The sequence below is a fragment of the Tachysurus fulvidraco genome, chromosome 3 (genome assembly GCF_022655615.1).
Source record: "Tachysurus fulvidraco isolate hzauxx_2018 chromosome 3, HZAU_PFXX_2.0, whole genome shotgun sequence".
Taxonomy (NCBI): Eukaryota; Metazoa; Chordata; class Actinopteri; order Siluriformes; family Bagridae; genus Tachysurus; species Tachysurus fulvidraco.
This window is the reverse complement of record NC_062520.1, coordinates 18,198,675-18,270,763: the sequence shown is the minus strand read 5'-3', so window position 1 is coordinate 18,270,763 and position 72,089 is coordinate 18,198,675. Positions and strand designations below refer to the sequence as shown.

The 72,089-nt window shown below is 38.5% G+C and overlaps 3 protein-coding genes and 1 long non-coding RNA gene across 8 annotated transcripts in view; 3 read left to right on the top strand and 1 right to left on the bottom strand.

Annotated features, from left to right (window-relative positions):
* snrka (SNF related kinase a) overlaps window positions 1-15,999 on the top strand; it is a 31,225-nt gene extending 15,226 nt beyond the window's left edge. The window contains exons 3-6 of the mRNA XM_027149323.2: window positions 2,210-2,351; window positions 10,411-10,623; window positions 11,168-11,302; window positions 12,492-15,999. Of these exons, the coding sequence (XP_027005124.1) occupies window positions 2,210-2,351; window positions 10,411-10,623; window positions 11,168-11,302; window positions 12,492-13,797 (1,796 nt within the window). The 3' untranslated portion in view covers window positions 13,798-15,999. The remainder of the gene's footprint in view (window positions 1-2,209; window positions 2,352-10,410; window positions 10,624-11,167; window positions 11,303-12,491) is intronic.
* A 1,950-nt stretch (window positions 16,000-17,949) lies between these two features.
* ano10a (anoctamin 10a) lies at window positions 17,950-40,702 on the bottom strand. Of its 3 annotated transcripts, none has more exons than XM_047811773.1 (15): window positions 40,555-40,702; window positions 39,784-39,935; window positions 39,264-39,461; window positions 38,969-39,103; window positions 38,650-38,769; window positions 38,122-38,455; window positions 37,164-37,399; window positions 36,774-36,829; window positions 36,572-36,646; window positions 36,049-36,231; window positions 35,607-35,798; window positions 34,363-34,491; window positions 26,509-26,625; window positions 25,926-25,939; window positions 17,950-18,899 (listed from the first exon to the last, which is right to left on the bottom strand). In XM_047811773.1, exons 1-15 carry the CDS (start codon window positions 40,566-40,568, stop codon window positions 18,845-18,847), a joined length of 2,010 nt encoding a protein of 669 aa, XP_047667729.1. In that variant the 5' UTR covers window positions 40,569-40,702; the 3' UTR covers window positions 17,950-18,844. The 3 variants fall into 3 exon arrangements, with proteins under 3 accessions (XP_047667729.1, XP_047667730.1, XP_027005507.2); XM_047811774.1 differs by lacking the exon at window positions 40,555-40,702 and adding an exon at window positions 40,414-40,541; XM_027149706.2 differs by lacking the exon at window positions 25,926-25,939.
* A 486-nt stretch (window positions 40,703-41,188) lies between these two features.
* On the top strand, window positions 41,189-48,901 carry abhd5a (abhydrolase domain containing 5a). 3 transcript variants are annotated; one of them, XM_027149703.2, is made up of 8 exons: window positions 41,270-41,326; window positions 43,228-43,308; window positions 43,667-43,752; window positions 44,414-44,786; window positions 46,060-46,214; window positions 47,112-47,223; window positions 47,441-47,627; window positions 47,955-48,901. In XM_027149703.2, the coding sequence occupies exons 1-8, from the start codon at window positions 41,292-41,294 to the stop codon at window positions 48,042-48,044; spliced, it is 1,119 nt and encodes a 372-aa protein (XP_027005504.1). In that variant the 5' UTR covers window positions 41,270-41,291; the 3' UTR covers window positions 48,045-48,901. The 3 variants fall into 3 exon arrangements, with proteins under 3 accessions (XP_027005506.1, XP_027005504.1, XP_027005505.1); XM_027149704.2 differs by having other exon boundaries at window positions 41,277-41,326; window positions 43,279-43,308; XM_027149705.2 differs by lacking the exon at window positions 43,228-43,308 and having other exon boundaries at window positions 41,189-41,326; window positions 47,955-48,900.
* An 18,476-nt stretch (window positions 48,902-67,377) lies between these two features.
* The window catches only part of LOC113644261, a 14,586-nt gene continuing 9,874 nt past the window's right edge, over window positions 67,378-72,089 (top strand). The window contains exon 1 of the long non-coding RNA XR_007140196.1: window positions 67,378-67,560. This is a non-coding gene — a long non-coding RNA (uncharacterized LOC113644261). The remainder of the gene's footprint in view (window positions 67,561-72,089) is intronic.

Here is a 72,089-nt window from a genome sequence, read left to right as displayed (position 1 = left end):
TAACGCACTATGGCCATGTAGCGTGCGATGAGCTTCCGTGCCGTCAGAAGTACCAGTGAAAGCAAGGCTAGGTCAGACAGCACTCAATTTATTTGAATTCTATATGGCCTTGAGCCTATGATCCCTGTCACGTCAGCTCTCCTTAAAGGCAAATGGCAATATAACAAGAATACAAAAGTAATATAAAAGTATAAAAATACAAAAGTAAAGTAACGTGACATCAGCTGCTACTGGGTACATCATAGATGGATTTATTTCATTCCCACAGCGTCAAATGTATTTTTGTTCTGTCTGATACAATCATGCTCATCTAACTGAAATCAATGAGAAGTCTTGGGAAATCAGCAGTAAATGTTCCAGCTGTAGACACCAGGGAATGGTGGGAGCTTTGAGGGGAAACCAGAATGCTTATTGTCTCAAGTATTGTACTTGCTCAGAAAGTTTACTGCAGCTGGTTTCTACATAATCCTCTCTGTGTGAATGTAACAGTATGTGGTAGTTACATCTCTTCTCAAATTCCAGTAAACAAGCAGGTTTAATTAACACACATTTTAAAAGGTTCTTAATGGAACGCTGATTGGTGAAGTGATGTCTGACGAGGACAAGGTCCAAAGACAAACACGACACGAAAAGACACCGATGTAGTTATTGTAGTTACTAAAGCAATTATTCATTATCTTTTCTAAATATAACCACTTTTTCCACAGAAAGCGTAGTTTCTTTTTGTACAAAATTCACAGTAGCCTCGCTTTTATACACATGCAGCAGAGATGGGGTGTTTACAGGATAGCAAGACGAATCTCACCATTAGGATTTCTCAATGGTTAAACGCAAGAGGTGAGCTTTTGCTGATTTTGTATGCCAAGTCATTTTGAGCAGCGTAATGCTTGCATCCCCATATAGCTTCTAGCAACAATTAAATAATGCAGAGCATCTTCGTGATGACGTCAAGGTGTGCAGTTCAGAGCCCCCAGCAAGCAGCAAATGTAATTTAGCCATAAGCTTTGGAAACAATGGTTTTGAAAATCTTACATTAGGCATTATGTAAATGTCCTTTTTTTTAGTCCTGTGCATTTTCAGGGTCCAGAATAGGTCATAAATAAAAAAAAAATCAAAAATTAAACGGTATTTAAAATCAGTCATATCAGAAATCTCAATAGAAGGCAGGCCTAATGTTTTCATGATTAGTAGAAAATCTATTTTTAAAGGCACTGAGAGGTAATATTAAATAGTTAAATAGCATCACAAATCCAAAAAAAATCTACATTTGTAAATCGCATCCATATCAAAAGTTGTGAGTGGCAGGATCCAGTTGTTCTGCAGGTACACTGCTCTGTCCGAGACCGCATGCTGAGGTAGCTTTTCCCTGTATGTCATTCATTCTGGACTCATGAATCATTCTCATTTATTTTGGTCATGTTTAATAAAAAAGAAACCTAGCAAGAGCTCTACAATGGACAGACTGTACCACTGTGTCCATTAATAGCTATATGTAGTGCAGACAGACATAGCAGAGGAGTTCTGTGGGAGAATAAGAGTATATGTAGGTGTCGTTCTGCTCTCCAGTACGTTGACTACGCACTCATTGGGTTTTTAGCAAACTTAGTCATATGTGTTTGAGTTTTATTCATGCAACATTTAACATCCAGTACGAAATTTGACATTTTTTTTTCTTGGCTGCTTCACCAGCATTTAGGTTCCTTGTCCTAAAATTAAGTCCAGCATGAAGGAAGACCGTATAATCCTCTGAGGATGAAGATTTAATGGAAATTTTGCTCAAATCTTCTGTGCTGCTTTAATTACAGCTAAATTCATTTTAAGCCTTGTTCTGTTTGGGTTTCGTCATTAATAGAAGAACTATGTTGTTTGACCTGATTGCTATGTTTATAATTCATGATATTTTCCTGTGTTCCAATCACACTTGTTCATCAGAACCAATAAAACAGGTCAGTTAGGATGTCAGTTCATATGAATATCTCTGTGTGCTGTGACATTCAGGCCCTGTGAGAGCTGTTTAATACACACACACACACACACACACACACACACACACACACACACCTTATTTAGCAGTTTCAGGAAATTGGTAGTTTTCTTTTCTGTAATTGATTTGTTTTTTTGTGGCGAAAAAAAATGGCCCTTTTGTTGATTTTTTTTTTTTCTTTTTTATTCATATGCATATTTCTATCTGTGTGTTTTGTTTCTCTAGATATCTGGAGTCTAGGAGTGATACTCTTCATGCTGGTTTGTGGACAGCCTCCTTTCCAGGAAGCCAACGACAGTGAAACCCTCACCATGATCATGGACTGTAAATACACCGTACCTACCCATGTCTCCAATGCCTGCAAGGAGTAAGGGTTCTCATACACCACTTACATGCCCTCTAAAAACACTCTAGCACCGTATCTAAGCTGTATTAGCCTAAAATGAGATTTAAGGATTGACTAACAAGAAGAAACTTAGCTGCCCCCCCCCCCTTCCTCCAAGGTGTTGTGATAAGACCTGAATTCACTACCTCAATTCCCAGCAATGTAAAGTTCAAGAGGAACAAATGCAATTTCTAAAAATGGCCTTCATAGTAAAAATTGGCTCCTGCTGAGTTTTTCCTCAGGCAGTAGTATTGCCTAAACCCAGGGCAACGGAGAATAATAAGAACTGCTATTTCTTCCCTATAAATCACAGAACCCAAGTGAGATGTAGTGCACAGTCACTGGGGCAAAGTGCACTTGCTCTGAAAGTTTACTGCAGCCGGATTCTACATAATCCTGTCTGAATGTAATAATAGTCACACATCTACACAAATGCCACTCATCGAGCAAGTTTAATTAACACATTTTAAAAGATGCATGCAGCCTAATTGATCGCTGATGGGTGAAGTAAATGATGTCTGACGAGCTCGTCCAAGGTCAAACACGACATGAAAAGACACTAAAGTGACACCGATTTTACTTACTGAAGCGGTTTTATATCTTGATTATGCAATATCTTTTCACAATAAAACTAGATTTTCACAGATAAAACACGGTAAAACACAGTATGGATTTAGCCGAGGAGTTTAGAATGAATGTTTGCTTCGTGTTGCTTTTTGACTCTTCATCCCAGATGATTTAAATTTCTTTTACACAGATTATTAAACACATTCAGCCTTTGTAGGGAAACAAAAGTAGCAATGAACACACAGCTCAATACAGATTATTCCAGATTTTACTGAATTTGACACATTAATCATTATCTTTGTAGGCAAATAGAATAATCTGTCAAACAATGTGGAGAGCTCGAGCACTGCTTTAAGTACAGTTTGTGGTCCCATCAGTGACCTCTACTGTCTGTTGACTTTTTAAGTACAACAACATACAAAGACTTTTTCCGATATGAATGCAGATTTTGTCTCGTCATTGGTTTCAGTAATTGTGAAAGCTGGGCTGTTGCGTAAAAAAAAAATGCTATGTGTGCCGAGGTAAGTGTTTGTGTTCAACTTGAATTTTTGGTTGCCATTGTTACAGAAACAATCCATGTAGCATTGAGTTAAACCCTTTTATTTCTGGATTACAACCAGAAAATCTTTATTCTTTATATCTGAAGTAGCACCTTTTTCATTTGTAGGACATTTTAAATACGTAGCAGCTGTAAGAATAGGAGAACCTTGTATGCTGCCTCTCATATAATGTGGTGTTTAATATTTTGTCAGGACATCTGTTCATGTTAGGACCTTGGGGATTTTCTGTCATTGTTATTTAAGGCTGATTTGTCTAGCTTTTTATCTCATATTGGTGAGACAGTGGGGCTGATGAGCAGTTTAGACTCCCAAGATGGATTAGTACTTCCCTAAATTGACTTTATTTGTGTTTATTAATAATTCATTTGGATTTTTATATTAGCCAGTGCAAAGTACTGTCCAGACTCTCATATATTTTAGATTTTATCTTTTGGGTTAGTGTTGTAACTTGTTACTCACTAAGCTGTAACACAAGAATTTCTGTTCATTGAAACTGTCTGTCTGTCATTAGGGTTGGATTGTTATTACATTAGCTTTAATAGTGAGTTTTCTGACGCTCTATTTGGCAAAAAGGATGGAAATCACACCCAATAGATATTTATATTATAATATATTACATTTTATTATAAATGTCAGCTTTATTGAGATCTCATAGTTATTAGCCTGTTTGTCTCGGTTCTCAAATAGAACAGCTTTAATTCAAGTAAACCTCTAAATAGTGTCACCTTGAACTTAATGCTTTCTGTACTTTCTTTTGATTTAGAAAATCCTAATGGTAACGTTAACATTTAGATAATGAGAATAATAATTGGCTAGTTTGGCTATGTTCAGAAAATAATTGTGGCCTGAGGAAGACCATGGCATTTATCTTTACAGTTAAAGGGATTTTTGTCCCTGTTAAAAGTGGCAATGTTTGTTGTGGTTACTTTTTCTTTATTTTAACCCACAGTCATTTAGTTTTTAGACGCATGTTACGTTACTTGGTGTTATTTCTGTGGTTTTCCCTGCCTACTCCAAATAAATAAAATGGAAAAAAGTAATCACAACAAGCATAGCCATCTGAATGGCATGTCTGTTCTGCCAAATATTTGGTGCATGACTGCAAATCAAGCACTTCCTGTCACTTTTCCATATTTATATCCATTCAGGAGTCCCCTCAGGTTGTTGAGCCCTGTACTAGTTGAAATGAAATCAAGGCAGAGGTCTTATCTGAATGCAGCAGTCCTGTAACTCATTACACCACACTGTTGTTAGTTGTGTAATATCTGTTCTGTACAGGGTGTGTCCTCACATCTCAGCAGGGCACTTCTGAAAAATCTAAGCTGTAGTCGTTCTTTCATTCTTTTGCCCTTCTGTGTTTATTTTGGCTTCCTGCCTGTAGTGTTAGAATGATGTTGCTGCTTCCAGGTAGAACATGTGTCTAAGGGCAAATGTATCAGACGATCAGGTTACACTCTAGTCCTAAAGAAATGGCTCTTGTTTACGTACTAACAGCTGCATTGTTCTGTTCTTCACTTTAGCTGAATAGATGATGAAGTTAGCTGGAGGATCTGCTCACCATTAGTTAGTAACCTTCCATTTATATCAGTAAAATATAAGTACAGGAAAGAATATTATTTAATGATTGTTTAAAAAAAAAGTGTTTGAGGAGATGTGACAACTCCCTCCTCCAAATTCAGGGAAAACCAGTCACCTGCTAATTCCCACACACCATCCAGCTTTCCCAATCACACAACAGCTACCAAGTGAGGAGGACGAATACTAACACATGCTTCCTCAGAGACACATGAAGCTAGCCAACCACATCTTTCCAACTGTTGCTCATTCTGCCTCACAGGGCAGCTTAACACACACAAAGGAAAGCGTTAGCCACCCTTGTCTGCATACCGGAGATCACAGGGGGCCTTCTGTCGATGTACGTGACAGGCAGAGATCTCCAAAGGATAGGGCTAAAGATTTTCTGTTGCACTCCACTTTTTCATACCAATTTATCCTCAGCTAGATTCTTATTATTTGCTGTTTTGAGAACTAATATTTTTCAGTCTGATAGCGAAAATATATGTGTTTTGACCCCAGTGCTTCTTAGAGCGTGAGAAAGTGTTGCTTATGTGCAGTTATATATTCTTTATGCCATGATGGTTGGATGGTATTCAGTACTGTACCCATATTTACAGACTCCACTGCATTGTAATGTAAATGGAAAATGTGTTGTAAGATGTGTTGGGGCAATTTGATGATCCGGGTCTAGTCTGAAATGTTGCTATGCTGGCTTGCTGCCCTGCTGTCTGCTAGTTCACTCAGTCTGTGTTTAGGAACAAAAAAGTCAAAGCACATTGCCAGCACAAACCTTGAGAAAGTTTGAGGTAAAGTTCCACATTGATGACAAAGTCCTACATATACTGATCAAAGTATTTATTTATTTATTTATTTATTTATTTATTTATTTATTTATTCATTCAAGATAGATATCTATGATTAATAAATCTAAAACTCTGACTATACAGTCTGCTGTTCTGAGTAGGTAAACATAGATCATCAACGTTTGCTAACCAAAGGGGAACATGGATGACCTGGTGTGTGGTTTTTTGTTTTTGTTTTAATTCTTGTATTTGTTTGTTTGTTTTCTTTCCTCCCCCACTATTTATCTTGAATGCGTGGACTTTTCACTTCTGAGGTATGTCGAATGCATCACGAGTCTAGAGGTTCTCTTACAACTCAGATGGTTTAAGGCCTGGTTTTTTAACACCGCCTCTAAAAATAGCGGGTAACGGGATTTTGGCTGATCCTAAATATTTTGTAGATTTATTTATTTATTTATTTACTTTTGTTTTTGTTCATCCTGCAGAAGTACAGCTCACATGTTCCCCTCTCTCCTGTTTCTTAAAGTCCAGGATCAGTGAGGGGAAAAACTTGTTCTTTTGGTAAACTCGATTAATAAACTAAAAATAACTCGAGCGCTTCAAGCAGCAGTTCCACATTCCACTCCCTGGTCATCCTTTTCCGCTCGAGGAGACCATGAGGATATATTTAGTCTTCAGGAAAGGAGGGAGGAAAACATCCTCTTCATGTTTAAACAGTGTTCCTTTTGAGATAGCTGGCTTTGTCTCTTTAATATAGAGAGGGCTGTTTAAATGATGTAAATAAAGAATGTTAAATATGTAAACAATGTTACACGCCATGTTCATAATTTAAGGATCTGTTTCAAAGGTGATGTTTATTCATGTAGATACTGGAATAAAGGTGGAATGTTGTCTCGTGCAGGAGATTTGGTGCCATGATCTTTGTCTGCATGCTTCTGAGACTGTTGTCTATGTTCAGTGATCATCATATACATTATAACTCTTTAAACAGGCTTTAAATTAACCTGCTTCAGGCCTCCAGCACAGGCTTACATAATTAATTTCAATCTTGGTAGATATCAAGCTAATATGTTACCTTTAAACTTGCCTGTGTAGTAAAAGCCTCATTTGTGAGGGTTACAGATATGAGCTGAAACACAGATGCACAGTAATGATGGAGCTTTCTGAACTTTGCCCATAGTTCTTAACTTCCAGTATATAATGTTTCAGCATTTCATCATGCACCTCTAAGAACCTTCAATTCGGAGACTTGATACTTGTTTGTCTTTATTATCAGAAGCATACGAAATTACACAAATGCTCTGAACATAACCAGATTGTAACCAATTACAGTTTTCTTTAAGCTGTCACCTTTAAAGTCACCTTTAAAGTTTTACAAACATAATTTCCAAATTAAATCCACATTTCCAAATATTCATCTCATTATTTAAAGGTGTATAATCACATTTTGTTATTTCTTTTGAGGCACAGTTCTGAACACTGCACACAGTAAAACACACTACTGCTCTGATTTACCACTTTAGTAATTCATGGGACGATTTTGTCACCAGGTCGACGAGGTTTGCTGACTTTCACAGAATGCTCAGATATTTTCGTCCAAGCTTGTCAGATGGAATTTTGTCTAGATTTTGCGTCATACCAAATGGGAATATTTTAATTCCACCGTATTGATTTGGTCAGATTAATTCAGCTATATTGTCTTCTGGCTACATTTCTTAATGATTGAGTTAAAAGAGAAGCTTTTAGCAGACCTCCATCTCGCCAGCATGTGCAGCTCCTCAAATTGAAGGCTTTCAGCAAATCTGGGCTTGTCTTCAGTTGATGAGTGTAATTAGAGCAATTCAGCAGCAGCAGCAGCAGCCCCCCCCCCCCCCCCCCCAATAGACCACCAGCTTTTCAGATAAGAAATGTGTTTTCCCATTAAACTGCTGCTGAAGTGCTGCAGCACAGGGAAGAGATGGAGCGCTTTAATGTGGCACAAATGAGAAAAGATTGATATGGGCTGGTTTTCTAAGTAAATCTAGCTCGTTTCGAGCTGCTCAGCATTTATGTCACCATGAATTCATTCAGTAAAGGAAAGAGTTGTAACTAAATTCCAGGTTTATAAAAATGGGAAGCTTCACACATGATCTTGACCAGCTGTTCACTTTGCACTTGATGCAGGTGTGTTAAGATTCTTTACATATCAGATAACTGATATTGCCACATTACTGTGGATTATAAGGTTCCACGTTGGCAAAAAGTTAGTACAGTATAAGGTGAAAGGAGACATTGTGTAATAGCATAGATAGTGAGCAAGTAAGACTAGCGTTATTAGTGTGATTCACAGCACTGATGAGTCTACACTGAGCTATAGAGCAATGTTACATTCAAGAACACACATGTTCTGCTTCAGCCCTGGTGGAATGATCTGTTCTGTAGTTGATTATGTGGCCATTGATATTGGGCACAATGAAAGGCTAAATCTGAAACCCATTATTTAGTACAACTGGCCCTTTTGCTCACTCTGTGATTATAGACATCTTGCAGCTACAGCCATTGCCAGAAGAGCTGATGACCATGGTTCTGATATCCCATATCAGGCTTCAGTGCAACTGCCTGCGTACTAAATAATGAACAAAATGCTTCGTGTAGGATGAGAGAGTTTATTTGAAATAACCACTAATAACAAAGACCTAAAATAAAATGGGTGCCAGTGACTGATACTTTAGCATCTTGGCTGTAATGTCTTTTGTCTGTAATTATTGGCATGCACATGGAGCTGGTTCTTTTATCCCTTTCCCTTTTGAGACAGTGAGCTCTCCGCCTCTCCATTGAAGCAGTCAGTGTCGTATGCTGACGAAAGCTAAGCCGCAGTGGTAATTTTGGCATTGTGTATGTGTTGAATGCTGAAGGCCTGCTCTGAGGATGGCTTTCTGCTTTCTGCTTAAAAAAAAAAAAAAAAAAAAACAACAACTGAGAGCTCCTGTTGTTTTTTTTAACACGACTCATTTACACTTCTCTCTTCTGTCATTTCTCGCTTCTCGCTGACTGCTGAGAGGATCAGTGAGGTTTTAGTAGCTTCTCATTTTCAAGAAAAACATCTTTCAGGACGATCAGCTAATTCAGTCATATTCTAACCGGCAAGCAGTTGATTATTGATATTGATTACTGGTGATTTAACCAAGGACCAAAAAATGAAGTTTCCACATGTTTAGTGGTGTCCACATTCAGCATTGGATTTCTTGGTCATGTTACATTCAAATTTATTTGTATAGCACTTTTAACCATGGACATTGTTTCAAAGCAGCTTTATAGAACATAAAAATAAAACAAAAAGGTAATATAAAGACTCATATAATACAAAAATTTAAGATTAATATTAAGTGACTGTGGCAAGGAAAAACTCCCCTGAATATAAAGGAAGAAACCTTAAAAGAAACCAGACTCAAAAAGGAACCAATCCTCATGTGGGTGACCCTGGAGGGTGTGATTTTATAAATATACAATCTGACCGTTGTGTATTGATGAAGAGGATGTTGGCATCTCCACTTAGTATGTCTGAATATTTCATGAAGCTGAGTCCAGCTGGAGCTGGTACATCTCTAGATGTCTCCGGACCCTCAGATGGTTGGCCATGGACTAGGGAATTAAATCATTAAGAGCCTTGTATGCAAGTAGCAGCAGTTTGTAATCAATTCTAAACTTAACAGGTAGGCAGTGTATGATCATATTTTCTTGTCCTGGTAAGAACTCTGGCAGCTGTATTTTCTAACTCACTAACTGTAGCCTATTTATTAAAGATGCAGGACAACCACCTAGTAATGCATTACAATAGTCCAGTCTAGAGGTCATGAATGCATGAACTAGCTTCTCAGCATCAGATACAGAGAGGATGATTCTTAGCTTGGCAATATTTCTAAGGTGGAAGAAGGCTGTTTTGTAATATGGGCGATATGATTTTCAAAAGACAAGTTGCTGTCTAATATAACACTCGGGTCTTTCACTGTCGAGCTACAAGTAACAGTACATCCCTTTACGTTCCCCAGTGGTGGTTAATGGCTCCCTTCTCACACAGATTTTATCATCAAAATTTTGCATAAGTTCTGTGGAAGGTAATCCAAACATGTCTCAATTTGGGGAAAAAAAAATTAAATATATATATATATATATATAATGTCATTGTCATTTTCTGTACTGAAAGAGTAAAATATTAGAAAGATTGTAACAGTTAAGTTTTTCCTCAAAAAACATATTTTGAAGTGAGCCACATCAGTCAAGCTTGATGTCAGATTTTATTATTATTATTATTATTATTATTATATTTATAGCTGTAACACTGATTACATTTAAGCTTTACTCGAGTAGGTTCTGTGCCGGATGCCTGAGTGATGTGCACTTTATTTATTGCATTTTAAAATAAGTCTAAATTCAACACACCTCGTTGTCATTGACATTTCCCAGTGTGATGTTTTAACTTGTGAACTGTAACTATAGTGTTTTGTCCATATCACTGTAGCTGTTTGGCTTGGCATGCTCTGATCTGTCATGGTGATTGATCTTTTTTCCTAACAGTCTGATCAATCGGATGCTGCAGAGGGATCCCAAGCACCGTGCCTCACTGGAGGAGATTGAGAGCCATGCGTGGCTACAGGGAGTGGATCCGTCCCCAGCCACCAAGTTCAGCACACCTCTGGTGTCCCACAAGAACCTTTCTGAGGAAGAACACAACTCCATCATCCAGCGCATGGTGCATGGAGACATTGCAGACCGAGAAACTATCATTGAGTAAGTGTCCCTATAAAGCATGTTCCTGCTGAGAACAGAGAGCATTTTTTCCCTCTCTGATCCTCATGCTGCCACTGACAATAGAGGTCAAGGCAGTAGCTTCACCCTGGGAGAGTTCTTTGCAGGGAAGAGAGATTTTTGCCATTCTTTATGCTATAGCCGTCAAAAAAAAAAAAAACGGCCCTATTTAGTGGCTCCAGTTTGTTCATTATAATGTAATCCCTAAGAAGCAGAGAGGAGGGACTGCAAATATGCTCAGGCCGTGCTAAGCACTGGAACCGTGCTGAGGACATGCCAGCTTCATTACATCTGCATTAAAAAGGCTCACAGAAATCAGTGAGCATGCTTATGTATAATAGCCTACTATTTTTAGTCGGGCATATTTGAGCAGCATAAAAGACCACATAGAGTCTGATCAGCTGTTGTTATCCTCTTTGGTATACATTTGGATGGCTTCTTTGCCCAGTACACGATGTGAAAATTCATCCCTCTTTCTCTTTCTAGCATTTTCAATCCTCCTAAGTATGTTTTTCTGCTTCCCCAGAGCCCTAGAAACTAACAAGTATAACCACATCACGGCTACCTACTTCCTGCTGGCAGAGCGGATCCTACGGGAGAAGCAGGAGAAGGAGGTGCAGCCCCGATCCTCCAGCCCCAGCAACATCAAAGCTCAGTTCAGGTACTGTTTAATGGCCTCTGTCTGCCTAAGGGCCTAGGGGTCGAGCTGCAGCTTCACTGCAACTCAGTACAGACTCTTCAGCACTTGAGGACTGCTGTCTCTTTCAGCTGTAATGCACTCACAAACTGCCAATGCTCTCTGTACCTGATCTTTCACAGCTTTCATTTCTGAAGTGAGTAGCGTACATCCAGAGCAAGCTTTGAAGGAGCACCTGTGCAATACACTGCTAGCTAGCTGAGGATTAATTGCAAGCAATCATTTGCCCCAGATGCTATCTGCGAGGAATAGAATTCAGTTATGGCTTCCTTCTAAGAGAGAGATTCTGCTGTATGTCAGGATTTGTCTCTTAATGCACAATGAGGACAGACAGCACATTTCTGGTTCTGATAAATGTGTTAGCAGGCTGAAAAATTGGTTTGGGCTGACCTAGAAAAGCATAGGTGCTGCTTTCTGTTTAGGAGGATTGGAGAAAGGAATGGAATGGTTTACAAGTACAGTCATCTATTCGTCTCATGCAAGACTGTTTTAGTTTAAATGTAAATGAGATTGTTTGTATTTTAGAAAATGATTTGTATGAGAAATTATAGGATCGTGCCAGACTGGACAACAGAGACATAAAAGACCATTGTTTGGAAGAGTTCTGTGTCACCTTTCCTTTCTTTCTTTTCTTTTATTTTATTTTATTTATTTATTTATTCATTCATTCATTCATTTATTCATTTATTTATTTATTTTTAGTCCTTGTATTGTTTCTTGCTTTGTACTTTGACTTGAGTAGGGTGCCCTGTTTTGCTTGTTGCCATGTCAACAAAAGCTTTGTGTATTGTCTAAAGATTTGACAGTGGTTTTGTAAACCTAGGAACATGAGTGCACCTCAGTGCTACAGGGAACATGAGGATGACTCCATTGGGTCTTGTAGCTTCAAACCCCATCATCACTGTGGAGCTTAAGCCTGCAAGTGTTCTAAGATTCACCAAGAAGCTCAGTTCAGTGATTGTGATAGGAGAGCTATCCTTTTTTCATTTCTTATCGTTCTGGTGTGTTTGAGCCTTTCAGTGATTGATTTATTAATAACACTATTGTGAGTTACCCAGTTTAGCTTTAGTAGTAATATAGTATTAACAGAATGCCCAACATGGAGTTGTCCCTCTGTGGCTCATGGTTTCTGTTTATTTTTCTGTTTTTATAGGCAGTCATGGCCGACTAAAAACGACCTGCACCAAGACATTGAGGACAGCCTGGCTGCTTCCTCAATCTCACACGCAGGGGGGCCACAGTCTCCTGCCCGGAGCACCGAGAACCTTCTGAATGGTCACCGGAACAAAGGGCTCCTGGATCTGGGCCGCCGAGAAGAGAGCAGCGAGGCCTGTAGCACTGCCGTTTACCCTGGCCAGATGACGTCTCTCACCCAAAGCCCCCTCAAACCCAGCAGCACATCATCTGCCTCGGCCAAGCCGCGAACATGTCTTTTCCGTGTTGAGGAGGATGAGGAGGAGGAAGATGAGCAGGAGCCATCACCGCTCCCCACACAGGTGATCCTACGCCACAAGCCGCCTTCCGTCACTAACCGGCTGACTTCACGCAAGAGTGCACCAGTGCTCAACCAAATATATGAAGAGGAAGGGTCCGATGAAGATGATTTCAACATGGACCAGAGTCTGCCACCCAAGCTGAGCCGCCTCAAGATGAACATGACATCGCCCGGCACAACACAAAAACGCTTCCATCGCCGCAAGAGCCAGGGCCGTGGCTCCAGCTGCTCCAGTTCGGAGACCAGCGATGACGACTCTGAGAGCCACCGTCGTCGCCTCGACAAAGACTCAGGCTTCACATACAGCAACTGGCACCGTAGGGACAGCAGCGAGGGGCCACCAGGAAATTCTGGGGGCAACGGAGGGGGTGGCAGCAGCGGCGGACAGAGCAAACCTTCGGGGGAGGGGAACTCTGGACCAGACAGGGGCAGCAGTAATGGCGGAAGTGGTGGAAGTGGAAACACAGGAGAGGGAGGGGGTTCTAAAGGACAGGGAAGCCCCTCCAGCTGTTCCAATGGCAATAGCAACCCTGCTTCAGGCTCCACACGCACTGCACCGCGGAGCACAGGAGAACTGATGGAGAGCTTGAAGCTCATGAGTCTCTGCTTAAACTCCCAGTTGCAGCATCGCCGATCAGGAGGAGGGGGACGCTTCATCATGGATCCACAGAGTCTGTCCAGTGTGAAAGTGCAAGAAAAATCCTCATGGAAGATGTGCATCGGCTCGAACGGCAGCCTGGAAAAGACTCTTAATGTGGGCGGCGGATTAATGGACTGTTACCAGGACCAAACAGCAGCCATGCTGAATGAACTTGCCCTGGCCAAGGAGAACAACCTGAATTTGAAATCCAACGTTCTTCAGCTACCTCTGTGTGAGAAAACCATCTCCGTAAACATCCAGAGGAGCCCCAGGGACGGGCTGCTTTGTGCGTCGGCCCAGGCCAGCTGCTGCCAGGTCATATGATGGTGGATCACATGATCAAACCTCATAGTCAATTTGCTCCCATTGCTGCATTTGTAGCATAATAACACCTTCAGATCTCCCGTAGCTTTGTGAGATCTTTCCCAATCTTCTGTCGTCTTAACTGTTCTTACAAATTATTTATTTTTCTTAGACCTGTTAGGTTTAATGAGGTGCACACTGCTAGCTTGTTTGTTTTCTGACTTTTTGTGGGGTTGTATTTTTTAGTCCCCCTTTACTGTTTTTCATTTGCTTTCCATCCCTTTTTTTTTGTTTGTTTGTTTTGTTTTTTTGTTTTTTTTTTTGTTGTTGTTGTTTTATATCTCCTGAAGTGATAAGCTCTTAAGATGGTTTACATGGTTTTGGCCAGTTAATCAAACAGAACTGTAGAATTTTATTTAATGATAAAATGAATTATTTAATAAAGACAAATAAATATGACCAATAGTGAAATAGAGAAGCACCTGCCAGGTTGTATGAACACTTCAAATCTTTAGCCATAATAAGTGCAACAATTACAGTCAGACTTAAATCCTAGTGGATTTATTTAGTGGGTTCAAACAGCATTCGAGGGAAACTGCTAATTATGATTTATGGCCATTTCTGATGTCTTAAAATAATTGACCAATTTATAATTCCACAGAAAATCAATGTATGTTTCTAATTGTTGTTTAATAAATCACACATATATTGAACTACCTTTAGTATATTAAAAATAATTCCTAGCAACATTTTAAAAATTGTTTAATTGTTTTTAAAAATACCGTTTCCCTCAGACAGGAAACAACTGTCAGCAAATTAACCTATTAAAAGTACATTCTCATGTACTATAGCTTTTGATTCAATTCTATTAACCAAAATTAACTTTTCAGATAAATAAACCCTAAGTTTAAATAAACCCTAAGTTTAAACCCAAATAATTATCGAAAACAAATTTGTATAATACACTGTAAGTTCTCTGTTAAAATAGCTTCCATTTTTAATCCAACATGCCCATATTCCGATAATGAGGAGTCCTGGTAGAGCAGTAGCAGGAATGAAGGCATCCACCATATTGATCTTTTAACGAAAACCATTAAAACATTTTGGTCATGTTCTCTAGTCTAGAATTAGCAGGCTGGTTTAATTCTGTTAAGAGATTAAGGCCTTAATAATAATAATAATAATAATAATAATAATAATAATAATATATTTACACTAGTAAATGAATTCCTATATACTGCTGAGCTCCAGATCCCAGTCAACAGCCAACTGTTCTGACCTCACTCACTCTGTTTGTTGTTCGTAAACACTTCAGTTACTGTAACTACCAGTCTCTAAAAAAGACTGGCTTCAGATGCCTATAGGGTATGTAAATAAGTTTTTAAAAGTTTTATCTTTTTTTCCTAAAGGACTGCTGTTTAACGTGCTGTGTTGAATACAGGCATCGAGCTGGCTTTCTAGTTAAAGCTATGCTGATCTATCACCTGGCTCTAAATCCCACGTACAGCTGAAGCCACGATGAGATACACGAGCACTCATTCAGGCAATAGATGATAAAGGAACAGGCCTTTCAGTGACCATCTTTGAGCCACTGTAAACAGTTGTACGGCGTCCAGCCGAAGCAGTAGAGTCGGAGAGATTTTAAGGGCATTGGCAATAAGCTATAAGTTGCAGCTATCTGTAAATATACATATTTTTTTCTTTTATATGTACAGTCATAGAATGGCTTACTTGGCCAAAAAAAAAAGAGAGAGAGAATTATCTTGCGTATTTTTTGTTTTCATTTTTAAACAGTAGGGTCTGTAAATAAAGATGTAAATACAGTGCACACTCTCTGTAAAACCGCAGCGTCAGCCGTCTGGTTCGTAGCTGTAACATAGCTTTACTAGTCGTGAGTGTTCTCCAGTAAGTTTAGCAATGTTGAAAAAGAAAACAGTGCTATATTCATGATGTTGGTCTCAGACTTTGTCCTGCGCCGATATAAACAGGTAAAATGATTATGTGCATGTGTTGAATGTTCAACATAATTGATCCATGGACATCGAAAAGGAAAAGAACTGCCACAAAATGTTACTGGACCAAAATTGTGTACTGACTTCTTCTAAAGAAAAACAACAGTAAAGAAGCAAAATGATTCAATGTTCTGTTGTTGAAACTTGTCCTCAAGTTATATATAGTTATGGTAATGTCCAAAAATTAAATGTTGTGGAAGATGTCTTTAAATTTTGGCCTTTGTGTGTTTCTTTTCTCCAGTGCATACAATATGGGTTGATGTGATTTTTTTTTTTTTTTTTTTTTTTTTTATGGTTTATCTTAAGCTGTGTGTCATCAGGTTCTGGTACAGCCTCTGCAGATGTCACACACTAGTATTTGTGCATCCTGTGAAACTACTGAAAGCAGAGCAATTTAAAAAAAAAAATGAAGTTAGGAAATTCGCATTGAGGCTAAGCATGTTTGCCTCACACCTTTGATTCCCACCACTGCCCTGTGTGCATGGGGTTTGCCTGCTCTCCTGTGCTTCAGGGGCTTTCTACAGGGACTTGAGTATCTTCACTAGTCTAAGAACATGTTATGGCCTAATTGGCATCTCTAAATTGTCCTTAGTGAAGGTGTGTGTGTGTGTGTGTGAGATTGTGCCCTGTCCAATGTGTTTCTAGCATTGTGTCCCCTGGTATACAGAGGATCTCTGTGAGCCTTTTATAGAATAAACAGCACATAAAAATGGACAAATTGAAGTTTTTGTAAACAGATTCTGTCTCTCCTGCAATATATATTTTAATAAGTTTTTCTCAGTCAAAATAAAATAGGTTTTTCTTCTTGCAAAAGAAGCTCTCTGAAGTGCTGCTGAAAGTTCCTAGTGTTTCTTAAAACATCATATGTGCAGTTTTTTGAAAGCTCCTGAAGAATTGGTGTTGAATCCTAATACAAACGATATAAAGAACGTCACCTATTTTTCATGTGAAATAGTCTTGAAACAGCTTTCTTGATCTTCTCGAGAATAACCATGGTGTAAAAGTTGAACGTGTAAAAACATAACAGGTTTTGTCCTATAAACACGTAGCAGAAATATCTATAAATAGGTATGGCAGCAGACGCTGGAGTGAGTTGTAAAGCCCTGAGATAGGCAGAAAAGCAGTTAGAGAATGTTTACTTTCAGAAAGTTTCAAATTCAGAGCCTTTTTATTTATATTTTTTTTGTATCTTTGTGTGCATTAGTCAGTAGGAGCTGTTTAACCTTAAGTTTTTGTGTGAACGTGTCCCCTGAAGGTTCTTTCCTTACTAAAGCCAAAGCCTAGTTCCTGTTGGGCACAACGTTCCTGCTCTGAGTTCAGCCCTGGCACATCCAGTGCAGAGTGTAGGGCGATTTGATGTGACGTGGCAGCCGTTAAAACACAGCTGTTGAAAGGTTTCCTATACTGATTTACTATCGTCGTCTGCTGCCAGGTTTCTCGAAGTACCTTGGTGCCTTGTGAGAAGAGATCTGGACATGTGTATGCAGCGTGTTCCACCTTCTCTGTAGTCCCACACAGTATGAATAAATGCTGAGAGGTGGGTTTGAGCTCTGCCCTGCACTTTCTGATGCTGTTGCCACTGAAGAGTAAATCTGAGAATGACCCTAGCAGCTGTACTCAAGCATGGCTTCCACATCATGAGCCCACTATTTTGTATATGACCAAGTTACCCATGTCTACACACAAATAAAAAGATCATAAACAGCATAAAAATTGGTACAGCTGTGCAGATAAAACGTGCCACATGTAATAAGTTGGTGAAGATAAGGAACCAAAACCTAATCATGTGGGAAAGGAACTGAAACACACTTTTCCACTAAAATTGATAAATCCTTTATGTAACCGGTTAATACTGTAATACTTTAATCGATCTGCTCCCATCGATTCAATAGCAACACCTTTATGAAAACCCTCAGCACAATGCAGGAAATCATACAGACACAAATCTTTAGTTAATGCTCTTATCAAAATAAACAAAATGAGGAAAAAAATATCTTAACCAAAGCTCTTGACCTGCATCTGCATTGTGTTGCTGCCACCTGATTGACAGATTGCATGAATGTACATGTGTTTCTAATAAAATAGATGGTGGGTGTAGAACCTTTAGAGAACTTTTGAATACACTTCAGTAGATGAATCAGTTAAGACATTTACAACTGTAATAGTTTTGATATTTATTTTCTGGTTAAAGTGGTTCAAGTACAGTGCACTCATCGGTAACGTGAGTAACTGATATAATGGTAATTAAAGGCACTGCTTAGTCTTTGGTTAAACAGGAGTGTGTGGGAGAATACATGTGCATATTGCCAAGGAAAATAAAAAATAAGTCATTCATCCTGTTCTGAACACGTCAGTACGTACTGCTTATGCCTGGGCCACAATAGGGAATAATGATCAGGTCAGTTTACACCACCATGGACATCGCAGTGGTTTCCAAATTGTATCTTTCAAGATTTTCTACTAGTCTGTAAATCCTAGATTTAGCCCCTTAATGTAAACACTGTTTAGGTGCTGCCTTTTATGCAGAAAGTTTAGCTTCAATTCAACATTCTTGGAAGAAACACAAATAAAAACAGAAGCCTTCTGAGAAAAATCTTTGATCCGGTACAAAAATCTGCCATTATTTTTAGCGTCTCACACATTTTCCAACAATGGTTATGAGTGTATAAATCTTGTAGTGGCCCAGACACTTGTACACACCTGCTTTCCGCTAGTGCAATTCATGCTTAGTACAGTTTACACAACAGCATCACAAGAACAACGCTTTCTAGATTATTTCTAACCCAATTCCACACACAATGATTGCAATTAAAGCCAGATAGTATGATGAACATTTAATAAAAACGACCCAAATCCTAATTAAAAGCTCAGATGAGGTTGCTCTGGCTAACATGCAGTATTTGAGATGCAGCTTGCAGTCAGCAGTGTTCATGAAGATCTTTTTCAGGAGTGCATATTCATGGTAGGTGATGTGTAATGCTTGATTGAATACACGGTATGTAAACACCTGAGGCAGATTCAGATCTTCTTCATCAGAAGCTGTGCCACAGTTGACCTCATTGCTCCTCTTTACTTTTTGGTCTTGGATATCTCTGTTGCCTCCAGCATTTTCTGAAAATACAAAAAAAAACAAAAAAAACAAGCAAAAGTATTAATAGTGAAACTAACTAACATATTTATGGTCAGATCTGACTGCAATCAAACTTTCTGTTGCTAATGCTGCTGGGTTCTAGGTATTATTAAACATAGTAAACATGCTTTAGTGCATACAGAATGGAAAAAGGAGCTGAATATAGAAGCTGGTCTTAGTGGTTCAGTCTGTGAACGTTGTGGAATGATTTAATCTTAAAGGATTCAGACTTTTCCTAGACGGTTTTGGGAACAAGCACAAACACTAATAAAACTCACTTGGCTTGTTAACGCCTCCTTAAAAAAGAAACTATAAGATGAACATTTTAAAATCACATGTTCTTTACAAAAGAGGAAACCAAAGCTGTAATGCAGTGCACCTTATCATTAAGTTAAATCTCACAAAGGCGGCCTGCAGATTTTCAAAATGTAATTATTTTTAGAGTGACAGTCTTTTTTCCATTAGAACTATGTCCCAGTGAGGCAGAGTCTGAGCTACAGTTAATCTATTAGTTCTGCTGCCTGCAAGTCAGAGCAAATTTAAGCCTGAGTGAAGGAGTTTTACATACAATTAACTTTTCCAGCCAGAAGTGAGATCAGTGCACATGCACTGCTGACACTGTGGGTTTGCAGCAATGTGTTCATTCTGGGGTTTGGAGGCTTCTCAAAACACAAGAGGGGGATTATCAGAAGCAATGTTTCTATCGCCATGTTGCTGTTTTTCAAAATAGAAAATTGGCCATTATTTAGCTGTAAGGCACCTAGTCTGAGTGTGTGTGTGTTTGAGTGTGTGTGTCAGGTTACTATACTAAATGAGTCTAGCTTTAAACTAAAACACACCAATAGGAAAAAATGAATCTTATCTTTAGGAGAAGGCCGAAAATAAACTGTATTTGTTTTTATTCCGGCCTCCTCTCATTCTACCCATGAAACCAAAATGAATAATGAGTCATCTGATTAAATCCATTCCATTACTCAAGCTGGCTTTTCATTAAACAAAGTTTCATGAAAAAGTGCAGAAAGAACAATGGCAGTCCTCCCCAAAGGTCCTAACCAAGCTGCAGCAGATGCTCTGTTTACACGGCAGGCTGTGAGCTGCTGATTATTGCGGAGTATTGATTATGTGTGTGTGACTATAGTACAGCAGCACACAACCAATTTAGTTAACAAGAGAAATGGCTCAGACAGCCGCTCTGCTCCAGAATGAACAGAAATCATGAGGAAAAAATAAGCTGAAAGCATAGCTAGGATGAGACCATTCCAAATATCAAACCCTGATGATGTTCTGCTTTCATCAATGAGGAAACAATGCAAACATCTGCTTTTCATTTAATACAAGAAAGAAAGCAACACAGATTAATATTGATCAAATGTAGTATAAAGATTAAACCTGCCTTGCAAAATATGCCTTATATTCGAATAATGCAGCCTTTAGTTTAGCATATAAATGAGTACAATAAACAAACTGGATATTCCACTGTGTCTCTGGCACATTCTCCACTGCTGAGACATTTTGTTATCATCTGTGTGATGGAAAAGACATGATCCTTTCTCAGTGTTTGCAACACTAAGACAGATTAGGACACTGAATTTTACACATTCTACAGCTTTATAGTATGTTAATATAACAAGTCCTCTCTGATCAAATATACATCATCTTTCTTGCCATCAAGCAAATGCCACCCTGAGATTTATTATTTTCTTACAACAGCACATCTTGTTTTTTTTTAATACAATTAAACAGTCACAAAATGGTGTGGAACATCTGCAAAGACACAAAGTTTTCCTCTCTATTAAAGTTCAAATGGATTAATTATAGAGGTTTACACATTTTTAGAAATGCCTTTAAATAAACCGGTTACTCAATTCGGCTCCCTTTTTGGTTCCTGCTTTTCTCCTGGGGTTTAGCATTGTTTAAAGAAAATACAATGTTCTGATCATGAGTATGCTACTGTATGCTAAGCTACAATATCTGTACTGTCATTACAATCACTGTCCCTGACCTAGAACACCAACAACACAGCTCCTGTGGTGTGTTAAATGTCACGGCACAAACAGTGTTTATTGAGTCTACTGTGTAAGTGTACTTAGTTCTGGGCAGCAATTTCCGCCTGTGAATTCAGTGTCATGATTCATTTCACTCTCAATCAGTCAGGACAGAACCTCTGGCTTTGTATCCCAGCAAAGGATAGTGAAGGACGTGTCTACTGCTTGAGGCACAACAGCATGTTTTAGGTGATGTTGCTTTACTCGGTCCATTGTCGGTATACGCCAAATGGACCACGAGGCTAAAGAGCATACGCTTTCTGACAAACTGCATGGTACCACTGACCTGATGTGCCCTGCGTTTTCCTCTCTACATCCCTGATGTATGTGGGCCCTAGACAACATGCTGTACCAATTCAATTCAACTTTAAGAGTGATATGTATGAACCTGAAAGGCTCAGCGTGAATTAGTGTTGCCCTGAAATGCCCTATAAATGACTTAACGTTTTCAGATTCATAGCATCCGTGAATTGTTGAACTGTTGTGGAAATAATATACAAGTGCTGAAAATGCGTCTTCACCCTGAGACAGAAGCAAACAAATCATGTGACAAATCCACTGATGTTATTGGAGCAATCAGCCATCATTGGGCTTCATGATTAACTTTCCACAGCAGGGCAGGAAGCAATTCACACACAATTCCCCAGTGATGAAAGAGTGCAGCAGACATCATCAGAGTTTATTCAGCACCTTCAGCACTGTGCCAACACAAACACAAGGCAGCATGTTGCTAGAGTGTCATAGGGTTTTTCAAGAAAGGAGATTTTATACTGTGAAAAAAATCAAGTGTTACATGGAACACTGTTACAGGGAACACGGTAGTAGTATGGGAACGGATTTGTGCAGTATCACACAGGTTTACTTAACACTCTACATCAGTCGCCTTGTTCACAAGCAACTTATTTTTGCTTTTGCACCTTATAATTACACATAATTGAGGAGATGGTGAAAAGTTCTGTACAGTGAATGTTTTTTTTGCCCCAGTCTCTACACTTTATTAAAATTTACTGCCATCAATCAACTTATCAGATATTTTTAAAGCAGTAAGTGTAAAGCATATAAATTATTTTGTGGTCTCAAGTCTGTCATAAAATTAATCAGGACACTGTTCAGTGTGAGATGTTTTACCTGTCTGGATCACCTTACATAGAAGAAGCACTTGGGGCATCTCAGAGAACAGAAATGGTTTTTAACATTTACATTTGTGGTACTTGCCAGATGCCCTTATGAAGAGCGATTATTCAGCACTTTTAATATCCACATTTATTTCTGGTAGGCTAGAAAAAACCCCCGAAATAATTATAAAAGGCTACAATTTTAGTATAAAATTGTAAAATAAAAAAATAAAGTCCTTAGTATGTACTTTAATGTCATTAACCACCACTGTGTAGTGGGACATGACAAAGAAATTCACTGATCAACATGGACACAACCAAAGCAGGTGTAAATTCCATTTGTTGGCCTCTGGGCAAAAGAGTTAAGGTTTCCAGCAAAGGGCAGAGCAACTGGTGCTTTTCGGTTTCTCTGTAACATGATAAGTGGCTCCAAGAGAAGAAGAAAACAAGAGAATGAGCGAACATGGATGCTCGAAAATATTAATCAAACCTATAAAGAAATAAAGTTTATGATGTCCTGATATTTATTAATTAATAAGTCATGATAAAATGTTGGCAAACTGCTATGAACTAAAAGGAATAAAATCATTTTGGACTACACTATATACTTTTGTGGTAACAGCATCACAACACCCTGATCCTCTTCCAGTGAAACAGCACGTCCTGTAACGGTCATTACTTACTTAAAATATTAGCACATGTACATCACAACCTAACCACCTGAAGGCTGATTTTATGCCAAAATAAAAACATGCATTCACAGGCAAACTTTGCGCTGCCTAACACAGCTTTGTCCTGGAGCTCACCTCCAAGTGGCAGGTTGCTTTTCTAATGCTGGCTGTGAACAGGGGATTTCCACCGCTCATGAGTGTTTGCTATTTTCAGCTTTCCCTTTGACTCCAGGGGACCTGTTCCCCCATCCCCTGCAGTGAGCTGTCTACACCCTTACAAGCTGCTGAACACATGGAAAACAGCTGGACTCAATAGCCACATGCTGCTACTCTATAGCTAAATGCTAAGTGGCACATAATCCTAGCTCAGCACTAATATTATAGCCAGTGCACCATGCACCCTCCCTGAGTGAACCCTGAATCACTAACTTCAATTAAAGACTTAATCCAATATTGCAGGACAATTCTGGATAATGAGGGCAGAAGTCTGTGAGAATGTTTTATACACACTCTGCTGCTAGGGCCCATGGCCAAGAAATTGTGATTCTGTGAAGTTTGTACTACAGTCGTATGCAAAAGTTTAGGAACCCCTGACAATTTCCATGATTTTTTTTATAAATACTTGGGTGTTTGGATCAGCAATTTCATTTTGATCTATCAAATAACTGAAGGACACAGTAATATTTCAGTAGTGAGATGAGGTTTATTGGATTAACAGAAAATGTGCAATATGCATCAAAACGAAATTAGACAGGTGCATAAATTTGGGCCCCCTTCCCATTTTGTTGATTTGAATACCTGTAACTAATTAGCACTGATGACCTGGAACACTAATTGGTTTGGTGGCTCATTAAGCCTTGAGCTTCATAGACGGGTGCAGCCAATCACGAGAAAAGGTATTTAAGTGGCCAATTGCAAGTTGTTGTTCTCTTTGTCTTTCCTTTGAAGAGTGGCAACATGGAGGCCTCAAAACAACCCTCTGAAAACAAAGATTGTTCAACATTATGGTTTAGGGGAAGGCTACAAAAGGTTATCGCAGAGATACAAGCTGTCAGTGTCCACTGTGAGGAACATAGTGAGGAAATGGAATACTACAGGCACAGTTCTTGTTAAGGCCAGCAGTGACAGGCCACGTAAAATTAGGTGAAGGATGGTGAGAACGGTCAAAAACAGCCCACAGACCACCTCCAAAGACCTACAACATCAGCCTGCTGCAGATGGTGTCACTGTGCATCATTCAACAATTCAGCGCACTTTGCACAAGGTGAAGCTGTACGGGAGTGTGATGCGAAAGAAGCCTTTTCTGCAAACACGCCACAAACTGAGTCCCTTGAGGTATGCAAACGCACTTTTGGACAAGCCAGCTTCATTTTGGAATAAGGTGCTGTGGAGTGATGAAACAAAGATTGAGATATTTGGTCATAACAAGGGGCGTTATGCATGGTGGCAAAAGAACACTGCATTCTAAGTACTCTTACTACCCACAGTAAAATTTGGTGGAGGTTCATGCTGTGGGGCTGTGTGGCCAGTGCCGGTACTGGGAATCTGGTTAAAGTTGAGTGTTGCATGGATTCCACTCAATATCGGCAGATTCATGGGAATAATGTTGAGGAATCAGTCACAAAGTTGAAGTTACACCAGGGCTGGATATTTCAACAAGACAACAACCCAAAACACTGCTCAAAATCTACTCGGGCATTTATGCAGAGGAACAAGTACAATGTTCTGGAATGACCATCCCAGTCCCCAGACCTAAATATCATTGATCATCTGTGGGGTGATTTGAAGCGGGCTGTCCATGCTCGGCAACCATCAAACCTAACTGAACTGGAGATGTTTTGTAAGGAGGAATGGTCCAAAATACATTCATCCAGAATCCAGACACTCATTACAGGCTATAGGAAGTGTCTAGAGGCTGTTATTTCTGTTAAAGTAGAGCTAAGGCTCTACTAAATATTGATGTGATTTTTTTTTTTGTTGTTGTTGGGGGGCCAGAATTTATGCACCTGTCTAATTTCATTTTGATTCATAATGCACATTTTCTGTTAATCCAATAAACCTCAATTCACTACTGAAATATTACTGTGTCTGTCCTTCAGTTATTTGATAGATCAAAATGAAATTGCTGATCCAAACACCCAAATATTTATAAATGAAAATCATGGAAATTGTCAGGGGTTCCTAAACTTTTGCATACGACTGTATAAACGCTTGCAGAAGGCTCTGCTGCTATTATGTTGTGTCTATCATTGTGATAAAGCAGCACAAGAGGCAGAGCTGGAGATAGTGTTTGCAAAAAAAGGAAAGCAAAAGGGAAACTTAGAAATATCACATCCTCCATCAACTTGAGACCTAATCAATATATTCAATAAGTAGTTTATAACCTGCTACTCTGCGTAAATTAGAACAAATGTTAGCCACATAAAGCTCAGGCAGAGTGCCTTCCACAGTAGTCACACCTTTCTTCCTTTCTGCTTGCAAAAGCCATTTCCTCTTGTTTGTGTTTACACCACCATCTCTCCACCGAGCGTCTCACGTCAGACCCTTGTGCTGTTTATATTCCACTTACCATTTTTCCACTAAAGTAATCAGGTCATAGTGCTGTTTCAGGGCTCTTTCCATCTATGGTTCATGCTGGACAGATTAAGTGCACATCTATCTATCTATCCTTAAAAACTAAATATTACAGAGACTTTAGCAAACAGAACAGATTTTTCCCCACAAAATTCGAATTAAATATGCATGACAGTCTATCAAAGGCGATTACATGCTGAAAAAATATTACAGGTACAAGTAATGATGCCAAACACTTTAATACCAAACACAACATGTGAAGAACTACATTATTAGAAATGTGAGCTCTCCATGATGATGATCACCCGGACTCATTATGTTCAGGATAACTCAAGCCTCTCATAATTAAGGAGGTTTATTGATTAAATATAATTATTTATTAATACTATTAGCAAGTTCTTTTGTTTGGAAAAAAAACAACATCAAGTTAGTAAATGCATTGTGTTTCAGCACATTAACCTTCATCACGCTTAAAGGCAAAGGACCACAGCACCACACATCTGCTGTTACTGAGACGGTCTACAGTAGAGATTAGAGTTTGGCAGCTGTTCATGTACATTAACTGGCACACACCATCATGCAGCTGCCAAAAACAGACTTACCGAGTAAGAGCTTTCTGCACAAAACAAGAGAGACAGAGCTGGAATGTGGCACATTTCAGAAGCACTAAGCACAGCAAAGCTATACATAACTGTCTGTATGGAACTATTGATTTTAAATCAAATTACATGTTGATGATTATACGTTTGCGAATGCCATGTTCGTTTATGCTAATGAGCCGTGTATATTTTTGCTCATCACTACTATCAGTCTTGAGCTAGATCTTTTAATGCAATGTCACATGACTTCTGTGTAACTGCTAGGAATCCAGTTCTATGAAACGTTCAAGGTGCATTCAAGGTGATAAACATCTACCGAAGCTTAGGCTCATTATCATTTACTCACACGTACACACACTGAATTGTCTGTTGTGCGCTTCAGTATACATGAGCTCTATGGATCACTTGATGATTTGGGATTCCGCTGGTCTGCAGCACCTGTGCATTTTGAGGCTATCGCACTGTTCACATAGTGTCAACAATAAGTACACTAATATATGGCCTGTAGTCATAAATCAGGCATTTCTCAGCTATTTATAGGGTAAACTGAGCTAACAATTACACATGTGCATATGTAATGGCTTACCTTTTTCTTCAGAGCTTCCAGGGACTCAAACTCCAGCTTGTCAAGCTTGATCCGAATGGGCTTGGGCACGTCTGGAATAATGAAGGCCAGGATAAACTTGAAGGCCAGAAGGACATGCTGCAATAAGAGAGAGAGAGAAAGAGCAGGAAACATTTTTACTAAAATGATTTTGACTGCCAGCTTTTAAACTCCTCCAAAGACTCTTATTTGTACACAAATATCCGAACATGCATTATTGGGAATGCAGATTAAGACATAGGTTTACATAGAATGCATCAGATTGACAAATAAGCTTCTACAGCTTATCTCTAGCAAATTCTATACTGCCAAATGGGTAAAGATACAGAGAAGGAACATATTTCCAGCAGAGTAAACGGTCCTTTTAAATCAGGGGTGAAATACAGTCAGTGACAGGCCATAATATAACACTATTCACTTCTTCAATTTATAACATCAGGTAGTAACCAATAACTTTAAAAGAAGAATAGGATGCTTGTAGAAAAAAAAGAAATATATTTTTAAAAAATGTAAACAGTACAATACACAATTATCCCTATACCATATAGTGCATACATATCTACCTTTATCTGTACTATATACACAGTATAACAATAATAAAGACATTTTAGGGCAAATCACAGGATTATCTCTACCAAAATGATAAGTCTCTCTTGTCTTTGCACGCCAAAACCTTTCCTTTTTTCAACATATTTTAGTCCCTACAAAAATACCTTTTAGTCCCTAGGTAATCTATTTCACTATTTGGAGTCAATGATTGAATCACACTGAAGACCAAACACTTGACATGATTCAGTATTATTTATTTATTTAGATGGACTTGAATCATAAGAAGGCATTGATTTCAACCAATATTTCAGTCCTGCGAGTTGCGACTCCAATTAAAGTGTCATGGATGTAAAATAGGTGGTGAAGACGCACAGACTGAATTAAAGCGCCTGTGTTTTAAATACTCTGTGTGATCAGAACACACGTTCTGAAGGTGTAGACATGAGTGTGCCAGCTCTCTTTCAGTACAGGGGACCATTTTAAGCTGCACACATCACACACTCATCCGGAGATCGACTGTTTAGATGTGAAGAAAATGACAGACTCTCTATGCCCAATAAAAGCCACAAAATGGGGAATTTATCCTGAAATGAAGATTAAAAAAAAAAAAAACATTTGTGTGGCACTAAAGGCACAGTCTGGGTGTAGCCACAAATATGTTTGAATGAATTTAATCCAGTTATAGACTCAAAATTGCAAAAATGCTGATATTATTGAATAGATTATCCAGCATGAAAAGCCTCAGGTGGCCTTTAAAATGGAGAAAAGGTGGAAAATGACAAGAGGCTTAACCTAAACTTCAGAGTGGAACACACACACACACACACACACACACACACACACACACACACACACACACACACACACAGCTCAGCTTAAGTTTCACATTCATCAAAAGAAAACTGTTCCCACTTAACGAGATCCAATGCTTCAGTGTCTGTGGGCCTTTTTACACCTGGTCACTTCATGTGTTTTCTCTGATCCTATAGCTATCTGATTTGTTAAAACTGTTCCATTTACATTAGGCCACATAAATGTGTCTTAGCGAATCGGATATCAATCCGATCTTTCTAGTCTCACCCAAAATGCAAATATATTGTACCTCATTTCAGGGGTAATTGAAATGGAACACGCTTTGGTGTATGCTGTTGCTACAAAAAAAACAGCATTTACTGTTTGCTGCATTTTCGCTGGCGGCAGCAGTGCATTTTAAGACCCAACGAGACACCTGGGTGAAAGATCGGAGCCAGCACTGGTGTGAAAACATTTGTTTCTGGCGCGATGCACGACTTCGCGAGTCACCTGCGAGTGACGTACTTCCGTTTGGGAGGAGTATAGCGCTAACGTATGTGGCTTGAACAACCACATGCATTTACACCTGTCCAGGTTCATCTGAAATGCGTCCGAGACCACCTCCTGAAGTGGTTTGAGCGATCGGATTTATATCCGTCTCGAAACCGTTTCGGAGGGCATTTACACCTGGTCTTTTTACGATCGGATAGCTATCGGATCACAGAAAACGCATGAAGTGACCAGGTGTAAAAACCCCCTCAGTGTCTTTAAGTGTGTAATGTTTTTCAGCAATTCTCTATGTGATTATGACGATCATGATTATGAGTATTCCTGAGCCCAAGTGAACTGAATGCATTTCCATTTCCTGAGAATGAGGAGCACTGGGTCCAGGGACTACAGAGCAAGTTGGCAGAGGACAGGAGTGCAGAAGAACAATAATATCAGCTAGAATAAAACCCATCATCATATCCTTTTGTCTAACCACCAAGAGAGCAAAATCAGGTACATGTCTCTTTCACTGAGATTTACTGCAACATACGCTAGCTAGGTAGCAACACGAGCTTTGTAAAATAAAAATCTGAATATTAATATGACTGTTTTTCACATTCAGGTGCTCCTGAACCCTTCATATAGACAGTTTAGTCTGAAGCAGAGCACGGTTCACAAGCAATGTAATTAGTAACGTGAAAGTGATTGTGCTGGAACTGTCACACCATTCATAAAAATGTGAATGCAGCTCAAACGGACAGGTTCACACTTGCTCAGGAAGTGAAATAACCTGTGCATGTGATTATGATATCATCAGGCCAGTGTTCTGGACAGAGAAGAGATGATGTGCATATTTGCAGTAAAATAATAAAAATAATAATTATAAAAAAACCAAGCAGAATAGAGTGAGCTGCATCAAGTTCTCCATGCGCATTTGTGTTGAAGTAAGAAGTACACGAACGCACAGAATCAAGTGTGTATGAAGTCAGTCACACTTAAACAATCACACTCAGAATAAAACTGAGGCAAATGTGCACAGTGTGAAAATCACCTAAATCATGTGATTAAAAATCCCTCAGCGAAAGAGATCCTTATGAAAACTTTACTAATATAGCACTTGAGACCAGGATTAGAACACTGCAGCCCAAATGAAAAAAATTGGTGTAATGGATGTGACATAGTGTGAAAAATGTTATATTAACTTTTAAAAATTGCTGCTTGCTTCCATGCTTAATGCCTGTAACGTGCTCTTCGTCTCTTCACAACATGACCTGGATACTTTACCTCGTCCAAGGTAAATGAAATGCACAGACACGCCTGACCTATTTGGAGGCAGAAGCCATGGAATAATGCTGGGGGAAAAAAGGGTTCAATTTCTTATTTAATTCAATTAAAACAGGTAACATGAGGGGTGGAACTTGTTTCTACTGTTCTCGTGTAGAGTCGATTAAATCTCAATGATGCCGGAGCCGAATACAAATCCTCTGAATTTTTTTTCGCAAGATGTTGTAATCCTGATGAGTTAAATATCTATTGTGCTTTTGCAGTAAGATACTCATGCTGCAATGACATCAATAACTCTCAGTCACAACAATCTAACACTGTTGTATAAACCACATTATTACTTCTTCTGCAACAAATGCTGTTAGACCTTTGAGACATCTTACATTTTAGCATCATCCATTAAACCAAGAACAGAACTAGAAGAGAACCTGGTGCTGAGCAGTACATCGTTTTTAACAAAGAGGAGAACGACATGGACAGAATAATCAGTGCACAGCAAAATGCATGCGGTTGAAATTGAGTCTGAGACGAGGTTTATCTGGTCTATGTTTAGACAGTAAGCTACATTGCTCAAATCAATTTTGTGCTTAGACAAGCTACTATCTAATGATCCTTTACAGAAAAGCAATGTGGCTTAACTGGAACTCCAAGTGGCATCATTTTAAAGATGCAGCCAACCTTGCTGGCACACATCATAACAAGAAGCAAAAATCAACCTGGTATGCAATTAGTACATTTTCTCTGCTAAAGCATGCTTAGAAAATTATTAGCATCCAATTAATATTTGATGAATCTTCCTGTAAAGAAGATAAAGCCCTGAGCTTTTAAATGTCTAAAAGAGACACTGGTCCATTAACACACTCCTCTAACAGAACGTTTTTGTCATGTTTGCACATGTGGATGCAATTCAGATCATAGGTTTTTATCCACATTCATATCTGGAGACTGAGATGGACATTTTATGTTCAATAAATTTCATGCATTACATACATACGTTTAGGTACATTATCAGAGGCCAAAAGTTGTAATTGTCTTGTGTACCTTTTAAAAAGCAGCTGTAGAGATTTTTAAATGTAAAGCCCCAAGTATCGACTAACCTGAGCAATTCAGAAGCTAGGATGTTCAGGACAGCAAATGGCTCCTTCACCCTAATCCATGCTTCTAATTGTGCTTAATGGCTTAATGACATTACCTACTTATCCATGACCTGGTCGACAACCATGTTTTAGTCTATTTATAGGTCTGAAGATTTACACGCAGACACACACGCAGACACACACACACACACACACGCGCAGACACACACACACACACACACGCGCAGACACACACACACACACGCGCAGACACTCAGACACACACACACACACGCGCAGACACGCAGACACACACACACGCGCAGACACACACACACACGCGCAGACACACACACACACGCGCAGACACACACACACACGCGCAGACACACACACGCGCGCGCAGACACACACACGCGCGCGCAGACACACACGCGCGCGCAGACACACACGCGCGCGCAGACACACACGCGCGCGCAGACACACACGCGCGCGCAGACACACACGCGCGCGCAGACACACACGCGCGCGCAGACACACACGCGCGCGCAGACACACACGCGCGCGCAGACACACACGTGCAGACACACACACGTGCAGACACACACGCGCGCGCAGACACACACGCGCGCGCAGACACACACGCGCGCGCAGACACACACGCGCGCGCAGACACACACGCGCGCGCAGACACACACGCGCGCGCAGACACACACGCGCGCGCAGACACACACGCGCGCGCAGACACACACACACGTGTATCTCGATATCTAAACTTCATCCAGCACATTTTACCTGTATTTATTGCTATTACCATCTCTCAAAGAAACAGTGTGTAATGGGCAGAAAGTTAAAAAGACAACACATTGCATCCTGGTCCTTTACAGATTAAAAGACAGGAGTTTTTACTCAGAAAACATACACAGTTTGCAATTTTGAAATGCAAGGATAGGATCAGTTGTGATAAATCAGTGCATGTGTTAGAGCAGAAGACACACAGGGAAGGTAATACAGACAAAATAAGACAATCGCCTGCAGTGCTTCCAATCTAGCTGTCACTTTCTGGCATGTCGTTTTTAGACTTGAGTGAAACAAGAGGAAGTGAGAGCGGGATAGAGAGAGAGAGATGGGGTAAGGCAGCTAGTCTGATCTGATCTATCAAGATGTCAGAAATGTGTAGTGAATCAGGCGAGAGAACTGAGGCTGCAGTCAGACAGCCATGTTTAAGCCTGTTAAAGCGTGTGTTATCGTGCAAGTCCGGGCCGTTTCATATCCACAAACACCCACATCTATTCTAGTTCACTTATTAAACTTTTTTTGAAAGTGAAATCGGACAACCTACAATCCAAAGAGTGCCAAATATATAAATACTTCAAAGTGATGATATCACTTTGGTTATTTTAACATTCAAATAATAATATTTAATTCACAAAAAGACACAAAAATAGTAAAGGTCCTAAGAATGCTACTTGACTCCTAACCCTATCCATTATGTAACTGTTCCTGCGAGCATAGTTAGGCACAGTCTTTTTGTGTAAAAGGCCCAGATTTGCCCTGCTGCCATCAAGTCTTTCAATTACTCCTGATCCGCAGCCCTCTCCTGTCGCCGTGGCTACACTGTTGCCTGGTTACTGCTCTCTGAGGCATGCCTTCATGTAATAACCTGCGTATCGAATGGCCCAAAAATAGGTAACCGTTTCGGCTCCGACAAATCAAGGATGACACACGGTGACGTCTCCAAAACATTCCCCTGTGAGTCCATGACAATGCAAGAAAAGGCAGAGCAAACTTGAGCCTCTCCTTTTGGAAACTTTAGACAGTGAGTAATTAAATCTGTTTTAGTCTTTGGTGCAGCTTTACACTGTATTCATTTTACAAACAAGGGTGAACGCCTGGGTTTGGATTGTGATATCCGTTAAAGAATGATACACAAGAACGATGAAAATAAAGTACACCAGAGTGTTGTGCATTGTGTAAATAAGTGTACTATTGTCTGCCATATTGAGTTACTGCTGAAAAATGAGTTGAAATTGAGACACATGCACAGCCATTGATTGCTGATCATCTGCTGCATTTTATTTCCCCTTACTAATCATAACAGAGACAGACAGAGCCAGGGAGAGTGGAGAATAACACAGAGAGAGAGACAGAGAGAGAGACAGACAGACAGAAACAGAGAAAGAGACAGAGAGTGAGAGAGAGAGAGAGAGAGAGAGAGAGAGAGAGAGAGAGAGAGAGAGAGAGAGAAAGAAAAAGAGCAAAAACGTGCCTCTGTTGTTAAATGAGCGTGTGAATCATTGCACACACACACACATACACAAAGCATAATGGCTTGCTTTACATCACACAATCTTTGTGTGTATAATACGCTCGGTATTGGCAGGATGCAGGATTTAATAGCCAGAGAATCTGTGCTAATGATGATGTATGAAACATTTCACTCATCCAAGCCAAACTCTGAGATTAACCCAAAGATAGAGGAAAGGCACTGGGTTTAGGATTAAGGCTAAATTCTCTAGTCTAGGCAACGTCATTGTGTGACAAGGACTTAAAACGGTAGCTTGGAAGCAGGTGGAGGTGAACAGGATGACCCTTAAAGGCTAAAACACTGTGTGAATGTTATATACTGGCCTATCTGGAGCTTGGATAGGAACATTAACACTAACACACACTTTGAGACAGAGCACAAGCTGCACATTGACAGCAAAGTAGCAGACGGAGGTTATTAAAGGTTAAGAGTTCTCTCTCTCTCTCTCACACACACACACACACACACACACACACACACACTCACTTACACTTCACCTGCTCTGAATAAACTGATCATTTACACAAAGCAGATTTTGCAAACTTAAAAAGCTAACTAAATGCAAACCACAGTGGACAAGCCATCCATTATGCCTCACTGGTTTTATCCAAAATAAACTTACACAGCAACACAAATTCATAATGTATTAATATTAATTCAATTAGTGTTAAGCTGGAATTTACATTAGCATTAATAATCAGACCACATCGGCATGTTCCGTGGTATCTCGTTCGTCTCAAAAAACAAAAAACTATACAAACTAAAAACAAAATGCATATATTGATGTTTTGATTAATCAATTTTTTAAACCCAGTGTATATTTACATGCTGACATGCCTGTAATATATTCTTTTTTAAACTCACATAAAATAAATAAAAAAACTCACAGAAAAGCCCTGTGTGTGTGTTTTTTTTTCCTGGAGTCAGTTATTTTGATGGTGTGTCTTGGGGCCGAGAGGCAAAGATGGGTTATGTTAATCTGGGACAAGCACATGAACTACTTGTTTGGTTGGATTTTCTAGTGTTAGCATGCACACACACACGCGCACATGCACACAGGCACACATGTGCACACAAAGACGCACACATTACTCAATTCCTGTCACAGAGTCAAAGCCTCTATAGCCTGCATTATCTCAGACTAACAAGATTACTGGAAGGAAGTCTCATGCTTCACCCAGGGCCAGTAACCTCAGCAACCGCTCACATTCAACACAATATACAGCTAACTGGCACCACCTGATGGCACAATTAAAATGACATGGCTGAGTGATGTGTAGATACAAACATATTTACATGAGGTAGCCAAGAGGGCCAGAGAGGACAGAGAAGCATTACCTCAACAGCCACTACAGTGAGGATAAGCTGTGTGTCTGCTTCGGGGAAGTAGGCCTGTACTTGAGGAGACAGACCAATCAAGGCACAGTTGGTGAACACAGCAATCACGCTCATCGTCTCGAACGCCAGCTGGAGCAGAGAGCGAGAAAAGAGGAGAGGAAAAAAAAACATTTCCGAATTTTAGTACAGAATCTAAAATAATTATCACCCTCCTCAGAATTCAACACTTCCGTCTGTGTTGTGTTGACACATTTCAGTTCCCAGGATTGAGGGTTTAAAAACTGTTCCTGTTTGATAAAATAAAAATCTTCAATATGTTTACTTAAATATTTAATTTTAGGATTCTGAAGGGAACATGATGTGAAGGCAATGGCCATTCTATGAAGCTACAAGATTACAACTGCATCCCAAATGACATACTGTACACTATGCATTTATACACCATGTACCCCACGGTCTAGTGTATGAATTTTAGAAGGGTCGTATCGTCTCAAGTGGAACAGAAATGTTTTTAGTGACTGGAAAACAGGCGTAGCTTCAGCAGACAACAGTGAATTTAATGTTGAAAATTAAATACACACAAAGTGGACTAATTTAAAAAAAAAAAACATCAGCAAGATTTCTTGTCTATTTGAGTGCTGTCATCCATCTTGAAATCTTATTCTCATTCAGCGTCAGTGCCTGGTAAATACCTCCTCACCACACCCTCCATTTCCGTCTACGTAAGCAAAGCAGTGTCCAACATTCCACACTTCATTTTTTTAGTTTAATAAGTGCATCATCCAGGTACTTCAGATACACTTCTTGCTGGACACACTTCTCAAACATTTTACACTACTAAATATACACAGAATAGTGCAAAAGTAATGCGAATTGTGATTCAGCTTAGTCTGAACCTTTAATGTGATACACACACCAAAGAATGCTAAAAACAAATCTAAAGAAGCAAAAGGGAAAAAAATGACAGTGAATAAGTGTACACAACGTTTACCTGATATTTAGTTCAAGCTTTTACTTCACACAGTTTTTTGAGTAACAATCTAGCCCATCTTAGATTTACCTGTTTTTATTCTTTTTAAATATCCACATCAGATTACACACAAAAAAGAAAAAGCAAGTTCTCCTAAAGCTGCATCACTTTACCCATCTATGGTGGTTTCACTAACAAAAATGACACAAAAACAGAAGATATTTTGGTAATAAGACAAAGAGGATAAACTAAAGGACTATTCACCCCCTCTTACCTGCCATACTCCGATGTCAGACACGGGCTCAGAGAATGGCCGCTTGAACACGTGGCACATTTTGAAGGCGTCTGTATAAACCTCTGTGACGTTATTGAGAACCACCAGCACAGCAGCCAGAGGATACACACAGGAGAACAGACTGACGTAACCATACAGTAAGAACTGCTCCAGATAGTCATCAAATGTGCCCTGATAAGTAGACATACAGTAAGACCAGGTCTAAGGTACAAGATATAGTCCTTCATTACCCTACATTTTCTTTGGTAAACTGTATATTTATAAAAAAAAAAACAAAAAAAAAAACATTTATCAAAATTTCTGACTGCCACTGATTTGTTTAAGTTTATATGAAGAAACATTTATTGAGAATAAACGTTCAAAATGAAGCTGATTAAACTTCACTAACTTCTACATTGACTTGTTGGCTTCACAATCTCACCAGGTACGTATTCATGTCACGCTCCAGCTGAACCTGCTCCACCATGGGGAGCTCCTGATCTCCCATCATCCTCCTCACTCTCTTATGGACCTTCTTATTACGTCTCCTCTGCAGCCAGTATGGCAAGAAGGCTTCCATCACTTGGTTCAGTATTTGAGAGGTGATGAGCAGAGTGGCTAAACTCTAAAGCACAAAAAAACCCCACACAACAGTCACTTTCAGTTGCACTGCTCTGTGGTCTCGTGATTCGGCTTGAAATACAGACAGAAGTAAACACTCACATATTGACTCCCATTTCCAACAGAGAGATATTTAAATAAAAAAATTTAATATGACTTTTCATTTCAGATAACAGGAGCATCAACTGCCCTTTTTCTCTAGATGTAGCAGACAAATATTCTAGATCAGAAACATGACTGTGTAGAAGATAAAATTCTAAAATTATTGTATAAAATCAGTAACAGAGGCAAAAGCCACTGTTACTAACGTTAATAATATACAAAAGGTATGCGTTATTACTCACGTGTCGAAGCAGTGCCATGTCTTGCATTACAAAGGCAATGTAGAATAGAGAAGCAAAACAGTTGACAAAGTTGAACTATAAATAAAAAGACAAAAAATATCTACAATTGTAAACAAATCCATAATTAATTAATAAAGCGATGACTCAAATAAGCTAAAATCAGGTGCTATCAGTAATTATGGGTCCTAAATATGAAACTCACCACCAATACTTTAAGGACCAGGTGATTCTGAAAGGAAGATTCCAGCCTGTGGTTTTCTAAACATAGGGCAGGGGAGAGAACAAACCATATCTAAAGCTGCAGCATACTGAAACAAAAAGGTATAATAATCTCGGGTGCATCAGTCAGGTTTTCTTAAAAGAACAAGAACCTATTTGCCTAAAATTTGTGCTCACACTGCTTTTATATTCAGAAATATGTAAATGCAAAAAAATAAAAAATCACAAATTCTGCCGAGAATTATTATATTATTATAATTAAATTCCTGTTGATTTACACACTTGCCCCAAGCAGATAATGTTATCTGCTTACTTCAGTGTAAACTGTTTAGGTCTTTACACACACTGTGGTTATGTATTTCTGCACACTCACCCCAGTCTGTGAGAAACTCGGCTGCGTAGCGGTATAACAGGTTCATGAGCTCAATGACCACTGCATAGATGATACTTGGTATGAAGAGCAGCAAACTTGTCAGAAGGTTTGGATCTTCATTATAAATACTCAGTGCCCAGCTCTCTGCACTAAAGTAGATCATCATCACATGTAGAGAGATGTACAGGCACAGTAACACAAACGGGAGAGACACCAGATATATACTCAACTGCCGTCTGTGGAGGAACAATAAGCAAATCATCATCTCCATATTGTCAGACATCCTGCCCGTGAAAAAAAAAAAGTAACTCCAACATTTGGTAAGAATTTATTGTTATATTCAAATCTTAATAGTAACAAATAGTTCCCATTCTGATTCTAAAGGTGTGCCTCAAATTATAAATGCACTACTCTACATCATTTTGTAGTATAAATAGTGTAAGCTGTGCATTCATATTTAAAACTCCAACAAGACCAAGTGCATTTTGAGTACCGAGATGATGTACTTATTCACTTTGAAGAAAAAAAACCCATTGTGAAACATCACTACCAGGTACTGACAATGTATAAGAAAAATCTGCATGACAACACTCCTGTAGACAAGGAATCTCAAAATGTCTTTTAAATTAGCCCACATTGTGCAAATTATTATTTTTTTATCAAAATTTGCTTAAAAAACATTGGCAGGATCTCATTATGAGCGTTTGATCTCATTTGTCATCCCCTGAAAAACAGTTTATACTTTTTTTTTTTTTTTATTCCCTGCTACAATATAAAAAAAAATGACCCTTCTATAATCTATACACTAGTGCACAGTGTATAACATGTCATTTGGTCACATCTTGCGGTACAGTGTGTACCTTCAGCTGCTATTGAGCTAATGAATTTATATTCTTTAAAAAAGTTCAAACTGTGATAGCTGTTTGAATAACGCCTATTGTGGTGTTTATATACATACTTGGTGTGAGAATAGGTTGGCTCCTCACGGCCTGTTACAGGATTAAGCCCCAAAACGCCATGAAATCCAGGTCGTGGTTCTTCAAATGCTTTCTTGCGACTCAGCGTTCCCCATCCATAAGCCAGCTGTGCACTACATCTCTTCCACACCTCCAGAAAGACAGTGGACCAGACCAGGTTCAAGACAGCAAAGAGAACATATTTATCATAGTCCTCCCAATCGAAGAGGTAGTAAGGGATGCCAATCAGGGCCATTGGCACCAGAGCAAATGTGAAGTACTCAAGAAAACCAAAGTAGAGCGCCAAACCTTCACCAAAATAGTGCCTGATATCATCTGCATCATCAAGGACACACATACAAAAAAAAATTGGGTTCAGAGTTGGGTTAAATAAAAATTAGCACAAGAGTCGTACACAAGATTTTTTATGAATTTTTTTTTTTTACAGAAACTGTTTAATAAAAAAAAGGAAAACAATCAGAAAACATTTGTTCTATAAAACTGATGAAAGCTCTTCCAAATGAACTCACCCAGTGGCTGAAAGGACAGCTTGATCTTTTTGTACCAATCAGAAGAGAGCCTCTTTAACTCTCCTTTATCATGCAGAGGGAAATATTGGACTAGAATCCCTTTGGACTGTAACCTACGGACTGAAAACATGTCACACTTTTTTTTTTGGGTGGGGGGGGTTGCTACTAACATCATAACACTACTAATATAATCTTAAATAATATATATTTCATATAATCAGGCACTCTGTTCTATTGGAAAGTCTTAGACTTTGTATACTATAATTACATAGCATGTAACCGTTAAGTGTTGTAAATACACTCTTTCTGGTTCACTTACTGACTGACTTTCCAGGGTAAAGCCTAAGTTTAGGGTATCCAGGAACATTGGATTCATCTCTTGCCCTCAAAGTTTCCAGCTCGTGTTTGATAATGTACTGACATTCTGCAATGCTGAGGAAGCCATCGCCATCCCCTGAAACAAAACCATAAAACAAACAACAGCTACAGTCACTACTCATGGTATACTTCATTTTGTCACTTCCTCATCGTTTCACTGATATGTCCGAATGTGCACCCTACTGATCACAATTTTCTAAATCATCTCGTCAGCTCAGTCTTACGGACGTCTTTACCGTGAAATTCTTTAAAACTGTCTCGGTTTGCATTAGTGAATCCTCGCATGGTGCCATCATGGAACTCCTTAAAAAGTCCCAAATCTTCTGCTCCATTCAGGAGTCTCTGCCAGGTGGAGCCCACAAGAAAAATATTAGGATTCTCTTTTTGCTTTTCCTGTTCTGCAAGTGGCAGAGGCTCTACCAGCAGCTCAGCTCCTAAATGACAATAAATAAATAAATAAATAAATAAATAAACAAACAAACAAACAAACAAACATAACACAATACAATAGATAGATCTTCATCAAAAACTAAAGAAAATTTCAAACCGCACCAAAATGAACAGTATAATATATAACATTACATTTACTCAGTTCAGCATAATTTAATCTAGCTGCGTAACAAAATCTGATATTTTAGCGGTGCAACACTGCCGACAGTAAACAGTCCAAAAGCCCACTTTGAGTTCATAAATTCAAACATACAGATTGTATAAAGTGCATTTCACTTATACATCATATTACATGTTGTGTCTTACCTCCATTGTGCTGTTTGTCTCTTATTCTGCTTAATAACCATGTGATGGCCTGGGCTTCAGTGTTCACGGCCAGCTCCAGCACCACCAAGGGAACAAATGAAGAACCATAGCTGTCAGAGATGGACAAGCTGTTTTGCATTTTTCCTTGATCCCTGTGCAGGATACAAATGAGACAACACCTAGATAAATAATAATAACTCAGGAAAATAAAAAATAAAAATAAAACACTCAGGAATAAAACAGACACAAACAAAAGGGCTGAACAATATCTGACCACCCGATATTAGTGTATGTGTGTGTACATGTGTGTACCCATAAACCACGTTTAATTGCCCGTGAAAACACAATTTGGAGGTTTGCAAATGTCTTTTCCACCAAACCTCAGCAGTAGTGTGAATTAACATATGTTAACATTAGAGGTGTTTAATATATGCCTTCCTGTAAAGGTGATATGACCATTTTTGTCATTTATATATACAAATAATACAGGCTAATGATAGCTGAATGGTTTTAAACATTCAAATTCGTGAACATTCCCATGTCTGCGGTACACAATGTAAACACAACCAGGCTACAAGTCCATTATACACACACACACACGTTATTATACACACACGTTATACCCAATACCTCCACACTGAACACAGCACAATACTATGACAAGGCTCTGTATCTGTCACTAAACACAAGAGCACTTCATAAAGACTGTTGTTTATTAATGCCTAACATGAAACCCCAGGCTAACTAACAACATGCTAGTTCACTACTTACACAGATATAAACATGTAGGGCGGAAACTCTGGAGCTGTTCCGCTTCAATAACCTTTTAATTTTAACGCTTATAAATAGGGAAACTCAATACTTTCTACTTCCGGGTATGGAGACTCTCCTCCCCTCCACGTCATCCAAACAACACACAATCTCTCTCTCTCTCTCTCTCTCTCTCTCTCTCTCTCTCACACTCTCTCACACACACACACACACACACACACACACACACACACACACACACACACACACACACACACACACACACACAGAGTTGTAATACTCCCTCAATAAACCCTATATGGACAGGCGATTCACAATGTATTGGATATTTGGTGTAATCCAGTCCTAATATAAATAAATAGAAGAGAGACGTAGGGATTTGTGTATGATGACTATATTATTTTCTTGTCTCCATTATAAAATACTTGTACAACAAGAATCGTTTTCTGAAATGAAACAGCTTTGTTATTTTTTGCGAGTTAACTATTGGCTTAAAGTGTCGTAAAGCGCTGATTATGGCTGAATCGCAAATTTGTTCCTCTCTAAATATGAGTGCCCTAGAAAAGTGCATTAAATAGTGGTTTACACACTACGTAGTGTGACAAGGCACACAATAGGGTGTGATTTGGGACGCAGCGTGAATACGGGTTGGTTGCAGTAGAGGTTCGCTGAACCCCCTCTCGTTGGTTGTTGACCAAAGTTCGCTATGACGTCAGAAGTCGTGTGATTCTCAAACTATGGCTGAAGGTACAGAAGCGTCTGTTGAGTTTGGGTAAGAGCGAGATTTAGTTTACATCGTTCCTGCTGAAACGAACCAATATGCCTTGAATCATTATAATCACTTTTCCTGTTTGCTGGAGTTATAAACGCGGGTGGCTAATAATATGTTATTATATATATATATATATATATATATATATATATATATATATATTATATATATATATAATTATATTAGGTGCATCTCATATTATTAGGTGTGTTATTTACTGTGATGCACTTGTCTTGTGTATATATAATATAATAACTTATTATTAGGTGTGTTATTTACAGTGATGCACCGGTATATATAATATAAAAACTTATTATTAGTTGTGTTATTTACTGTGATGCACCTGTATATATAATATAATAACATATTATTAGGTGTGTTATTTACTGTGATGAAAAGTTCGTTTATTTCAGTAATTCAATTCAAATAGTGAAACGTGTGTATTATGTAAATTCAGTACACAGATTAAAGTAGTTTAAGCCTTTGGTACTTTTAATTGGGATGATTTTGTCTTACATTTGACAAAAACTCAAAAAATATCATAACATTAGAATATGGTGACATGCCAATCAGCTAATCAACTCTAAACACCTGCAAAGGTTTCCTGAGCCATTAAAATGGTCTCTCAATTGGGTTTATTAGGCTACACAATCATTTGGAAGACTGCTGATCTGACAGTTGTCCAGAATCATTGACCCCCTTCACAAGGAGGCACTACCAACCGAGAGAAACGCAGCCTTGAGAGGCTTGTCAAGCAAAATCGATTCAAGAATTTGGGCAAACTTCATAGACCACACATAGACGTGTCAAGGAATTTGGCAACAGTTGTCCTGTTAAGCCGCTCCTGACCCACAGACAATGTTAAGGGTGTCTTAGCTGGGCTAAGGAGAAGAAGCACTGGACTGTTGCCCAGTGGTCCAAAGTCCTCTTTTCAAATGAGAGCAAGTTTTGTACTTCATTTGGAAACCAATGTCCTAGAGTCTGGAGTAAAGGTGGAAAAGCTCATAGCCCAAGTTGCTAGAAGTCCAGTGTTACGTTTCCACAGTCTGTGATGATTTGGGGTGAAATGTCATCTGCTGGTGTTGGTCCACTGTGTTTTTTGAAAACCAAAGTCACTGCACCCGTTTATCAAGAAATTTTAAACCACTCCATGCTTCCTTTTACTTTTTAAAGATGCTGATTTCATTTTCCAGCAGTATTTGGCACCTGCCCAAAGCACCAAAATTTGGTTAAATGACCATTGTGTTGGTGTGCTTGACTGGCCAGCAAACTCACCAGACTTGAACCAGTATTGTCAAGAGAAAAATGGGGAAACAAGAGACCAAACAATGCAGATGAGCTGAAATATGTGGGCTTCCATACCACCTCAGCAGTGCCACAGACTGATCACCTCATGCCATGCCGAATTGAGGCAGTAATTAAAGCAAAAGGAGCCACTACCAAGTATTGAGTATATATACAGTAAATGAACATACTTTCCAGAAGGCAAAAAATTCATTTTTTTTATTAGTCTTATGAAGTATTTTGTTAAATGTGAGCCAAAATTATCACAATTAAATTTCATTCTGTGCGTAATGAATTTATATCATTTAAAACAAGTTTCAATATTTGAGTTGAATTACTGAAATAAATGAACTTTTCCATGACATTCTAATTTATTGAGATGCACTTGTATATTAATTTGTAAGCTAGTTGGAAGCTGGCACTATCAATTTAGCTGGTCGATAAATGAACAGATTACCTTATATTGTACTTTTGTAAAAGGAAAATGTATGTTTACATTTATTACAATGTAAAGAAGTATGGAAGTAAACTGTTATGTCAAATAATTCAAGCTAACCATTTCAATTAAACAATTAACGGCACAAAAACCTAAAATCCTCACGTTGTCTTGGCTTCAGACTGGTACATCGTGCTCTGGTGTTTCTGCGTATTCATGCTTTTTTCTCCAGTTTTGTCAAATTCCTGGATGCAACCCTGAGGTAAATAGTAAACTTCTTAGATGTCAATGCCGTCAAAGCTTTTGCTTGGTGGACTTGTGCATGCCTTCATTGCCTGTCGTTGGTTCCTGTCTCACTGCCTGTCTTCCTGTAGACGGTGGACTGTGATTCATCAGATCATTTGATAAGGTCTTGTTCAGTCATCGCTGCTGTCTAAAGCTCAGTCCTTCTGTCTTGGCATTGTTTTGTTCTGTTATGTGTTGACATCTTTTGTATTTTAATTGTTTGTTAAGCCTAATCTTGGGTGTGGCCCAAAGTTCTATCAAACCTTTTGCTGAAAACAAGAGTTGATTAAAAATAAATAAATAAATAAAAGAGTTCATATTAAAAATTGTTGCAGGTCATGGGGGATCAGTCACTGGCTGCCATCATGGTGCCCAACATCTCAGAGCAAACTGGAAGAGGCAGAGGAGAGGATGCTGCAGTGTGAGTGCTGACCATGCTCTCTCTCATCACACCAAGTAGTAAATTACTAAAATATGAATTGCTATGCAGTTATTTCCCTGTTTCTACATTTTCTACTCAGTCACATGCATAAAAGGCAAGTTGAAAAGAGGCCCAACATCCTTACCTTATTTGACACGATGTTAAGTTGAGAGCAATAATAATTCTGAAATAACCGAAAAGTGAGACGTGCTGATACTGCTGTATAAGACACTCAGCTGCCAGCGATGTAGAAAATGTGTTCCCGTCAAAACAACCTAGAAATGAGTTTAATTTATTAGCTCCCCCTCCCTCTTCTGCTGCTTGATTTAAACCATGTAGAAACAGGAGTCTGCATTTAATGCCACTGATAATGTGTGTATTATATTTAATTGGTTAATGTTGTGTCATTATAGCAATTATGCTATAATTGTGCATTTATTTTTGACCGAAAGGATTCAGCATTGCTTTAAAACAGCAACAAAAAATCCTGGCAATAGATTTAGCTTGTGCTACCCCTTGATATTGGCTATAGCTCTAAAGACAAAATCTTGAAATTATCTTTAATTACAAGCACTGACTAAATGTTATCAGTTAAGGAAGACTAAAGTCACCCTCCTTTTTAAAAAAAAAAATTTCACTTTATGACTTTTACATCGATTAGCCATCCAAAGCAAGTTCTCCAAGATGTTTGTCCATATCTCCAATGACAAGAAGCTGTGGACGCTGGTGTTCAGTGACAGTGCAGAGCAGAAGACTCCTCTGGTGCTGCTGCATGGTTTTGGTGGTGGAGTGGGGCTCTGGGCTATGAACCTGGATGCTCTCTCCCAGCAGAGACCCGTGTATGCTCTTGACCTGCTCGGATTTGGTCAGAGTAGCAGGCCTCATTTCAGCAACGATGCCCAGGAAGCCGAAACTCAGTTTGTGGAGTCCATCGAGGAGTGGAGGGAAAAACTAGGCCTGGAGAGTGTAATCCTGCTTGGCCACAACTTGGGCGGATACCTGGCAGCAGCCTACTCTCTTAAATACCCTTCCAGGTTTGCAGTTAAGATTCATTGCGTCACTTTGTTTTATCTTTTAGCATAATAATTGCTCTCATTTATCAGTCCTTAGTTGTGAGTAATTCAGCGAAGTGTTCTTTGAACCTAAACTGAAATAAAATCCCTGACAAATTTACAAAAGTTTCAGTAACACCAATTTCTCTTCATACTTGCATGCATAAGTTATAAAATACCCATACAGTACAAAACTCACAGCAAGTTTTACAGACGTCCAGCAAAAGTCAGAGTGAGATGAAAACGATGAAATAATGAACACACAGTGAACGAGTCCCTCCTAATTGTGGCGTGTGTTAAATGTCCAGTGTTGCACCTCACACAGTGCGGCACATTGCTTTCTCATTTTATAGGGTGCCATTTCTATTGGAACGTCCTAATAGAATTTCTAGTCAGAAAGCTTTTATTCTATAGGTTTTAGTTAGATTGCTTTCACATTATCACTATGAATTGACTGCTTTTCACAAAGTGATCATAAAAAAATGTGCGGGTAATTGAAATTGAATCTTTTTAAACCAACATGTAGAAAACTGTAATAACTCATGCAGAGATTTTTTTTTAGTCTACATAATTTCACACACACTCAGAAGTTCCCACAAGACCAAAACTAGTTGTTCTGAAGTAACTGCTCCTCTGAATGATTTATGAGCACATTCATTCATACACAGCTTGCTAAATGAGGCCTAGCGTGCAATATCTTTCGGATGGTGTTAACTATTTAAAAAAAACATCCTGCTTTTGAGAAAAAACTGGGTTGTAATCATTAAATATCAGTGTGAGATGTAATTTAAATGGTCTTGAATGAACACCGCTATTCTGTTTGTTCAACGTTCTCGCTTGCTGTGATGCTGTAGGTGTAATTAAGGTGTTGACTTTCCTCTCAAAGCAAGGTTGTTTTTCACCTTCCCTTCTTTCTTACAATATATTGAACCGTAACCTCAGTGTTAAATATGTAATTGTGGTTCAGAGGCGACTCCATTCGGCCTGGACTGTTTTTGGTCTGCCTGTGTTTTGTTTTGATTTGCTTTGCAAATACATTAAAGCATCTGAAACAATTTGAGAGAAATTAGTGGGTTAATACACAGCATTTTCAAGTAGCAATGCTGGTCTGGAGTTTACTACAGTATTAGCGCTGTGTTTTTTCTGATGATCTTTGTGTTACATTGCGAACTCTCTATGCAAATTCAGATTATTCTATGATCGTTGGATTTTTTCAGTGAATCCAGTCTTGTCGTGTTTATTTGACATTATTTAGAGTAAAACATCTGATCCTGGTGGAGCCGTGGGGTTTTCTGGGGTGTCCAGAGGTCGGTGAACAGGACAGACCCTTTCCTGTGTGGATTAAAGCCCTCGAGGTCGTCCTGAGACCCTTCAACCCACTGGCTGGCCTTCGGCTTGTCGGACCGCTCGGTAAGATAAGATAAGAAAAAACTCTTGCTCAAAATTATTGCACATCATGCAATCGGTCATGTGTTTATTTGGCTTGCTTACAGGCCTGCCACCATTTACATGTTTTTACATCTTTAACATCTCCTGCACTGAGCACATTGCTGCAAGGGATCATTCAAAAACATGGCAAAAGAGCAGTCTTCAGTTTCCCTAACAACAAAAATAAAATCTGTAATGATAGACAGTCGTGTAGGTGTTTTGAACACGTTGATATAAACCAACACTACTGGAAGCTCCACTTCTTTCCCCTCACACATAAGTAATATTTTGACCTTTGCTTTATGTTAAGATAAATGGAGATTTTTTAAAACTCATTAATGTTAAACCAGATCTTTCACTGTATGTTCAACTTAATTATCGTTAGATTATTATATTTAACATCAATCAACTAATTGGAGTGGAACATAAAATAATCATAATAATTATCGTATTTTCAGGCGTTCAGTATCACATCCAGTGACTGTTGGCAACTAGACGTGATGCTGATAAAGAGATTTAACTATATACAATACAATATGGAGCAGCTGAATACGTTCGGCAACTACAAGTAGGAGTGAAGACTGAAGAACATGCGACATCTCGTATCATATGATTCACATATACACTGCATTTACATTGAATTTTATATCGGAACAATTTTGCTTCACAGTGCTTCTATGCAATTTAGCTTTTTCCAGCTTTAAGTTTTGTGAAAGGAATAATAAACTGCACTGTTTTTCCCTCCCCACTCAGCAAGACCACACATTATCCCTCTCTGATATTAGCAGCACTGCTGGTTATGTATTGTGCTGTTGTTAGTCTTTGCATTTGTATTGCATAATGTCTTATTTTATAGTATGCCATTTTCTCACCATTCAGGTCCAGGTCTAGTGCAGATTGTGCGGCCTGACTTTAAAAAGAAATATGCTGCCATGTTTAATGACAACACAGTCACAGAGTACATCTACCACCTTAATGTCCAAAGCCCAAGGTGCATTTATTTATTTCATTATTTAAGTGTGCGTGGATTCTCTTTAACTTGCATTTTACACAAAATGCTATTGATATTTATTAATAGTGTCAGCTCTAATCTTCTCTTTTTTTTAATAATATGTAAAAATATTTGTAAACTATTTCACTTAATAGTACTTAGGTCTGATATTACTGCTCTAATGAACTCCTAATCACTGTTGTTTTTTTATTTGTAGTGGGGAAACAGCTTTCAAAAACATGACCATTTCATACGGCTGGGCCAAGCGGCCCATGCTGCAGCGCGTTGGCCTGATTCACAGTGACATTCCCATTACTGTGATCTATGGGTCACGCTCCAGTATAGATGGCCACTCCGGCAATTCAATCAAAGAAATGAGGCCAAATTCCCACGTGGAGCTAATAGTGAGTTCTATTCAGACTTCACCTTACACTGGGATTTATCCGGATTGCTTGTTAGGAGTTGACCTGCAACTCAGATTTCTGTGGATTTTCTGTAAGATTTATGTAGGACCCATAACATCAAAGATAGCAAAAAAGTACTAGAAAATAAGTTATTAGCCAAAATTTCTGTATCTATATCAGGGCAGTGTTTAGTACCTGGTTGAAATTAACGTCATATATTGTCATATAATGTCAGTATTACTTGTGTTCAGTGAATTTGTAAACTTTGTGGTTCTTATGAAATAGTCAGTCATTCTCCGTTCGTTCCCTCGTGTGTGTGGTCTCTAGGCTATACGAGGAGCAGGACACTATGTATTTGCTGACCAACCTGAAGACTTCAACCACAGGGTACTCCATGTGTGTGACTCAATGAGCTGAAGGGTGATGAGGAATGACTGTCTTTATTTTTTTATTTATTTTTTTTTATGTTGAACTCATTACATTCCTTATTAACACAGACAAAATAGCAGGCCAGAGTGCCTCTGTAAATCTGTATGTATTTGCATGCTGCAGTACAGCATGTGTCACTACATCGTGTCCTTTACCAGACACACGTTTTGCACGCTGCAGGTTTGCTGATCACTGATCACTGGAATTATAATAACTATTGTCATGACTGTTCTCATTCAGGGATTGATGTTGAGTATGGTTTCAGTTTACATGAGTGTACCTGCTCACAATAACCATTCTCTGGGTTATGAACTGTTGCATGCAGTAAGTGTAGAGTTTCAGTAATATGAAAGGCATAAATAGCATTTAAAATGTAGTTATTAATTTGCATTAATGGAGGTTGTGGGGAAAGTTAAATACAATTGAATATATTTCACTGATACACAAACTGATAAATTTAGCAGCTGTCATTAAACAACAACCACTAAGTGTCCGGTCCTGTCCACGTTTAGCAAATTTATACTAAATGTTCTACATTCAGAGTTCACCTTACACTGGGATTTATTCCGGACAGGACGGGACACTTAGCGGTTGTTGTTGAATGACATCTGCTAAATTTAGCAAATTTATGCTAAATGTTCTCATTTTTAGGACATGGCCCTTTCTTTCTACCTCATGACTAAGAAAACCTCTGCAACTAGGAAACAGGAGCAGTGTTCACTTTACACTTGGATGTTTTGTGCAATCTATAAGCTGTGTTTTATTTTTAATTTTACTCTTCACAAAAGAGGTAGAGAGGTTTGCAATGCAGTGATTGTGTCATTCATATATATATATATATATATATATATATATATATATATATATATATATATATATATATATGCTGATTTATTTGAATATATCAGTTTAAATTCACTGCAAGTGCCTATTGGAGAGAGAGGAAGGGAGAGAGCAATCCTACAGTAATTACTGTACTAAATGTAAATGAAGACTTTTAAAGATTGTCTTTGTGTGAAATTAATTTCCTGTCTGTAGATATGTTTGTTTATTACTTATAGAATAATTGGTGAAATAATTTTCTGCTTATCCAAGTTGTTGTATAAATAGATGAGTTCATGGTTTGTGTTCTGGACTGATCTGAATTATTGATTTCTGTGATGGAAAATAGGAGTTATTTTACAAATATTGTTGCTTGCCTCAATGTTTTTTCTGTAATAAGTTGTTCGGTTTACTTATTGTGAACAGCAGTAAGGCTGTAATAAAGCCATAAGGCAAAAGCAAGGCTATAATCAGTGTAAGTACTTCTTCGTATAGGAGATTTGCAGAGTAGAAATCTCAGTAATTATTCATTTTAACAACTTATCGTACTTATTTTAGTGACCTGAAATATCCATTTGAGGCATTCTGTTTAGTTTAAGCACTAGAATCTGAGCTTGTTAAATGTATCAAATGTGTTTTAGCCTTTTCATGCACTTCTACAAATATCACCCATTTCAGACAGAGGTATTCATTTCCTATTTGAAGCCACAAGAGGGCAGAATTACACACTGTATCTGGATCTCGGACCCTGCACCTACAGCATGCCATGGAAATCATTCTCATATGTGTTACTTTAGTCTTTCATTCCCAGTCTCATACACTCCATCCAAAAATAAATCACAAGCAGTCTATACTCTGTGTGTAAGTAAATCTATTGCAATAGAAAGTCAGTTCTGTTTATGAGGTTAAAGTGTATTTTTAATTTATTCAAATTGGTAGCTTTCAATCACAGATTATGCTGCAATAATTTGAACTGATTCACATGGTATTTGTTATGTGGCATTATAGACCAACATAAATATGTGACACAAAATATATGCACATAAAGACAGCAGCAGGTTTCCTAATCTGATGGGAGCTGCTAGAGACGAGACAGTCACGACAATGATGGCTGAAGCTTTAAACCTTTTTTCTTTTGCAGTGCAGCAGTATTACTGAAGATATGAATCACTCAATCACTCACTCACTCACACACACACACACACACACACACACACACACACACACACACACACACACACACACACACTCTCTCTCTCTCTCTCTCATTCACTCACACAGGTCCTGAGCAGGTTGTAGTCTCTGCAGGTTGAAGTTCTGCATGATAGTAAATTATAGGGAAGAAACTTTTTTATTTTTTTATCTAAATATTATAAAAGAATCTTGGTCCAATAAAGAAGCAGCAGAATGAGAGCTGTTTTAGACTGAGTGTCTCTCTGAGCCCACTCCACTGTTGTGCACACTGCCACCTATCTTTGACAGGAGGCAGTATGAGTGGGTGTGTGTAGAACAGCAAACTGTGTGTGTTATATGTCTATATGCCCTGAGTGTTAAGATTTTGTCCAAAATGTAATGTTTCTTTGTTTGATACTCTGATGTGAAGCACCTTTTGGATTTATCACAGGGAAACATACAGGTCGACAATATTGTAGGCCTTTTAACTGGGTGGTGTAGATTGCAGTGTGTGTTACAACTCGGATATGGAATGTGAAGGAGACTGGGTCGATGACGGAGGACTAGAGCCCTATGGGTCGTCTTGACATCAGGCCAGAGGAGGTCTCCACACAGCCCTCAGCCAACTGAGCTCTTTCACGTTGCTAGGAGACCAGCACAGCGCCTATATTAGATTTAATTTATTAAATTCCCCCTCACTCTGGTGCATTTTTACAATCTCTCTCTGTCTCTCTCTCTCTCTCTCTCTCTCTTTCTCTCTCAGTCTCTCTGTCTCCCTCTCTGTCTGTCTGTCTGTCTCTCTCTCTCTCTGTCTCCCTCTCTGACTCTGACTTTCTCTCTCTCTCTCTCTCTCTCTCTCTCTCTCTTTCTCTCTCAGTCTCTCTTTCTCCCTCTCTGTCTGTCTGTCTCTCTCTCTCTGTCTCCCTCTCTGACTCTGACTTTCTCTCTCTCTCTGTCTCTCTCTCTCCCTCTCTCTCTCTCCCTCACTCTCTGTCTCCCGCTTTCTCTCTCTCTCTCTGTCTATTCCTATCTACAGATAAGAGAAGCAGACAAGCACCGGCATTGCAGCACGACTCAATCATTCATGTACACACGTGCAGGTTTTCAGACGTTTGTGGAGTGTGACAGGCAGTTAAACACAGTACAGTAATGACAGCACTGCACATCCAGCATGTGTCATAATGACCTCATATGTGCAGCACACTGTCACTGACCAGACTGCTTTCAATTTTCAAGTCAAGAAGCTCAGTGGCTCCCAAATTTCAGCATCTTTACTTCACTAAACTTGTGCAAATACCTAGCAATAGTTAAAAATACTGAATTACTATAAAGCAGGTTGTCATTATCCAATAGGTAACTAGATCTCCTCTATTGGCAATTTTTACAATATAATCTCAGGCATCATGGGACATTTTATTTCTGTTGGAATTTCCATATTCTATGATATATATATCTGAAATACTTTACATGTTACCAATTATAGAAATAGAAATTCATAAACATGGAAAAAAAAACTATCTTAATGTAATGTATGTCTAAATTACCTTTTTTTTTTTTTGGCATGTTTAAAAGAGCAGTGAGGTTCAGGCCAACATAGTGCTGTTCTGCCAGTTTTAATCTGTGCAATCTGTAAGGTATTAATTTATCGTTACAGTCATGGAATCATAAAGAGCTGCAGGTATGAGTAATGCATTAGCAAGCAAGGAGAAGAGACTATGATCTCAACTCTCTCAGAGACCACACTCATCTTTGCGTCATGTTTGAAAAGTTGATGATATTAGTTTAAAACAAGGTAGGAAGTTTATAATGAATGCTGTAGTGTGTGTGTGTGTGTGTGTGTGTGTGTGTGTGTGTGTGTGTGTGTGTGTGTGTGTGTGTGTGTGTGTGTTTTAAGAAAGAGATAGAAGTACTCAAATTTCAGAAGTTGGAAAAGCTTCTTTATTTGGTGGAGGAACAATTGGATTTTTGTGTATCATTTATCACCATTATGACACGTTAACTTTTACATTTACATCAGATTATAGTCCTCTAGCTTTGCTTGCTTTTCACATAAATTAAAGGTGGGGAATCACCATTACCCATTATTTGATCATCGTCATCATCATTATTACTGACAGAAATGAATAAATGCAACTCTCTAATCCAGTCTGTCTTCTACCCTCTATTCTACACACATATAGTGTGTGTCTGGCCTGCTATGTGTGTGTGTATGTGTGTGTGTGTGTGTGTATGTGTGTGTGTGTATATGTATATATCTATGTATGTGTATATATATATATATATATAAATATATATATATATATATATATATATATATATATAAAATGAGTGTGTGTGGTGTGTGTGTGTGTGTGTGTGTGTGTGTGTGTGTGTGTGTGTGTGTGTGTATTTGTGCTAATGTTCATATCTTCAGACATGAAAAGGAAGGAATTGTGTGATCTCTGTGACCTTTCCCGAGGCATGGATGTTGATTCCCCACAGGCTACTTTGAGATCTCCTGGGATTTTTATACACAACAATCTTGAGAGTTTACATAGCATAATAGTGCAATAAACACAAAACACACTGACTGAGTGACAGTTCTGTGGATGGAAATGCCTTTAAAAAGAGCAGTCAGAGGAAAATGGATTGGTTTCAGTTGATCATGATGATCAAAAAAAGCATCTCATCTAACCTTGAACCTTAATTCTTAGATCGAGTCGACAATCAAAATCATAAGAATCACACTTTTCCCATTTTTGATGTTTGATATGAACAATTTCTAATGCTTCTGAATTGTGATTTGATAAATTATGTGATTATATGAAATGTGTGTGTTTGTGTGTGTGTGTGTGTGTGTGTGTGTGTGTGTGTGTGTGTGTGTGTGTGTGTGTGTGTGTGTGTATGATGTCAGCAATCCGTTTAGAATCTGAGCCTGCTGTAATCAGCACCACATTATCAGGCTCAGGTTGCAGGTTGCATTAGTCTTCAAGCTCCTCTGTCAGAGGGGATAATGTGTGTGCGTATGTGCATGAGCAATGGAGGGAGTTAAAAAAATTTCAAATCATGTTGTCTCCTTCCACTTCTCCACACCTATTTTACAAAGTCACAACTGTCACATTTGATACATTAAAAACATATACAAGTATTTGATAGCTTGTGTATTTACACAAATTCTCACACACTCAGGTTTGTGATGGCTGAAACTGCTGACTGCTCAGGTGGGACAAAAGTACAACAGTCGCCATGGTGACCAAAACCTGACAATTCCAGATGGTCCAACACTCAGCCTGGTTAAACCACAGTGCAGGAGAGTTAAGAGTGTTCAGATTTGTTTTAAAGCTGGCACATACTGTACAGACCAGGCCAAATACTTCCTTCTATAAAGCAATGGATGAACGGAAGTCTGTCTGCTTTTGTGATAAGCCGAACTTTATCCGTGTTAGAAGTGCAAAAAGCTCTAAAATTGCATATTAGGAGTAGCAGCGCTGTCGTATATGATTAATATGTAAATGGGAAGCACTGAGGCAGATTTGTGCCTCGTCTATTTTAAAGTAGCCTTCTCAGCAGGTTCCCATCTCTTTTTTTCTTTTATTCTCTTTTTTTATTTAAAGTAGAGGGTCTGGGCCATATCGCCGCCGTTTAGGCAGACAACTCTGGCAGCCAGTTCTGAATCTGAAGGAGAGTGAGTGTGAGAGAGAAATGTTCCATGTGCATGTGTGTATCTTCCTTCTGCTGGCTTTGCTGACCCCACAGTATGAGGTGGATGCTGATGCTTAGAGGTCCATCTCCCCTTGAATACCCCCGCTGACTGACATGACCTTAGATGTAAGTGTGTGAAATACTACTTCTGATGTGTGTGTGTGTGTGTGTGTGTGTGTGTGTGTGTGTGTGTGTGTGTGTGTGTGTGTGTGTGTGTGTGTGTGTGTGTTAGATAGATAGAGAGAGAGAGAGAGAGAGAGAGAGAGAGAGAGAGAGAGAGAGAGAGAGAGTGAGAGTGAGAGTGCGTGGGCAAGAAACGAGTATGTTCCTGCCAAGCCAGCACTAATAGGCCTAATGCTTCCTGAGGAGTTGCCCAGTGCTGCATTAGGCCTGGATGGGCTCATTGATTTAGAGTTAAGAGCTTCAGCCTGGCCCAGCCTCCACCCTCCTAAACCCACCCAGCTTCCTGTCCCAGACCTCGCCTCTTATCTCCCCAATGCAATTATAGCACAGCCAAGTGCACTTTCAGGAAGGGGGCGCAGCAATAAGGGCTCAACTCGCCCCTCATTCCTGCTGGAGCCATAGATAGCCACAGCAAAATGGATGCACTGCTGCCTTACTGCGGCTGGAAAATGCATCGATGAGAAAGCATGGATCAGAAGGCGGGGCTGCATAAAAAAAGGAACAGTGAGTGAGTGAGCGAGAGAGAGTATTTGGAGGAAGATACTAAAATATGGACAAAAGATGTAGAGATAGAAATTGAGATGATGGAGGATGATGACGAAATGAAGATAGAGAGGCGAGCTTAAATTCATCTGATTTTCATTTCACTCCTGATGACTATTGGTTTGTGTGTTTGATTTTTTTCTTCTTTTGCATTATCATGAGGAACAATAATAAGTGTGAAATAACAGATGCATTCTACAAATCTTGTGAGGAATGTGGTCTAAGTACTGTAGTAATATAAAACCAGGTACATACTGTAAGCTACTGATGAAAACAAGCAAAAATCATCCAGTTACATGGATTTCATTAAGAATAAAAAGATTACAATGTATAACATAAGACACTTCCATCTGAAATGACTGTGGGAGAATGTGGCATATCTGTGTGCACATTAACGTGCTCCATCCCTCAAACGTTTCCACAGGTTGCAGTGTCACATCCTGAAACTAAACAAAATTAATTGGGATTATATGTAAGTAGTCATAGCAAAATATCTCATAATATTGCAACAAAGGGGAATCATAAATTGAAAAAATAAAAATGGCAAAAGCGTTCTGATAAATAAATATTCTAACTATATGTATGAATATTTACCTGAATTGTTGTAATGCATCCAGCTTTTGCATCTAAGGTCACATAATTAACTGAATTGCGTTCATATGTCTGCAATTAGAGTGTCACATGAACATAAAAAATATACACACTTTTCCTGAAGGCCCCCAGAGAACATCAGTAAACACGCAGCATTATTAAGACCAAGGCACTATCAAGACAAGTTTGAAACAACATTACTTTAAATTCACTAGCTTGTTATAAAAAGCTATTCCTGTAAAATAAATAATATATATATATATATATATATATATATATATATATATATATATATATATATATATATATATAATGTATTGTCCTTACATCCATCAGTAAATGGTGTACAAAAACAATATTCCAGAATAAATCTCATTTCATCCATGTGATCTCTCTTTGATCTTTCCAAAACACTTTATGAAGCCTGATGCAGTTAAGACATGTATAATCATTATTTCATAAATAAAGCCATCTTTCCACTATTACACTAACACTACACATTAAATTGAAACACACACAGACAGATGAGAAGTGAGGCGAGCAGACCACCATTTGTTGCTTTCTGTCAATACCTTAGTGCTCCACTGTCTTCCCTCCCGACTGCAGGCCAAATGCTTTAAATGAATCACGACAGGCTTTCAAAACCGCTGAATAAAGTCTTATCAGAGGAATAAAGGGGGGGAAGGAGGAAGGAAGAGTAAAAATGAGAGTGAGCAGTGTATGCATAAAGAGGATGTCTTCCTGAGTCTTTGTATTTGCCTCCGCTTCCTGTAAAAGCCAGCCATCTCTGCAATCAATAGTTCCATAATTCCACTCCAATTATTGCAGTTTACTTTCAGTAGCAGCAGTTAAAAAAACATCTAGCAAGGCCAGCTGCTGTGGCTCAACTGAAGTAAGTAAAGAGCTAATAAACACTCTCATTAGATCTTCAACTCCCAGTGAAATTCCTGCACCTTTGTGATAAAGGTCACATATAGGTTAAAACATAGACTGCATTATTGAGTTGTTCTTTGATTTTTTTAGGATCAATAACATTTCGGTGGTCTACTGATTTAACTGTGTTTAATTAATATTTATTATATTTTATTACCTGAGAAATAATTACATTTGCTGAGAATTCAAATGTTTTTATTTTCGTTCAAATTTATTATATATATTAAATAAATATTTTATACTATTATATACAGTGGGTGGCCTGGGCCAGGCCCTGGGATCGAAGACCAGTCTGCACATGTCATTGACTTTGTAGACATTACTGCGACATTCAGTGCTGGTATTCTCTTCAGACTAGGCTTCGGCAAATATTAATTGTAGGGGTGCCAATAATTCAGGAACTTACTGTACCACTTCATGCAGTCTGAAAGTCAGTGGGCTATTTGCTCAGAGCTGGCGCAGTTCCAGTCGTCACTAGATTAGGAAGGTGGTAAATGCTCTTTGGAAGAAATGCTGCAGGGCATGTTGGGGATGAATATACCATCCTGTCTATTCTACACTAATGGCATCAGAGGAAATCTGATTTCTAGAAATCACTCTGTGTTTGAGAGTATGTGTGTGTGAGTGTGTGTGTGTGTGTGTGTGTGTGTGTGTGCGTGCGTGTGTGTGTGTGAGAGAGAGAGAAAGAGAGAGAGAGAGAGAGAGAGAGAGAGAGAGAGAGAGAGAGAGAGAGAGAGAGAGAGAGAGAGAGAGAACAAATCTGCTCTAATAGCTTTATGAGTGAGGTGGCTCAAGACTTAGACCTTCATAGCCACTAAAAGCCTATATGCATTTACACACCCGCATGCACACACAGACAGAAGCAGTTTAGATGCTTTCTTATGTTAGCTGATTCATTACAACAGCAACTTTTAAAAGCAACAAATTGAAAAGTACCTCACATCATAACTGTGTAATACAGGAACACAGTACTGTCTGAAGAGGTGTGTGATTGTTCACATTGCAATGTTAATATTTTCTTTTCCAACCTAAACAAATCTACTTTCTGCTCTTAGTGCCTCTGTGTCACCTTTAAGCAGTTCTTTATGTTGAAATATTCGGGCGCATTTGTGGGGGAAATTCATTCAAACTGTTTTTTTTTTTATATGAATTACATAATCACATAAATGCCAAACACTGTGCTGCAATTTTAAAACAAAAAAAAGGCAACTGCATGATGCACTTTATAAAGGGAAACTCTTAGAGCTCACCTCACTGTGATGCTTAGACATGACAGCAAATCTTCATGACGCTCACATTCCTAGGTAGCACACGCAAGCTAATTTCCTTCTTTAAATATTCATGTATTCAGGAGAGGCAGTGTATGTGCGTTTACACCTACACAGGGTCTGTGACAGGCAGACGGTTTGTTTTACAATGAGCTTCCCCTGAGGGGGAGGCAGACTAAAGGATGGATTTAAATCTGAAATAGCAACATTAAGAAGGCTGCGGCCGGGAACAAGAGGAGTGCGTGATTGAAGGCTGAAGTTATGCAGCTTGGGCTGAACGTGCCTGCTGATGAATATAATCCCAGCCGCACGCTTTAGCCCAGGTTATGATGAGGTGTCAGAAAACCACATGAGCATGGCAAGAGCTTTCCCTCTCTTCTCACCTCATTTTCTCTTTCACTGACTATTTTGCTTTATTTTTTCTCACTGTTATTCCTGCTCGTTAATTTCATTCTATCTTTTGTTCACACACTCTCTCTAGCTGGGTCTATAGAAACTCCTATGTGGAATTAAAATACAAATATTAATGCAGTGTGCTTTCAAAAAGTGTGGTGATTTCAAATAGCATGATTTATCCTTAATTAAGACCTAAATGAGCAAATAATTTGAAAATGGACCGAAGAGTCCGTCATATTTCTGGTTTCATTACAAACGTTTCTGATTTCATTACAAACCTTACAAACATTAACGATTTCTGCCTGTACATTTAGGCTCCTGGTATATGGAGAGGCTGCTGTAAAGAATAGAGTTGTAAATGTGTCTCTGTTCAGAGCAGAACTGCGTCCTGTGCTGATAGCAGGAGACAACGAGAGAAACAGCATTAGAGCAAATGAGATTACAGTCACATTACAATGGAGCCTGTCAGTCCTTCATTCTCTACTGCCTTCCCAAACATCTCAATCTGCAGCTTTCCCTGAAATACAGAACTGACAAGATGTGCTAGACAACGCATGCACACTGTACGTGTGGGATGGTTATGTTCATTACTATACCTTTTCTACATATGCCTTAACTCATACTCCTGCTGTTTCTCAGATAGCGTAGGTGTGTTCCTGCTCTGTACACCACACAACACCAATACTCAACTAGTGGCTCATACTGTACCTAGAGCACCATATGCTAGGAAAAGCTAGACTAATAAATCATTTTTATCTATATATAGTACAACGTGACATATTAGTAGAGTTAATTAGATACATAATTAATGACAGTTTCTATTTGCATAATCAGGTAAAAAAATATATAGACTACAGTAAAAATACTTTATTCAATTCAGTTCAGCTGTGTTTCTCATATATATATATATATATATATATATATATATATATATATATATATATATATATATATATATATATATACACACACACATACATATATATATATGAATATATATTATATATATATATATATATATATATATATATATATATATATATATATATATATATATATATATATATATATATATATATATATATATGAATTTTAGGTATGTGTTTTAATTTATAACTCTGTCCCAAATTGACTCCCAAATTGCTTGTGCTTCATCAGACATTCCACTATATTGTGTAGTTCGCAATACAGCCGGTAAAATGTCACTGGAATTACTTGTTTTTCACATTAGGTTCACAATTTCTGCAAATATTATGCACAGTGAAATTCATTTACTGTGTGTATAGGTGTATAATAATATTGTATATTATATAATTTGTATTTGTGTGTGTGTGTGTGTGTGTGTGTGTGTGTGTGTGTGTGTGTGTGTGTGTGTGTGTGTGTGTGTGTGTGTGTGTGTGTGTGAGAGAGAGAGAGAGAGAGAGAGAGAGAGAGAGAGAGCAACAGTTAGAGAGAGATCTAAAATGATTCATTATTTCAAAATAGATCCTTTATTCCCTCTTTGTTTAAGACCTTTAAAGTCATTGAGTTTCTCTTTGTGCAAGTGTGTGTTATTGTGAGTGAATTAACAGTCAGCACAAAAAAGCAGTAAAGCTATGAGAAGGTGTGAGGAGACAAGATTCTGTATGATGCTATTTTGCCTTTTGTTGTTTTTTCTTATCCATCTGATTTACCCCATCTCCCCTCTTGAGGTCTGTGTGTGTGTGTGTGTGTGTGTGTGTGTGTGTGTGTGTGTGTGTGTGTGTGTGTGTGTGTGTGTGTAAGGAATCTATTTCATATCTGATAAGAAGAATAATAAGTAGTGATTTATTAAATAACCATTCACTGTGTTGTGTTGTGTAAAGCTCAGCACATGTGATTTATATTTGGGGAATTTATAATGCTTTAAGCAGTATTCAAGGCATGTGTGTGATAAATATTGGTCATTTCAAGATATTTCCTCAAGCTCATTTCATCACAGATCCTCTGGCCTGCAGCAGTCTGAACACCTGTAGGGAGTTTGGGTTTATTATTATAATTAATAACATGATCCTTTTTCTTAAAATAGTCTCCTGCTGTCAGCTAAAAATAGGCTGAAATCAAATCTAAAGTAGGAGACAGAGAGAGAGCAGAGCCTGGAAAAGTGGGTTGTCTTGCCAGTGTATAAAAAGATTTGCTGCTGATAGAACCTTGCATTTATTGCAGCTTCTGTTTCCTTCAATTTGTTCAGTAGATGCGACTCATTATTCAGGGTACAATTTGCACACAAACCATCACTTTGATCGGTTCACACTACACATCTGTAGACATGCAACTGAACAAGAGCCAATGTTTCCTTTTAATGATAGTGTAACTGTTTCAGAGTCAAAGTGAGCAGGTGAACGGAAGCAGTACAGATAAGTTATGAATATTATTTAGAAAGAGAAGTGAAAAAAAAACGTGCTGCAAAATCTTATTTTCATTTTAGAATCATACTTAACAGATTTTTTTTGCATCATGGGTACTATTGGCTTTATTTCAAATGAAGGCATACTGTATAATTAATAACACACACACATATGTGTATGGCAGACATTTTCCATAATCAAAGACTAATATTAAACAGATTTTAAAATGTTTTCTTATTTAACAAAGGAAAAACAACTATTTACCAATAAGGCGAAGCTTTCTATAAGGAGACGTTTCTTTAACGTTTAAAGAAGGAATTGCTAATTGTGGATAAATACAAACACTTTTAAATATATCTAATACTAATCTTGAATTTTTGTATAATATTCATCTTTATATTAACCTTTTGTTTTATGTTTATGTTCTGTAAAGCCAAAAATGTCAATTGTTAAAAACACCATACAAATAAATTAGAATTTATGTGATAAAAAATAAAAAAACTGGAACATCACATCCACAATCGTAGATTTGCCTATTCATTATCATTTATTCCCTACATTACCTAATATAAACATTAGCTCTTACTTTCTGTCAATATTTTTATTTCATATTTCTGAATTTAGATCTATTCAAATCCAACTTTATTCACTCATTTCTTAACCTACTGATTTATAGCGTTATTGTCGGAGATGGCAGATTCTCTGAAGTGTTCCAGCTGTTCTCTCTCTCTCTCTCTCTCTCTCTCTCTCTCTCTCTCTCTCTCTCTCTCTCCCTCTGTCAAGAAACAGTGTGCTGTGAGCCTCACTTAGCTCTGAAGCTCGCTGTCTCATTCTGTTTTGTCTGTGAAATCTGTTTATTACAGCTTCGTTAGCATGTTGTCCTGTTAGCTAGTAGCCGAGGGGAACCTGGATCTGCCAGCTTTAGCTTTATTAGACAGTCACAATTTCATTAACATTCTGGATAATATAACTTGTGTTTTCATTCAGGGGAGGCTCGTCTCTTATCAGTTGTGTGCCAGCTTCTGTAATTTGTCATGAGAGATGTCATCTCTCTCTCTCTCTCTCTCTCTCTCTCTCTCTCTCTCTCTCTCTCTCTCTCTCTCTCTCTCTCTCTCTCTCTCTCTCTCGTTCTAAAACCCACTATTCTCTTGATTGCTCATTTAGAGTGTGTAACCATGTCCTGAACTGTCTGTAAATACCCCAGACTTCTTCTTCTCCTATTCTTAGTAGGCTATATTTACTAATAATATATAAAACAGTTAAAACAAATAAAAGTTGTTAAAAGTGTTCTCTTTGTTACATATTTATTACACCCTGCTTGTACAGTAATTACATAGGCACACTGTGTGTATAAATAATGAAGCACAATCAGTTATTAGTCACATTTTGTACACTTTGTTATGTCGTTAAATTCAGATTTATACAGGGAATTATTTCATATGTGCAATAATCCAGAACAATTCCATTTATGTTCTTATATTTATATAAACGTATAGGAATCATGTGATTGTAATTAAAACAATCATTTGGTTGTAATTAAGTTTTCAATATATTTATATCAACTGGCTCAAAAAAATACTAACAATATTTTTTTTTAAATAGCCAAATTAAATTACCTTAAAATAAAAATGAAAATCCTAGCCATCTGTTGTCATGCTGAAGGAATACATTTTACAAAAAATAATTTTACTAAAATTTTACTAAACAAATTAACCAAAGAGGTGGGCTACAAAGTGTTTGTTGTCAGCTAACATACTAAAAGGAAAACTAAAAAGATTTGCTGTATAATTTAGCCTTGCTTAAATTCTTAATGTAATTATGTTAAGCATTTTGTATAGTAATAAATATCTAATAAACTCTAATTACATTTCCATGATGTAAAATTTAAGGACACTACAGTATATAACAACAAACGCAGATGACATGAAAATGACGTACACCTTGTTGTAAGTTCTCCTGATGCCTTAGTCCATTTTAGAAAGCTACACAGTCCCTCCTTTTTAGGGAGTAGGGAATAGGTCCTGATTACCCATAGAAATGACAGGAATAGATTAAATATTTGCAAATACACTCAATAATGTGTGTCTAACATTTAACAGCTCATAACTAGGATAAATCAGCATTCACACACACTTAGGAATATTGAGCAAACACTTCATGAATCACAACCAACCCTGCTTTATTTGTCAGAATTAAGTGCTGTATGAATAAATTATACTCACTAAGTAATTCGATATAATTTAACTATCATTTGGGGATGTGTTTTTTTTTTTTTTTTTGCTGAAATGGGCTGCATCTATAATGAACGATAAGCCTATAATGTTTGTTGTTGTCTGCAAAACTCTTACAATATACACCCCCAGCACGACACACTTGCTGGTAGTGGCTTTTGATCCACACTTGACTCATGTCTGTTGCTGCTAGCTGCTTGTTCCTGATTGCTCCTTTGGGAGACTGGTGCTGAGCTAAGTCTGGGAAGCAGCAGTGTGGGATTCTGGGAAGGTGGCGGTGGCAGGGGAGGAGACACGGATGTAGCCAGTCCAAGAATGCTGACTCATTTCAGGTTTGCTAAGTTTACGTGCTGTGTGTGTGTATGTGTGTGTGTGTGTCAGAAATGAGAGACTGGGGAGAATATCATTTCCCCTGTGGCTGAATGCTGAGTGAAATGCTGGTTTAACAGGGTCAGTGGCAATGGTTGACATGGAGAGGGAAAACACCAAAACAAATCCTGCTGTGTACTCAGCCACGAGGCAAGAGCATCTCTGACTGAACAACCTCAGGCAAATAACAGCGCCTTCTCAGTATCAACACTTACTTATCTATTTAATGCAAATGGCGGCACTGAAATACACTGTGCAGATCATTTCACATGCCCTTCATATATGTCAATCAAAAATACCCCTAAATAAGAGAGACTGCGACGCACCTGCATTATGGGGTGTAAAAACAGAGCAGATGTCAATGGATGCACAGTTGGATGGTAAGTGCAGCGATTCGGGTTCTCTTACGATGAGCCTTGAGTGTGTCTGCATTCAAAACAACTCACTGCTAGACATGAAGGAAACCATATGCGATCTAAACACCATTAACTTATCCTGAGGCAAGCATAGGGCAGGTAGAGAGCTAATGTCTATGGCTGTTGATGTAGTATGAAAGCAAACATTTTTAAAAGAACAGTTCAGCCCAAAATGTATTTACATCATTCTCTGCATTCGGCAAACTCAGTCTACTAACTGACTAGGAGAGTAAAACAAACCCTATATCTGCTTCAAATATCCATCTGTGTCTGTATTCTTAAAAAAAAAGGTAACTGAACACATGATTTGCTTGCTGCTGTTAAGTTGTGTGTAAAAACCAAACCAAATAAAAAAACGGTTTGCCATTTTCACAAGATTTTTGGAAATTCTGATTTCCTTCATGCTGGTATGCATACAGTACGATGATCACCCTAAAAGTACAAAAGGTGTGCTAGTGATGCCCAGAAAAGTCCATAAAAGGTCAAATGCACAGTCAGCTGGGAGCATGAAGTAAACTCTCAGGGTTTAAAGCCTGAAATGAAATTACTGTTATGGCAATAAAATAAAATAAAATAGTTTATATTCATTTCTCATTATTCAGTAAACAATATTTAAAAAGACAGACCTAAATGATGTTTATTATTATTATTATTATTATTATTATTATTATTATTATTATTATTATTATTATTATTATTATTATTATACATACATATTGATATTATTAGTTCTATTTTATAAAACTATCATCATGCCGTTTTTGTCCGAATGGTATTCCATTTAGAAATCAAAAAATGTTATCACTTTTTATGATCGGTTAAATGCCTGTTGTCTAAGATCTTCTTGAATTGCATGAGGCAAAATAAGAAAATGATATATCCATGAAATTTTGTCACCTGCTATTCTTCTTTTACTTGCTGTCTGCATTAGTCTCATAGCTCCAGTGCAACCATAAAGAAGCAAATGTAGGACCTCAAACATATTTTAGATGACTGAATACATTTTGGTGAAAATTACATTAATGCTTCCGGCACAGACATCTCAAGAAGGTATTAATGTCTTGTTAGATTGCATTATTTGTAATTTTTCATGAATTGTGGAAGCACCTACACCATTAATAAGAAAAAGAAAAGTAATATGCATCAATTTGAATCATTGTTGAATAGTGAGTATGGGAAAACTTTATTTCTGTGGATTTTCCTTTCATTGTCCTTCAGTTCCCTTTCTTTTTGAAAAAGCACTGCAGTGGAGTTTTGCTTTAAATAGCTGAGCCCTGACAACCGTCTGTGTGCATCCTACACGCACTCACACACTCCAACACACACACACTCTAACTCACATGCATTCTCTCATCCTACACAAGGGTGCCAGGGTTGAGCTAGACCTAGGACAGCTGGGTGTATCCTCAAACAGGCAAGTGGGCAGCCCTGCATTTGAGCTGCTCAGGATGCTGACAGCCGGCTTTTAACTGCACACGAGTGCATGTGCATACACACACACATACTTCTTTATGTTCTCTCTAGAAATTAGTGACCTATTTCAGATACAAGGGATGTCTAATGAGGGACTTCAGCAAGCAAACGAAGGGAAGCCAGAGGGATGTAAGGCTTAAATAGTGTTGATAATGTACGGTTTACACTCTCTAGAAATTAAGACTCATGATTCGACACTCTAGATCAATAGACAATCAATGAACGTAGTCATTAATTCTATGATGAATCAGTGTTTTATAGCTCAAGGATGCCAGATACTCTCAGTGTCACAGCGGCCTTGCCACAGTTTGTAAAGCCGGTGTCCAGGCTTTCAGGGAGAGCCCCAGGAGGCAACCATCACTTGGGTGGTGTGAGCATAAATATTAGCACAATCTCTTCCTTCTCTGTGGGTGATGGGATCAGACAGATGGAGTCCATTAGAAGAAGAGCAGTTCTAAGCGCTGTAGAGAGATCATTCACTACACATCGTCTTAACGCTCACACACACGCGCGCATAAACAATTACATGTTCGGAAAAACCTCACACATCCATAAGTGTTCTGTCACAACATGCACACACTCACATTCTCAAATATCAACCATTTACTGTATGTAAAACCAAAGGGGAATTACACAGTCTAATGACAAGCAGTGTGACACCGACAATGGCGCTGCGCAGGAAACCTATTGGCTCTCAAGCCTTCTTTCCTTGCACAATGATTCTCTTTCTGTCTCTTACTCTCACTTTCTCTATCCTTTTTTATCTCTGTTACTTCGGCAAACTCAAAAGCGATCATGTGATGGTGTCCAATCAATGATGCTTTACAGACGGAAAACATATATGGCCAGTTCAACCACCACCCCACCACCATCTTCATCTCTACCAGTGTTTCATGATACCTTAAAATCAATAAGGCCCTTCCCTAAGGAACGTATATATGGCCAATTTCCTCTTCTCCTCCTGTATCCTTATGCCATCCCTCTAGCATTTTCTTATCTCTCCATTTCTTCCATCTCTCAGTCAATCTCCTGTAGTGGCAGCTAATCAGATCCCCACTGTGCCGAGGCAGACAGGCATTCCTATAGGGTGGGGTTGTTCCAGGCTGCAGTTTTACCAGGATTGAAGCTTTCCCTTCTTTTTTACACACCTCACTGTTTTGCCGTGATCCACGACACACACCGCCATCTGGAAAGCGACAATTTGCAACAAACACGGAAGAGAAACCAATGTCCAAATTTCATCTATAGACACGATCACGTAAATCGCTCTATAATGGTGCTAGGGTGGACACAGAAAGACACACACGGTGTATGTCTGCAGTAAGAGTGTCAGTCAGGCGTGCAGATGCAGTTGCTTTGTTGGGGGCAGGGAGTGCAACCTCACTCCACAGCTATTTACTGAAGGCAACATTAACACAAACACACATGCAGCTGCTGACATTAGGTTTAGCTATGTAAGTATTTAGGCAAACAAATATATAAATGTTGCTTATAAATTAACAGCTGACAATAATTAGGTAGTGTTTAGGACTGCAGCAGGTTTGCCTTCTTTCCTACACATAGGGGACAAAGGACAGCATACACACAAACACACACAGTGGTTTACCCTCCCACACCTACCTGTCAGTCAAGTCCTTTATCAATATGAGACTCGATGGACATTGCTTTTTGTGCCTTGGGAATTTGTGTCAATCAAAATGAATACCCAAAAGTCAGACCTCTCAAATAAAATCATCATTACCGGACTGCCCTGGGTGACTAACTGCAACGGATCTGCTTTCGTATTATTCAAGAAATTACCTTTGAGCAGTTTGATCTATTTTCACTGCAATACTAACCACCGGGCTCTTCTATTTCGGTATTATTATGTAGGCACGCCTCCCTTTTTCTTTTTCCTTTTTTTGTTATCAATTTTTTCCAAAAATCCCACACAAGGCATCGGTGGTTTTACTTCAGGCAATTGCCTTGCATTCGAGTTTTGTGTTGAGATTTAATGCTTACTTAAAGTCTGTTGTTCTTTCCTGCAAAGGGACATTAACATGCACTATAATTAGATGAGAGTACTATAAAGAGTACAGTGCAGAATGAAGTGCAGTTAATAAACCTGTATCAGTGCACATTCACTTGGTCTGTGTCAGTGCAGTATAATGCAGGATTATATGAGATAAAGACTTTTGCATTTTGTGCATATAACAAGACAAAAAGCCTCATGTGGCTGCTCAGTGGACCGTTTACTCCATTTAAGTGCAACTAAATCATTTTTATTCCTTTTGGGGGAAATGTAATTAGAGTTTTACAGTAAATTATTCTAAAAGCAAGCAGCTCATCAAATATAAACTGTTATAAGGTTAGGATCTAAGTGCTCTCTTTTTAATGTCTCTGATGTGTGTGCCTGTAGTGTCATGCTTGCCAGATCTGTCAGCCCACATGCACGCACACAAGCACACACCGCCTCAGCAGCTTACACAGCCAGAGTGCAGACAAAACGCGCATCATCAAATCCTATGTACAGTTACATGACTGCATCACGCTCATTTTATTGTGCCCCAATGACTAAAGCTAATCCTTACATCTTAGGCAAATAATGTTGGCTGAATCAATCTCTGGCGTGAAGGCATCCCCCTCTTTTCTCCTCTTTTTTTTCCTCTTCTTCCTTGAATTTTAATGAAGGCGAAGTGGGAGCTCCAATCAGGGCGCAGGAAGTGGACGAATCCACTCGGAAGCAGATGGAGGGTAACGCTGAAGGTATAGACGCACCAGTTTCAGCTCCACTCTCCTCCTTCCCCCTCTCCTTGACTTTCTCCCGTGGGTGGTACAACCTGGCAGATTACAAAACACCCCTCCCATGTGCCTCGCCACTCTCTGTGCCAGGTTGAAGCTACAGATCTGATGCTCCTGCAGAGTATGAAAGTGTGGGCTGAGAGAGAGAGAGAGAGAGAGAGAGAGAGAGAGAGAGAGAGAGAGAGAGAGAGAGAGAGAGAGAGAGATGCAAAAAGAAAGAAAAGGCTAGTGGAAGGCAGTAGGACACAATCGACGCAACTGTCTGCTGAGAACACAAGGTAAGTGCCAGAAGCATGCACACATACACACAAACACTCTTACACACATACATTCATTTATTTTTCATATGTTCTATATCTGTGCACTTTCTCATGCATGACACCCCTCAGGCCTTTTGTGCTTGAAAACTTTCAGACGATAGCAACACGCATGCAAGTCATAAAGGTGTAATTTTCCTGAACACTTTTGCTTCATATAATAAAAGTACATAAACCTGTTAAACATGGAAAAGAATGAACTTTAATCACTGTCAACAGTGTAAAGCCTGGCAGTGGAAAAGTGAATCTGGAGCTTGGCAGCCGAAGGCCTTTTACTGCACGCAGCCTGTTTCATATAACATCATGCACACTGTCTGAAAATCTTCACCCATGGAGATAAAGCATCTGAAATGGCACCAAAAGCCAGAGATCTGAGCTACAATCACACTGTAAATGTAATCAGTGAACAAATAGAGTGAACAGCACACATTTACACACACAAGATTCAGATTCTCAGGTTCAGGAAAAGATGCACGGATGAGATTGTTCAGCCAACGTTGAGATGTACTGTAGTCAAGGTTTCAGTAAAAAAAAAGAAAAAAGAAAAAAAATGGTTGAACATCAGTAGGAGGTAAAAAAAAAAATTAAGTAGAAGACCCCAAAACCTTACTATATGAGTAAAATAGGTGTGTTTAGATTTAAGCATATTCTTCCTTTTTATGGATGGGAATAACTGATCCTCTGACCTGCAGAGTGGAGTGTGTCTCTCAGCATTTCTCAAATTTGAGGTTAGGTGGGGCTTTGTCTTAATTCCGCCCATCGTAAGTCGCTCGGTGACGTCTGGAGTGTGACCTCTTTGAACAGTGACACGCAAGTCTAATTCATGGACTGCAAATATTTGAGTGACATCGCTTGGCTCTAGTCTTCGTCATTATGATTATGAGTAACTTGGAGGTTAAATGACAGAAAGGAGCAAGAGGTCTTGTCCGATTAGAAACAAATTCGATGTCAGTTACCAACTCAGCTTCCAACATGGAGGGTAAACAGAGACCAGAGTATTCTACTGGAGATTGGAATGATGGGTGTAGTATAGAAAAGCTGAAGTCTCGATCTCTAGAGACATAGACAGACGTGCAGTTTGATTTCCACACCTGTTCTGTCTGTGTTGATGTGATTCATCCTCAAACACGGGGATAAATGAGGTATTTCCCATATGAGAACATGACAATTTGAATGCTTTTATCTCTGATATATTTTGTGCTGTCGTGCTTCTGTTCTGTTTTTAAGCAGAGGTGTATGCACTAACATGTGTACAAGCATGTATGCAGGCAAAAAAGGGAAAAAAAACATGTAGGCCAGCTGTCACTCCTGTCACTACTACAGTTAGGAATATGCTCTCACTTAACCTGGCATTCTCATGTACAGTACACCACAGTACAGCACCAAATCCTACACCACTGCAGCACTACACCATATCTAAATAACTGTACTCCATATTACTGTATTCTCTAATCTAATATACAATGTGTTACTTCACTATAGGACATATGAGTGTATATAAGGGGTAAAGTTTGTATGATGTTTGATGTGTTTGACACATACAGGTACCTGTTCTCAGGAAAAATGCCATAATGCATTTATATAAATTACAGATCGATATGTCAATCTGTATATACAGTATGTCAGAACTGCAGAAACAATGTCTATATATTTATCACCATTATTTAAAAAAACAAACAAAAAAAAAGTACATTATGAAGACATAAAACCCATCATTACAGATGAGTCACTATTCAGTGAATAGCGATTAAGAATACTTACTCACTCCATGATTTTTTTTATTTTATTATTATTATAATTTCATTGGTTTTTTAAAGTCTACTTTCTGCATTAACTCTGACCACAAAGCACAACAGAGAAAGCATTTTTTCTAGTCATCATTTTATCTGGCTGTGGTCCCATTTGCACTCTGTGGCTTTGGGTGTGGTGCCGTATGTAACCAAATGCAGAGCGTTTAACCTCATATTCACCCTGAAATGCATCAGCTGTAAAGATTAAAATTTATGGGAGAAAATCAAATTTACTGAGAGCCGGGAGGTCGGTTAGGTTTCTCAAAATAACAGTAAATGGGTTGAATTTATATAATATTAATCGATTTCAAATTAATTAATAAAACAATAACAAGTCTATAGAGGCTCTTTATATCTATTAACACACTGCCAAGCAGAAAGCAGAGGCATGTATACACCATAATGTGCTAAAAGTCTTCAGTTTATATGTTGTACATCAGATAAATGACATGACATTAGATCATTTGACACCATGGTTTTTAATAACAAAGAAAAGTCGGCTTAGGATTCATAATGCTTCACGGTTAATCAGATGTGACGCATATTGTATAGAATATAGTATGTAATGAGTAGCACAGTGCTTTCTTACTCTGCACGATCACAAAATGGCCGTGGTGGAGGTGCTGTCCACAGCCGTGTGATTGACAGGGAGCTCCATGGTGTGGGTGGATTTGCTCTGTACATTGATGTGCATGTGAAGTATGCATTCAGATTCATACCAGGGTTCTCCCCCCTTTGTTCTCCAGGGCACATCCCAAAACAAAGGCAATTAGCAGCAAATTAATTAGATTTTTAATGGCAGGATATTTGCTTTGTCTGTGCAATGTGCAAACTGTTTAAAACCTGTGGAAATATGGTATAGTGCACATATCAAATGCACATGTACTGTGTGTCTAGGGGGGTGTGTGGGTGTGTGCATGGATGCGTACTGTGTCTTCCATCACATCTATACCGAGCTTTATGTTCAGTTCATTGCAAAGCATTCTTTATTCTTGGTTTTCTTTTTCCTTTTATTGGTAGTATGGTGTAAACTAATACAATTTGCTGGAATTGACTTCATGATTATGTCTATACTTTTATTTTTAAGTAACTGCATTCATTTACCCTGCAATCAAATTTATGGGAATGATAATCTATATGAAACGCCACTGAACTGAATATGGAATATGTATGATTTTCATATAATTATATGAGTTCAGGAATTGCGTTTCAAATATATCATGCTCATCAGATATCAGCTAATAAACAAGTCTTTACTGATGACTTTTGCTTAATTTTGTGATTTTTGATACAAACAGCATATATAATAATAATAATGCAGATTTTTTTTAATATCCTCCCGAAGGGATGAGACCGCATTAAACCTCCATCTATTTCTCCTTCACTATCTCTCTCTTTCCACTTATCATTTTGTTCCCCCTCTCACATTTTCCTCATTGATCGGGTTCGTATGCTGGAATTAGCCATTCATTTCCGTGTCTAAGCCCTGCCCCCTCTCTCTTTTCCTCCTGCTTTCTCTTTCTTCCCACCTCTCTGGTGTATAACAGCTAGATTACACACTTACACTGTGCCACAAAATGTGCCACAAGGACAAGGACAATAGTTTATTGTTCAAACTCACTTTCAATCAAACCCATCTCTCAGCATCTCTCACATCTTTTCTCTTATCTGAAGTCTTTATTATTGTTTGGCAAAAGGTCTGACTTCAGGTAGAGTGAAAAGATTGTCAGTTGTATCATTTCCTTTCCTAAAAAGGTTTGAGTATTGTATGTATAGTAAATAAATAAGACAGGAAGAAAAAAGGAATACACACACACACAAAAAAAGAAAATCCTTTCAACATTTTTTTTTCCTTTTCCTCTGTCTCTGCCTCATGAATTGTGATTTTTGGGTTAAAATAACAAAACCTCTATTCCATATAATGGCACCATTAGGAGTTATTAATAATGTAATGAGTGTGAATGTGATGTGTGGAAGTGTGTGCATTTGGACCCTCCTTACCCTTCAAAGGTCTCATAAAACACACAGGTTCTATATCTGCTACTGCTTCATGACTGTCAGGATGGTGCCTTGTAGGGTTTCCCTATACTCGTTTCCTGTTTGTAGCAGCCTTCTGGCTATTTAGAAACACACACACATACACACTTACACATACATGTACACAAATAGATATACACACTTAGGCACGTACACGTATCATGTGATAGCACTGGATTCTCATCGGGATTCTTTGTGTGAACACTTGCATGCTGTCATGTGCACATTGTGTGTGTATGTATGTGTGTGTGTGTGTGTGTGTGTGTGTGTGTGTGTGTGTGTGTGTGTGTGTGTGTGTGTGTGTGTGTGTGTGTGTGTGTGCATGTGTGTGCACTCTGTTGCTCCTGCATATCTCCACACGTGCTGGGTGAGAGCTTTGTGTGGGAGGAGTTAGTGGAGAACAATGATGGGCTCTCTTGTCTGCCTGCCCATGCGTGTGTGAGAATGTTTGTGGGAGCGTGAGTGTGTGTGGAGGCTCCTCTATGCTAATGCTAAAGAAAGGTAAGTCTTTTTTTTCCTGTTATCTCTCCACTGAGTAAAATTATAATAAGAGGTGTTGATTTGTTTCCTTAATAGTAACAATATTTATAGAAAAATTGTTATCCATTGTTTGCCTCCATGTTGCACTTAATGTATTTATAATGTACATAATAATTAGAAAAT

Coding starts and splice junctions, on each gene's coding strand:
- ano10a (XM_047811773.1), bottom strand. Junction 39,462..39,783: donor AGACAAACAGCACAATGGAG/GTAAGACACAAC, acceptor ATTGTCATTTAG/GAGCTGAGCTGCTGGTAGAG. Junction 38,456..38,649: donor GCTGTCCTTTCAGCCACTGG/GTGAGTTCATTT, acceptor TTGATGATGCAG/ATGATATCAGGCACTATTTT.
- abhd5a (XM_027149703.2), top strand. CDS start 41,292: ATGGCTGAAGGTACAGAAGCGTCTGTTGAGTTTGG. Junction 43,753..44,413: donor AGAGGAGAGGATGCTGCAGT/GTGAGTGCTGAC, acceptor TACATCGATTAG/CCATCCAAAGCAAGTTCTCC. Junction 44,787..46,059: donor TCTCTTAAATACCCTTCCAG/GTTTGCAGTTAA, acceptor GACATTATTTAG/AGTAAAACATCTGATCCTGG.